The 71,668-nt window shown below is 42.0% G+C and overlaps 3 protein-coding genes across 5 annotated transcripts; 1 reads left to right on the forward strand and 2 right to left on the reverse strand.

The window, feature by feature from the left end:
- Positions 1-1,432: 1,432 nt before the first annotated feature.
- On the forward strand, positions 1,433-25,132 carry LOC132999538 (RNA-binding motif, single-stranded-interacting protein 2-like). Of its 2 annotated transcripts, none has more exons than XM_061069230.1 (14): positions 1,433-1,550; positions 11,259-11,422; positions 16,914-16,972; positions 17,445-17,536; positions 20,911-21,068; positions 21,220-21,299; positions 21,409-21,518; positions 21,729-21,772; positions 21,972-22,065; positions 22,325-22,375; positions 23,057-23,167; positions 23,300-23,380; positions 24,048-24,135; positions 24,771-25,132. In XM_061069230.1, exons 1-13 carry the CDS (start codon positions 1,479-1,481, stop codon positions 24,126-24,128), a joined length of 1,197 nt encoding a protein of 398 aa, XP_060925213.1. In that variant the 5' UTR covers positions 1,433-1,478; the 3' UTR covers positions 24,129-24,135; positions 24,771-25,132. The 2 variants fall into 2 exon arrangements, with proteins under 2 accessions (XP_060925213.1, XP_060925214.1); XM_061069231.1 differs by having other exon boundaries at positions 24,774-25,132.
- A 6,639-nt stretch (positions 25,133-31,771) lies between these two features.
- Positions 31,772-35,006, reverse strand: faim2b (Fas apoptotic inhibitory molecule 2b). Of its 2 annotated transcripts, none has more exons than XM_061070612.1 (12): positions 34,992-35,006; positions 34,234-34,279; positions 33,837-33,904; positions 33,669-33,733; positions 33,503-33,556; positions 33,344-33,394; positions 33,211-33,250; positions 33,079-33,116; positions 32,861-32,948; positions 32,650-32,745; positions 32,354-32,407; positions 31,772-31,918 (listed from the first exon to the last, which is right to left on the reverse strand). In XM_061070612.1, the coding sequence occupies exons 1-12, from the start codon at positions 35,004-35,006 to the stop codon at positions 31,772-31,774; spliced, it is 762 nt and encodes a 253-aa protein (XP_060926595.1). The 2 variants fall into 2 exon arrangements, with proteins under 2 accessions (XP_060926595.1, XP_060926594.1); XM_061070611.1 differs by having other exon boundaries at positions 34,234-34,282.
- Positions 35,007-39,473: 4,467 nt separating this feature from the next.
- Positions 39,474-49,263, reverse strand: LOC132999964 (nuclear receptor subfamily 1 group D member 1-like). The gene is made up of 8 exons (XM_061069769.1): positions 48,600-49,263; positions 43,344-43,655; positions 43,154-43,242; positions 42,859-43,003; positions 40,859-41,400; positions 40,575-40,760; positions 39,825-40,035; positions 39,474-39,726 (listed from the first exon to the last, which is right to left on the reverse strand). Exons 1-8 carry the CDS (start codon positions 48,616-48,618, stop codon positions 39,530-39,532), a joined length of 1,701 nt encoding a protein of 566 aa, XP_060925752.1. The 5' UTR covers positions 48,619-49,263; the 3' UTR covers positions 39,474-39,529.
- Between the last annotated feature and the right edge of the window lie 22,405 nt (positions 49,264-71,668).

Genomic DNA, 71,668 nt, shown 5'->3' on the forward strand with positions numbered 1-71,668 from the left:
TTTAAAGTTACACGGTGAGGTACTGAGTGCAAAGGAAGTGGCAGAGTTGAAGAAAAACACCTTAGTACTGACAATAAGTCACTAGTGTGAAGACCGTTTTCTGGCCGACTTTATAATTCTATTATTGAGGTTATTTCTAACTTATATTCATCATAATTAAATGATAACACGTAAGTTTCAATTTCTACACATATACATTATTTGTGTCAATTAAAGAAGACGTGTATAAAAAATGACACGATTCAAGCTTTCCTGCGGAATTGATTGTGAATGTTGTGTAGAAAAATGTATATATAGGGACACACAAGATATAAGAAAACTTGTTGAACCTAATTTTCTGGCATAAACCTTTCCGAACCCTGTGTCTGTTTAAAGGTTGTAGTTGTATGTGTTGGTTTAAACCTTGAGCAAGAGGAACATTCCACAGTTTACATTTCTTGTCTCTGAAAGATTTTCCAAGATCGCCTCATCAAGCTCAGCTGTTATTTTAATCCATACAACCATACATAGGCCTAGCATATGTAAAATTGCTCTTATGGATACTGTTAAAGGGTCAGTTCACACAAAAATGCATTTTCTGCTCATCACCGTGACGATGGAGGTGAAGTGTTTGAGTACACAAAAAATGTTTGGTGTTTTATGGGTAAACAGAGTTGCAGCCAAAACCAATGCAATTGAGGTAAATTGTGACCAATTCTTCAAATGTAAAAACACATCAAATGCATCCATACTGCTCCTGTGGTGTCATCCAAGTGTCCAAAAGCCCCAACAATCAAATTCGACTTGAAACAGCTTCAATTACACCCTGTTTTCAGCCTAAATGTTCTCTGTGATCCACGCGTGAACACAATTTCCATTTTTGGGTGAACTATCCCTTTCAGTTTCATGAATTTTCTGGATAGTTGTGGTCAAGGGTAAGATAGGACATCGTTGAACAATAGCCCCAAGAAAATGATATCTATATAATGTAGGATCATTCACACATGTCTGAGGGTTTTGCTGTGGTATTAGACCTCCGATAAAATTGATTATGGGATTTCTGAAGAATGAATATCTTGGAGGACAGACTACGATGAATAGAAACTGGGCCAGAGAGTGAAATAAGGACCCGGGTGCACTATAATCTGATTTTACAGGCGTTTTGTCCCAAGATGCTCGATTTTGGAAAGCTATACTGGACCCATTCTTCCACTTTCTCCCCCAGTGAGCGAGACAAGGGTGGGCGGTGGATGAAGATGAACTAATCCCCTCTTCTCTCTCTGTGTGTGGACCCCACCCGGAGCAGCGGGATGGCCCCCTGAAGGCGCCCGGGGGCCCCCCTCCACCCTGCCTCCCTCCCTGGCTCCCCCAGCAGCAGCAGCAGCAGCAGCACCACCCGCAGGCCTGCAGCGGGACTGCAGCCTCTCACTTCCCCAGCTGCTGACGTCAGCTGGCAGCCTGGGCTGTGCTCGCCGCTCCGCTCACAGCGCCGAGGAAAAATGCTGCTCTCCGTTCCGCCAAGGGCAGGACTCAACCCGTACAGCGGCTACAGCAGCAGGAACAGCAAAAAGGTAAAGAAACAAAAGACGCCTTCGGGCCTGCTGCTTGTGCCGGACATTTCCCCGGGCTGGGTCGCTCCTTTCGCGGGACAACACGCCTGTGTGTCCGCGGAGGGAGAGAGGAGACAACCCGGGGACAGGGGGAGCTGCAGTGTCCTTGAGAATCTAACTTCACACTTCGCGGAGTGACACGGAGGAGAGGCGCCGCGGAGCTTCTTCTCCGGGGGGGGGAAAGTGTCCGCGGCTCGGTCCTGTCATGTTGTACGACCGCTGTTTTATGGGCTAGCGTTTGCGTGTTTGTGTGTGTGTGTGTGTGAGTGAGTGAGTGCGTGCGTGTGCTTGTTACTACGGTGAGGATGTGGGCTCCTGCTCGCACTCACGGCGACAAAAAGACAAGTCAATGCCGGAGAGAGCAACTTTTTTCTCGGGGGAGTGAGGCGGACCGGGTCGGGACGGCAGCGCGTCCGAGCCGGGGAGTGCTGGTGGAAGTGGGGGTAGGGGGGGGGGGGGGGGGGGGGTCTGTGGATAACATGTTACAAATGAACTCCTCTTCCTCCGTCACATCGCATCTCGTGTAAAATGTTCTAGTTCTTTTTCTTCATCGTCTCCCGCTGCCGCGTAAGTTTGCAAAGTTTTTTTTTTTTCTTCTCTTCTCTTCTCCTGGTTTCCCATTTGAAAGCGCAGCTTGCCCCACCCCTCGAACCCCCCCCCCCACACACCATGATGACTACTTTCCCAGAAATATGAATCGAGCCCCTCTCTCTCTCTCTCTCTCTCTCTCTCTCTCTCTCTCTCTCTCTCTCTCTCTCTCTCTCTCTCTCTCTCTCCTCTCCCTGTCTCTCTCTCTCTGTCACTTTTCCATCCAAAAGGTGAAGGAAGGACACTCCTATGTAAATGCATTGGAATAGAGGCGATACAATAGAGCATTGATTTTTTTAAATTGCCACATCTTTTGTGTCTCTGCTGACTTGGCCGAAAATGTAATCAAGACATTTTCATTGAAATCGATATTGATTATTATCATGATAGAAATACATTACTGTTTCTTTTAAGGATAAAGACAGATTAATGGTCCTGAGTCAATCAACCAATCAAATTGTACTTGACACAAGTTGCCTCACAGGGCTCAACAAGGTGCCCGGTCCTCTGCCCTGAACCATCAGCAAGAGGAAGGAAAACCAGCAACAAAGTGAAGGTTGTGGTATAAAACTCTTCCTTATTAGCAGAGCAGTTGATAAATAGCAAAACCTCTCACACGTCTGAAGTAGATCAATCATGTGTTCCACCTCCTCAGTGTGTTTACACATTGTATCATCGTAAAATTAGATTTCAGTCATTATTGATGTTGTTTTCTCGAGCTCTCATGGTTGCAGTCACTGCTGACTCTGTCACTTTTCTAACCAATAGGGGAGGGAAGGACACTCTGCATTTAAACAGGGACCAACAAGAAAACATGGATTAAAAAATAAAAATATTTAGCTGCAAATAAACTTTCTTTATGAGCAGAGATTGACAAACACATAAAAAGTAGACCATTTTATAAATCCTGTTTCTACAATGCATAAGCATCATATTGAACCTTTGTTATATTGCTATTGATCAAAGTTACTTTATGATAATTATTGATACAGTTATATTGAGCTCTTTTGGTGGCTGACATTGTTACCTATTGTAACCAATAGGTGAAGAAAGGACACTAATGCAAATACAGGAAACAACCTTTGATGTCGAGTAGAACGATCACAATTGATAAAAATGACAAATGTTTAGTGGCATTGCTTGGCAGATCTGTTTTTTAAATATGTTTCAAGAAAAGTTTTTTGCTCTGCTTCCCTTTTCCTGAATAGTATGTTTTGATTTGCTCATGCTATATATGATGTGACTTCTCTCTACGGACAATAAAGGCTTATTGGTAATGGTAAAAGCTCCTCCATTATCTGTGAAATTAAATATACACGGTAGCTCCTCGTTCTCTTCTGCTCTGTCTGCTTGACAGAGTGTGTGTGTGTGTGTGTGTGTGTGTGTGTGTGTGTGTGTGTGTGTGTGTGTGTGTTCGCGTGTGTGTGTGTGTGCCTGCTCCTGAAAGGCATTTTGAAAATGTTTATTGACGTATTGTCTGTCTGTGTTCTTGGGCCCCGCCTGGCTGCTCATCCTCCCAGATCTGATGTCAACACTTGAAAGGCTTGTCTGAAGAAAACAGCATTGTCTATGAATTGTTTGTCTTGCATACACAGACACACAGACACACACACACACACATATGCATACACCTCACGTTAGATGTTTACTGTGTACACATTTCAATGCTGTTATTTACTTGAGCTAGAAGTAGCTTGGACCAAATTTAATTTCTGTGCTGTTCATAAGGAAGTTGACACTATATGGAAATTGGATGTGCCAGCACTTGTGGTTAAAAAAAAAAATTTGGTAATTTTCTGACAATATCTTCAATATTTGTATGATACTATATAGATAAAGTGGCCAGTTCAAAGCAACACTTACAATTGACTCTTGCAGTCAGGGCTTAAAAGATTAGTCGATATAATTTATTAGATAGACAGAAAAATAATCAGCAACTGTTTATAGATTAATGGCGTCAACATTATCTGTTTCCAGCTTCTTACATGTGAGGATTTGCCTCCTTTCTTTGTCATTTATCATCATCAGTGGAATATCTTTGAGTTTTGGAGTTAAAGACAAACGAAACAAGACATTTCTAAGATGTGGCTGTAGGCTCTGAAAAGCCGTGATTAGACTATTTGTTAGATGTCATAGTTTTACCAATAAATCAATAAGATAAACTGATAACAATCTTCTCGTAGGCTCCTCTATTCTGGCAGCTAAAGTTCGTACAGAGGTCAAGTTCCTGTGTTGTGATTCCTTACATTCCCTCCCCTTCTCCACCTCATTCTCATTCGTTCTATCTCTTGCTCATATTCTGCTATACCTGAGCGGTAAAAGTGCACAAAATACAAGCGTGATTGCAAATACAAACACGTCGGGAGGTGAGAAAAGCGCTCTTTGTGCGTTGCAGAGGGTGACAGCTAAAAAAACGTTGGGTCTCTGTTGTGCTTAAAGCAGCTGCTCCTCCCCTGACTCAGCACCTCATTTCCTCCCTCAAGTAAATAGAATTAATGTTCTCAAATCAAATTTGGCCGGTTTCTGTGTAAAGCTTCCTGGATGGAAAAATAACAGGAGGTGGCTTGTCACTGCTCAAGGTATCATGCGTCTCGTTCAGGGCCTCATCAAAAGGCTGGTTTTTGTACTTGTCAATCGGATTTTTGTTCTCTTATAGGTCAGAGTTCTTTTCAATGAATGTCAACTTACTGCCGTGATTTCAAAGCTCCGGATCCTTCAAAACGTCTGTCTGATCAAAACACAACTTAAATGAAATATGAAAGGAAATGAAAGAAAAACATTAACTGAGGCCTCAAAATTGTAGCACATCTGCAAAGGGTTTGACTTGAAATGACAATTCATATAGATGAGGGGAATTTTACAATGCTTGTTTATATCAGTGTTTTCACCCTTTCACTTGTAAGGACATGCCTTGGTTTCCTAATTCTTAGCCTTTTTTAAATTATGCTGATTTGAAGCGTATATTTAACATCTATGGCATTTCGCTTTGACAATGCTCAGAACTGGACTGCCATATGTGACAGATCAGAATTTTCTGAATAAATGATAATGCTTCTGAATAAAAGACATTTGTTAAAAACCTCAAACCGGGACACACAAACAAGTAAAACATATAAGAACGATTAAATTTACTTTATAACAAAGAAATATTTGTTTGAAAGATCAATAACTAACTAAAATGTTGTGTAAAAGCAACCCTAATATGATTTTATGTTGACAGACATTTGTTACAATGTCAGATGGCCAGCAGTGTGTTTGACTTGAGTGCACTATTGTGTTTGCTCACTAAAATGAACACAGTGGTGAACTTTGAATATAGTAATTGGTGACCAGTTTACAGTCTTACTAACACATGACACCATAGTAGATATTTGACACTAACAACACTGAGACTTGACAGATGGCATCCTGCTTCAGCATGTTTTCTGAAGCAGGATGGTGGTTGTGCCAGAAGATTGGTTGCTCACAGTATATTTTTTAATCACACTGAAATGAACTGAAACAAACCTATGATTGGTATTAATTAGGTGAACACATGAAAACCCACTTGTATTATATACAGTTCTCATTGACCTTTTTTCCGCAACCACAGGAAGCTGTTTTCAGCAAGCGAGTGCTGACAAAGCCACAGTTCATGACCTGCACAGCAGGAAACAGAAGTTAAAGTTAAAGAAAATATCTACAAGTTGACTAAATCAGCCACAGTGCACTGACTGCACTCTCAGTGGTAGCCTTGTTAATCTTTAATAATTGTCAATGAACATAAAAAGGTAATATTTGCATCATTCTAAAAATGATGTACCTAATTAATGGACATAATGAAAGAAGGCCATTCTGACATGCACTGTAGTCCAGTCATGTTCCAGAAGGAGCTGTATGTGGGAACTCGTATGTCAGAGTAAATTGCTCTGCACATTTTTAAGAACTTTTCCTGTCAGCCCCTGAGTAAAGTGCCTGAGTGAGCCCAGGTTAAAATACAGCTGGAAAAAGTATGAAAAACACCCAGTGATTTGAATGGGCATGTTGGTGACGTTTCTAGCATGTGAAGAACGCAAATTGGAAGAATACAAATATCTCAGGATGAAAAGAGGAGCTATACACGTAGATGATGCAGACGAAGTTGTCACCAAGATTCCAGAGCTCCCCAGATGTAACATTTTCTGGATTTCATGTCTGAAAATAGCTCCAGATATTGGTGAAAATGTTTAAAATTTAAAATGTCACGCTTGGTGTGTATGTTCGTCACAAATACAAGACAATCATTTAAGCTTCAGTGATTTCATCCTCGCTGAACTCTCCTGTAAAGTCACCTTTGTCCTTTTGGCCTGGTACCAGGTGTATGTTTATCTAAGTCTTGTTTAATGTGTCAGATGTTTTGGACTGGTCCCCTGCTTCTGTGCCAACTGCACAAACCAGCCAAGGTGAACAGGTACGCAGGGAGATGGAGCTCATGGAGAAAGCACAGCTGTCAGAAATCCGATGCCAAGTGCTTCAGTGATGCCAGACACTCTGTGTGCCTCCGATTTTGTTTGATCTCGAGCTGAGCTGAGGGCCAACGTCTGGAGGCATCTGTTTCCAAGTTTCTCCAGCTCTTGTCACCTGACCTGTCTTGAAAGCCATGCATGCTTGCCTGTGCATTTGCTCTGTGCGTGTGCATCAAGGTGTGATTAGCAAGATTGGGAAGATTTATAGGTGCTCATGGAAAGACAAAGGGAAGGGGTGGGTTCCAGACGGAAAGGAAGGAGGATTCAGGAGCGAGTCTGGACGTGATTTTGGTGTCCCTGTCACCTGGTTGGAATGCAGAGCTTTTCATTCAAATGGCTGTGTGATAAGATCAGTAACAGAGACAGAGGATTTCCTGCCTTCTGCCGTACGCTAGAACACACAGTCCTCACCTAACCCTGGGCTAATATTTGAATAGATCCCTAGCTCGTTGTAATATTGCTATCACCTTGGCGTTTTCTTTCATGCACTTCTGTTTATGACACAGTTTGAAGAATTTCATAAGATGTAGTATCACAAATAATCAATAAGTATATGTCTGTATCAGAATGATAATGACAGGAAATTATATGATCAAAGACCCAAATAGAGGTTCTGAAATTCTTGTTGTTGCAACATCATTCCCATGAATCATTTACCCTGTCGGTCTTAAAGCAAAGCGGCAGCTCTGCACTGTAATTCTGTACAAGCTGGAGGCTTCGTCCACATTCAGCCAGGCTATAAATCCGTGCATTAGCATGTAAGTTGGTCAGATGGTCAGACACTCATAGCTCTTTTCCGCCTGAGGAGAAAACAGCCACTCCAGAGGGGAGCAGACAAGACATGGGAGGGCGCACAGACCCCCCAAGAGCCAGGAAATCCATGGAATTCCATGGGTCAACCTGGGGTCAGCTGGCGAAGCCCCACAGGGAGAGTCGGAGTTAAAACAGAGATGGAGTGAGTCTAAAAGGAGAGCTGGTCGTAGTCATGTCTGTAAAGACATACAGTATAGCCAGCGTTTAAAGTGATATTTTGAATGATTATAATTTTATGTAAATACTTAAAACAATGATTCTCTGTGCTTATTTAGAGATTAAAGTCAGTCAGTACCAACAACATGATGTATTTGAGACAGACGCTTGCAGTCTTGATCTAAAGTTACTTCAAGATGAGAAGAAATTGTTTTATTTATAGAAATGTTCTTGGTTCTTATCCTTACTTTGGTCCTAAAAATATCCAGTGATATTTTTGAGTTTTTGTGTACAAGGCTTCTTATGACGCCAACTTACGAAAGTGACCTTTTGTTACACAACTTTACCACTGATGTTTTTAATTTTTAACTTATTCAATCTTTTTTGGAAGTAAGGGGATTTTAATTTTAAGAGTAGTACAGTTCTTAGGGTAGGGATTAGTTATTTCCTTATCTTGTGTGTTTCCCCTTCTTCTCACTAAAAGCCATATGTTTCCCTTGAGGTCACATCATTAGGGGGAGAATAACGTTGAACTCACATGTATGTGCTGCGTTTACGCTTCACTACGCTGCTGATTAAGAGATAATCAGCAAACAGTGAAATTGATATTTATTTGCCCCAGACTGAACAAGCTGAGCATCTTCAAATGGAAATGAAAACATAAAACATGTAAATCTAATACGCAGTGATGTAAAGTAAAAGTGTGAAAGTTAATCACTGACCATGCATATTATTTCATGGTTATATATTGATGAGTTGTGTTTTTCGGGAAGTTGCTGCAGCTCAAACCAAATATCATACTGGTACCCTCTACTTCAGTTGGAATGTCTCCAATTATTATTTACCTTCTACTTCTACTTTAAGGATAGTGAACCGAGTCAGCACTTATTGAAACATGTCCACTGAATTCAATGTTTAAACTACCCAGGCAGCCTAATGAAGGCAATTTTACTCTAAGAGCATTTCCTCTGCACCCATTTGTGCTTCACTTAAAGTGAGCTTTGATGTTTGTGTAATTACTGACTGATTACTTTAGAATGACATCAGTGTAATCTGTTATTAGAACAGATTACCTACTCAGATCAAAGCCAAACGAACAATTTCAAAAGAACAGAATAATAAAGGTCACTAATATTAGAGATGTAATGCAGTTAAATAGATTCACAATCAACCATGATGTAGCTGTAAACAGTGTGTGTGTGTGTGTGTGTGTGAGAAACAATGTGCTCCTGCTACAGTCTGGAGTTTGAATTGGCACTCTGTTAGAAAGAGGGTGTGAATGAGATTAAAGGTCTCTGCTCTTCTGTTCTTTCATTCACAAAATTAGCAGCCTCCAAAACGTATTAATCATGAATTACAATGTGACAAGTCAGGCTTGTGCTCTATTTGCTCCACAGAATGTCCACTGGCTGAAAGTTTGAAGACTCACATAAATGAATGACCTTTTAGAAAACAATAAGAAATGAATGATGTATTTATATATTATTCAAATTTACAGTGGGTGGACAGTTTCTAGATTAGACATAAGTGTCTCTTTTATGTCCAAGCTTGTTAAACTGTTGCTGGGAATTAAGCGCAAAATCTCCATCTGGAGTTTTCTCATTTCAAGCAGGAATGAAAACACCATTTCGCCATTAAATAGTAAAGATACACACATATAGTTACTTTATCCCTGTTTAGATTTTAGGAAGTAGAGAAAGGTGTTATTTATATACGTTGAATATTGCACCATTACAGTAAAATATGCCATGAATTTGAAGTCCTGTCTGGTATGCACGGCCCACTCTGTTGTTTCCTGCCTTGTTACTCATAGAGAGGATGGTGCAAATATTCCTGGAATGAAAGAGATGAAAGAAAAGAAAACAAAGCCTCCTCTCTTTCAGTTTTACTTTAAGCAGGTTGTGTCTCCATTTTACCTTAGTGAGCAAACACATGCAAACGTTTCAGGGTATTCTCAGCGATGGAGAAAGAGAGGATTATCCTCAGAGGAATGAATCCGTTGTTGTTGAGGCGGCTGCTGCCAAGCTGTGGGCGAAATAGAGGTCACAGAGGCTGTCCTGAAGGGGCTCCCTGGCTTATGGATGATGACTAATTAGCCGGATGGGTTGATGTTGCTGGTGGTCCTGGTGTGACCGTGACTTCCTGCTGGGCTTTCCCCCCCAAACACCAGTGGATCAGTGACCCCGTCCTCTGTCCTGAAATTAACCCATTGTCCTCTGTTGCACTCAGGGGACCCTGCTCAGCTCCTTCCGAAAGCATGTTTCTTCTCATTCGTTCATACACAACATGTGGCTGTAAAATCAATGTGATTAAAGTCGCCCTAAATAAACACAGCATTTTACTGGGTCTGGGCTTCGTCTATTCTGAGGTGTTGATATTTATTGCCTCAATCTTATTTGGATAACAGCCAGTATATTTGTTCCTGGTGTACCTGATGGTGAAGGTGATTATGAAACCAAATGTAACCCAATGAAATATGTTAAAATTTTTATTATATATAGACTTCGGTTAGACACACACATGAAAACACATCACATAGTTAAGTTGCCCAAATATATTTTGCTCAGCAATAAATCATCAGTTGTGGAATTAATGATAAAAATGATCCACATGCACAACATTAGGAGGTTTTCTGCAAAGACGTGTTCACAACAGCAACAAATCCTTCACATTCGGGCGAGAAGTGGAGCAGCCGGTGCAGCAGACAGAGGCAGGAAGTGACGTTTAAACTCCGCTGCGGATTTTGCGTGATTTTGTTTGCAACAAACAGACACAGACATCGGCTCTTATCACGACAAACTCTCTTGACATCACCGTCACTGTCTTCTACGTGTATGACACCACTTTTTCAGTGGGAGGTATTTCTTTTCTTTTAGTTTTTTTAATTTTGCCTCCGAGCCTCTCACTCTGACATTTGCGTTCACATGTGCATCAGTGCATGTCTGAAAGCAGTGTGGAGACATTTTTGAGTGCAAACTGAAGACAGACTGTGCGTGTGTGTGTGTGTATGAGAGAGAGGGACAGACTAATTTTGAAATGATTTAATTGTGTGAATTAGTACTGTTTTGAACACTTTCACCTTATTTTATTTATACAGCTATAATACAGGTAACCACGCTAATTTTGGTCTCTTCAGTTATGACCTCATATTCTCGCTCCGTTTCATCTGTAGACGTCGTAATAAATTCCTGCTGCGCTGTGTTCATTCATCTATTTGAATTCTCCTTTGTTTTCATAAACAGACTAAACCACCAGATTAACTGAGCGGTTCTCAAAGTAACAAAGAAGTTACCCAACATGGAGAAAGCATAGAGGCCCCTTTTCCCTATATGGACTAGGCAGCCAAGAGGCCCCATATTCCCCTCAGAATGCAGTATTGGTGAGTGCTGACATGAGGGCTGTATGATATCATTTTCCGCAGCACCCACATAATCGTCTGTCTTTCGCAGAATTGCTTTCTATCTCTAAACATTTTGCAGTATTCCCTTGAGGTTTGCATGCTTTGAGTGGTAAAAATAACTTAACATAAAGGAATAGTCAAGTATTAACTGATATTTGAGTGTTTTAAAAAGTGATTTCTTTGTGTTCAGAGAAAATGTATTCTGATGTCTCTTTCTCATGCTATTAGGCCTATGTGTCCTCCGGCCACCAGATGGCGCCCCCCAGTCCAAACCACAACAGTAGCAGCAACAGCAGCAGCGGGGGAGGGGAACAGCTGAGTAAAACAAACCTGTATATCCGCGGCCTCCACCCGGGGACCATGGACCAAGACCTGGTCAAACTCTGCCAGCCGTGAGTGATTCCTTCAACTTAAACTTTTTTTTCCCACAAAATATTGTCGGAATATAGACATCTTTATAGCATCTTTTTCACGTTCTCGCACAGTTCGATGAGATGACTGTCACCACTTTACCACTTCATGTCTGTAAAATAATATGACGCTACCAACATTAGCCGGCTAATTTGGTTTGGCATAAATAGCGGAAGCAAAGTGATACAGCTAGCCGACCTTTGTCAAAATTCTAAAATACATCGACCAACAACTCTCAACAATTGTCGGTTAACAGGTTCGTTTGAACTATGATTGTTTTAATCTGTAGACATTTTTGGCAGATGGATAAACAGTTATTTTGTCAACAAACTGTTCTTCCTTGAGGTTCTGTTTGTGTGTGGATAAATGCACAACATGTTAGTTAGTGAACTGTTGGAAGGTGAGTAGTGTTTTGAGCAGTACCAGGTTAGTTGTTTCCCCCTGCCTCCAGTCTTAAAGCTAAGCTAATGTAGGCTAATGCTGGATTAGAAAGGCATCGAGCTAGGTGTCTGTTTCTAACTCTAAATCATACCACAATAATTCAATAATGTATAAGCCTTGCAGATATGTTGGCTAAATATGGTTGGTCGAAACCCCTTTTTTGACACTTTTTTCCTGCCGTATATGGTGTTGCTAGCTGATCAAAAAGAACATGGCAGGGCTCTGAGTGAACCATTAATGGTTGCCATTCTGTTTCCCGCCTCAAGGGTCCCAATTATGACATCTTGATAAATTCCAAACTTGAACAGGCCCATGGTCTTCTTGGGTTGCCTATTTGTACCATTGTAAACTGGCATATCTTATCGTGCAAATTAAGTGTGCATCGGTGACTAAATCCCATGTTGTCCTCAGCTTTGAACGCGGCATATCCTAAACTAGATGGATTTGAACGCCTCAGTCACGTCTTTTCAATCCTTTCTGCTTTTATTGGTTTTGAGTTGCTCCGTTTTTGGGGATCTTGTGACATGCAGATAACTGTGGCTGTACAGACATGAGTGAAACATGTTCCCTTGGATGCTTCCTTTTAAGGTGGTCGAATAGACTTATCATATTACCTCCAGATGGGCCTACCCCAACAAAGTTCATAGATAACATTGCTTATCTGAGCGTGCATAGCCGAACCATTTCCACCCTTTTCTGTCTTTTCTTTGGCAACAGCTACTCATCACCCATACTGCTGGTGCACGTATGTCTATATTAGATAATCACTCTGCTAGTGTGTGAAGCTACTGTGGATCCATCTCTACTATGCACCTTAAAAGTAGATCATAGATTCATAATATGAAATCATTGAATCATCCACCATTACTCCAGATGATAAATGTAATGTTGTATTATGTTTGGCAGGGGTTTAGGGTAAAGCTCATGTGCGTTGCTTTATCGTGTGTTGATTGGGAAAATTGCAGCAAGAGTCATGTTAAAACTAACCTCTTGTGAGCATGTAACATCTGTCCTGTCTGCAGCGTTGCTCCGTTGGATCTGTTGGACGCATTAAATTAAAATGTTTAAAGCCATAATTTGATGTTTGGAAAAAAAACACCTGGTTAGGCAGGAAGGGGAAGGAAGGCAGTTTGTGAATAGGACTGCTGATTTACTTAAACTATTGTCAGTTTCATTAAGTCTTGACATTATTGGAACAACACATTGTCGGCAAAAGGCTGAAGCCTTCGAGGGAAACAGAGGAATGTGAGTGTGCAGAGAGTCAGGATAAAGATGAGGAGAAGGGGCCAGAGAAGGGTACAGCATGTTGCCTTCTCATGTCCTGATATAACCTTCCCCTTTTTTAGTGAGGCTGAATTGGCTCAAAGGCAGTGAACTAGTCTTAATCACCCCCAGATAAATAGCCCAGCCTCTATAGTATGTACACAAACACACACACGCACACACTGAGAGAGAGATAAAACCTAGTAATAAAGCAGCTAAACTGGTTCTGGCTGCTGCAGGTCAGGGCCACGCTGTATGCCACAGAAGTGATTTGTGAACTTCGGCCGTGCATCTCTAATTCCCACGGATCACGTCTCCCTGAACACGCTTTGAGCACAACTAATAAAACCTGACTTGTTAATACTCTGACCAATACTGCAGCTGCTTTCCCTCTAACATTTGTGTTTGGTTCTCCATTTGAACCATTCTGACCCGGCATGAGGAAGCCTAACATAAAGCAGCATAAAGTCTCCCAAGGGTAAATGTGCACAGTTTGCATCTGGTAATCATGTTCATGTTGGAGAGCAGGTCTAAGTTGCACACGCATTTTCAAAGCTCGAACAATCAAGTGAAAACCTGAAATCTGTGGTTGGTCTTTGATACACAGTGGAAGACTAACAGAGAAGTCATTGTGAAGCGTTGTGGAGAAGTGGAGAGGTGGGAGGCTTCAGGGGTGGCTGGGAGGTCTCCCCTTGAAGGGGAAACTTAAATGAGTGGGAAAAGAGTAGCATGGCCTGCTGGGAAAGAATGTCAGACGTCTGTATATGGGTCAGAGCGGGCTTTTAAGTCCCTGTTGCCTGCACAGTGTGGTGGGCTGCTCGTTCTGCTGCAGAGGGGCTGAGGTAACCCGAGGGTCACACAGTCACTGCCTTCAGACCTTTGAACTGTCACTGTGTCTCTGTTACAGACAACATGAAAACATGAAACACTGCTTTGGTGTTTCTTGGTCATGCTCCTGATGAAAAGTCAAGCTTATCAATAGGACTTTTTGATTCTGCATGAGCTTGAAAACAGGTAATTCAGAGGCAGAGTTAATGAGAGAGACTGATGTCGTTATAATCAAAATAATAATATAAACGAAGGCCCTTTTGTTTTTAGTTTACAGCCCCTTCATTAAGTTTATGGTGATATAAACAAGGTTTTATTATTATGTCGTGCATATTACTTTGCCCAGACTGCATGGGCTTAAAAGACACCACAAGTTTGATTAAAGCCACATGCAGAACACTGACAAAACATTTCTATTTAAAAATCAGAATTTATAGTTATTAGATAAGACCTCTGTGCTTCTTTTCCAGGTATTAAACAATGAAAGTCTGTAAATATAAATATTTCGGCATTTTTCGCACTGTACAAATAAGAAAAAAACAGCGTTTGCTCTCCATTCTACAAAGTCACATAGTTTGCACAATCTGTTTTCCTCCCTGGTATTTATTTTGAATCTGCCAACCTCAATGGCCAGAGGAAGAATACAGTTTTCATCTGTGCAATAAAACCATCGCTGGTTTCAAGATAAGCAAGATGTAACACATGGTTTTTGTTTTGTCCCCCATTTTGCTTTGGGGATGTCTTTTTTAAACCATTTGTACTGTTATTTTGCACTGCACATTGAACTGTTAAAAAAAGAAACACACCAAATAATAATTAAATCAATTCCACACAAAGCATTTGCCGATTTAGGCGCACAGCCTATATTTATTTACATTAGGCACAACTTCCCTGACATATTGGTTTTGAATTGTGAACTTTAGCTGAGCTGTGTGTGTGTGTGTGTGTGTGTGTTGGCACCATTTTATCTCTTTTTTTGATTATTAGATATTTTCTTACGAGACAGAATTTAGACTGGGGTCATGGAGGATCACTCAAAAATGGAGGAAAACATCTCAAATCCCTTATCAGCAGGCGGCATGTATGTGTCTACAAGTTCTTCTAAAATCAAGTTGTCTGAGGCTTAATACCAGTGAAAAGAAATTGCTCCTGAAAATGCACTGCTATAAAATGAAACCACCGGAGTTGTGCAAGTCAGTTCCAGTTTTATTCCTAGTATTAGGGAAGAGGAACTTGTGTTGGTTCATCAATTAAGGCCTCACATCTGCGAGAACAAAACTGCTTTGTTTTAAATTCTGTAACTATGGACATTTTCTATCGTCTCCTTTGCAGTTATACATACTTAATATCTAAAATGGACCTAAAATACCTACAAAAAGTAGACTGTAAACAGTGTATAGAGAAAAGAATGCAGAGTCTTGGCCTGGATATCTGCTTCCTACACCAGAAGCCCCAAAGTATTGGCCATTGCCCCCAGAGGCTAATGTATTGTCCGACCTATATATAGTCTATGGGACAGACAATAGGCCATGGTATATCCAAGATTGTGAGAAGCTTGTGATTGAGTCTGAAAATCCGTGTCCATATTCATGCCTCTGTCAGTGCAGTCTTTAAATGACAGTAGGAAACTATAAACATATGCAATGGAAAGGTCATGAGGCTATTTAGAAATGGATAATGAATGATTTATGTCCTCGGTGATTAGATTTCCTTTACCATATATCTATTTTTATGTCAAAGTTCACAATAATTACACTCAGTGACTCCTGCACTTGTTTTATCAGCATGCAATTGAGATTATGCAGTCTGAGCCTATTGTTGTAGCTGGGGTGGGGAAATAAACCTAGATTTGTGTTTCATAGAACGATCCATGGTCCAGATAGATCATTACAGAAACCTAAGAGAGGACAAGGCCTCAGCATTTTTGCAAAAACACAGTCCTTGATTTCAACTCTGTGTTTTTACTCTGGAGTCAGTTGTGATTCAGGTCTCCACTGTGACCGTCCAGTCAGAACTGAGTCATTCGTGCAAACGTCCACTGAGACAAGGCCGGAGCGTAGGACCCAGCGGTGCACTGCGACGCCAGAGTGGAAAAACAGAGAGAGGGAGAGGGACGTGGTGGGAAGCGAGGCAAACCGTAGGGGTGAAGCATCAGGTTACAGTGTACATTCCGCCCAGACGCCATGTCGCCCAAACAGAGGAACACCAGCCTCCCTCGCTGGCTTAATGCACCAGACAAGGGCAGGTCTTATACTGTAGCGCTGATGCACCATCTTATAACACTGCATTCCATTAGTCTCCACGTCTTACATAACACGTCTCATTTACGGCTTTTAAGGTGATTTTCATGCGCTGAATATTTTATGATACAGCATTACTGCATTAATTGATTCTCCTTGTCTCTGTCATGTTTTCCTCTCCACATCTGTAGACTGAAAATCCAGGTTAGGTCTCTGGCTTGTGTTTCACTCACCATATTACTTCTACTCTGTGTAGATAAATGGATCAAACGTGCAGTTGACACTCCTGCTAACGATACTTTAAGACTTTTAAAAATAAACCGTAAGCAGGGTTGCATGTAGGGGTGAGGTGTGCGTTCGGTGAGAATTTGTGTTTGTCTACTAAAGACAGGCCTTGAACAAATAGTTTCTGGCCCTGAGGTGCTGTCTCCTGTCTGTCAAAAACAACACCGGGGTAACAACATCCACTGGCAGACAGGCGGAAGGGTGGAGGCACGACAAAGTTTTCAGTGACACTTTAGATCACATAAAAAAAGACAGCTGATTGAGTAAGTGTTCATGTTTACACCTGTAGCCAGACAGTCTGCGGAAGTGAGGGAAGGACTGGTATGCATGTAGTAGGAGCAGATTCCTCTCTTTGCCCCACATTCACCTCATGTGCCATTGATCCTCTTCTCTGTGTTCTTGTGTCTCCATGAAGGTATGGAAAGATTGTGTCAACCAAGGCCATCTTGGATAAAACCACCAACAAATGTAAAGGTGAGTAAGTGTTGCTTTCACTTGTGCTGTGGAGTTTTGCCTGCTTATTTAAAGAATACTTCTACATGTTGGGAAATGTTGGGAAGGGTTAATTATCTCTCATGCTCTCTTATTTGTGTATGTTGAATATGAAGCTTTAGCCAGAAGACAGGTCAACTCAGCCAAAAAACTGCTCTGTTGATGTTTTGCTTGAAATCAATCCGCATGTGTTGCTGGGTAATAAGTAGAGATGCATAGAGTGACCTGTACAATGGTACAATGGCGTGGCTCAAGCCTTTGGAAAAGCAAAGTGGTTCTTAAAAGGTTTGAAAGGTGAACCAACTCCAAACCAGCCCACAGACATAATAGCACACAACAGCATAGGCCCACCCATTGGATTTAGTGTAAGATCTTAAATGATCCTATGCAGAAGTATAAACCACAACAAAACATAACAACAGCATAAACAGAAATATGTCTTTTCTTTTTACAGGTTATGGCTTTGTAGACTTTGACAGTCCAGCAGCAGCACAGAAAGCTGTTACAGCCCTGAAGTCCAGCGGGGTCCAGGCTCAGATGGCCAAAGTAAGAACCAGCTATCTCTTCATACGACCAGCTCTACTTTCATCTGCAAACCTTACCCGCCACATTCAGGTCAACAATCCGATCTTATCTGACCTTTCTCTAAAACGTATTGATCTGTGACGAGCCTTCAGCTAAACTTTGACCCTCAAATCAAGGCTCTCTGCCCTGGCACACGTTTGTACTCTCTGTCATGTAAGAGGTAAACTGGTACATGCTGTGCCCTGATTCCCAGTTAGTGTCCTGTTGGAAAGGGGACAAGATAAACTCTGTTTTTGAAGGGAGGCGTGTGTTCCATCATACTTCATTGGATGAACCTGTGCCAATGCAGCTGAACCTACCAGTCCTCTTTGACTTTCTCTCCGTTCCCATTTTGACTTCATGCCTCTCCTCTCCCCTCACACTCTGGTCTCTGTGCCTGTGTATGTTGCTAACCTGCTCCTGTTGTAGCGCTTGTTCAGAGCTCTTTGTGCGAGCGTCTGCAGTCAAAGCAACTCTTGTCGGCCCATTAAGCTGATCCCTCTGGCTCTCAGGCTCCCCATTGAGGGAACCTAGGGGAGGGTGCCACTACACCCACCGTCAATGGGACAGGCACAATAGGCTGGCATTGTCCGTCGTCTGGGCCCGGGCCTGGGGCTGACACCAGCACTTAATACGCTCCACCCTACTGTGCCCGCCCACTCCCTCTGTCCCGCATCCAAACGACCCACTGCAATGTAACACCAGGGTCTCCCTCAGCCCAGCCCTGGAAGACTGTAACAGATCCACGCAGCCAGTTGATCTGAACCGGTCCAAGTGCAACTAAATCCTGAGTCTAAGTTCACTGTACCTCCTCTGTAAGAGTGCCACACAGTCCTGTGTATTTCAATACCTGGCAAGTGCAACCGGACACCAAACCTCGACTCACCCAGACAGCATGTGCTCATTCAGAGGTGTTGATAACCACTATAAAAACTTAAATATACACAGCTGCCTCCAAGTCAGGGGGTTACCTCCTGTCACAGAAAACTGTCTAAAAATACTGTACAAAATCAGTTTATTATCAAACTCTAGAGTGCAGCATCACCTGTTTGCACCCTCACCATGGCTGCTGGTGTGTTGTTCACAAACACAACGAGCCACACCTCAAGAGTGCGCTCCGTGCCTGAGCTGGGCCACCCCAGCCTCCAGGCTGCGGACCCAGAGGAGCCGTGTGCGCAGCGGCAGGGGAACAATGGCAGAGATAAAAATAGAACCCCTCCGACGTCCCAGCACCTCTCTGTTGAAACTCGGCTTGCACGAGCCACTCAACACACAAGCAGGCAACTCCTCCAAACACACAGAGACACACCTTGACACACAAGGGTTCACCTGGGGCCTGGCACAAAAAAATGCATTGAACACACAGCAGGATTTTCAGTGTGAATGTGAACAGGGATATTGTGTTTACTAGCCGAGGCAAAGAGTAAACAAAAAGAAGAAAAGGGAGGGAGATCTTTTTCCACTTATTCCTTTGTCATTAATTCTCGAACATTAGTCTTGTGTGGTTAATGACCTCTTGCTGTGTGCCACTGCGTTACATAATGGTTGTACTGCCGCACCCAGAATGACGCCAATCACAGATCTCCTTGCCAGGTGGCAACACATAAAGCATATACATATAACTGGGTTCAAGACAGCTGTTTAAATACCATAATTGCCTTTATGAATCCTTCATAGTCAGATCAACAAGCCTGTTAAATTTGGCTGAACTCTTGTGCCACCCTGTATCAGCACCTGGACACTGGCTGTCTAACATGTTAAATGCTTGGATCAGTCTTTCTCAAATTATTATATCTCGAATTGTTCCACTTACATCACGCAGTTTTTTGTGCATGTAAAAAACATAATTATTGTGGTTTGCAGAGCGATCACAGTGTCAGGAAGAAGGAAGAAAAAGGAAAATGATAGAGATAAAAGATTCTCTGATTAAAGAGAAGTGCCTCTAAATCAGCGCACCCTGAACTATCCTCTTTCTTTTTTACTCTTTTCATCCTCCTCTTTCATTACCCAAATTAGTCGAGACCCTTCCACTGCCTATCCGGTCAGTTCCCACCCCCTGTACAAAACGCCAGCTCTTTAAGCCGCTCACTTCTCCCACCTTTCCTCTGCTCTGTCCTCTTCCTTCACTCTCTGTTTTCCCCTCTCCTGTTTTAAGCCCGGCCTCTTTCCTCCTGGTTGCCAGGCTCCTGTTGCTCTGTGAACTCTTTAACTTCATGCCTGGCTTCCTGTCTGCTGCTGCACAGTCGCACACAAACTTTCACTGTCGATGTAGTGCCATAAAGTCAGTCTGAATCCTTTCTTTGATTCACTTTTTATTTACTTGAAATTATCCAGATCTCTTAGTTCCACCAAGATGTGTGACTTAATCCAGCTGGCAGACAAATTAACATTCACAATGTGTCAGTATATTAAAGTGGGCGTGTGGATTTGTAGAGAAGCAGTGACACGGCATGGATAAAAAATTATTCAAGGTTTCAGTTTATTTTAAAAGCACTAACTGCATAAAAAACATTTTATCTGTACTGTATAATGATGCTTGACATGAATATTATGAAGGATTAATGTACATTAAAGACTGATAGTAAGCTTCCTACACAAATCTCAGCTGGATGAATTTTTTTTAAGATACAAGAAACACTCCATCAGTAAATATAGTGAAAGAGCAGAGTTGTGTTTAAAGTAAGTAGATGCACTTTTGGTTCATACCCTCCACTGACATACAGCACCTGAGAGGAGTGAAATAGCTGCTTGTAGATACTTGTATTGCAATGAAACAAAAAGTAACCCACTAAAAGGTGAGCTAGCAATTTCATCCCCTGCGGAGGCTTGAGTCTTTGGGTTTTTTTGTTTGTGAAAGCAGGACTTATTGATGAATGAATTCACCTTTTGTAATCCCTCACTCAAATCCCTGCGCACACACTCAAATATACCCCACTTGGGCTTTCTTACACGTGCTGTAACGTGCAAGTGTCTACCCTCAGATTCCTCCTCCACTCTTTTCTACGCTTTTTAGTTCAACTAGTCCGTGAAAATTCCGAAACCAATAAAATTCCCGGTGTAGTGATGATGAGTGAAATTGCCCCGCCCCGCAAAAGAGACTCAAAGACCACTCTTTTGAATAAAAAGAAGAAAAACCCTTCATACGACTCCTGAAGTGACCGCAGGTTCCCTTCCAGATCTTTGCTGCATGCCTTCCCATACTCTCTCCCCAATTCACACTTGAGCTGTCAATAAATGCTCAGAAATATCTTAATACATTTTAAAAAAGCACTGGTATTATGACGTCTCTTCATTTATATATACAAAAAAAGAGAGATGTGTTTATGGACCAACTTCTATGTCCACTTCCCGCACAGCAACAGGAACAGGATCCCACCAACCTTTACATATCCAACCTGCCCGTGTCTATGGATGAGCAGGAGCTGGAGAGCATGCTCAAGTCCTTTGGCCAGGTCATCTCCACACGTATCCTGAGAGACGCCATCGGGACCAGTCGCGGCGTTGGATTTGCCAGGTTGAGTCTATAGCATCCTGACATAATATACTACACCATAATGGCCCATAATGATCTGAGCACGAAGCTTGAGTGCAATTCTGGCTCGTCCAAACCCAATGTAAACAGCATTCCACAAGAAGGATTAAATTTGACTGGGGTTTTGTTTCAGGATGGAGTCTACGGAGAAGTGTGAGGCCATAATTCAGCATTTCAATGGGAAGTTCATCAAGACTCCTCCAGGAGTGCCTGGTGCGTGGAATGTATTGTAGGAATCTGATATTGTTGCTGCTGGTGCCAGAGCGCCATTTTTTTTGTTCAGTGTATTTACTCGCTGTTGTTTGATCTGTTGCTTTCACAGTGCCCTCAGAGCCCATATTATGTAAGTTCGCCGACGGAGGTCAGAAGAAGAGGCAGAACCAGGGGAAGTACCTGCAGAACGGACGGCCCTGGGCTAGAGACGGAGACACGGTACCATGAATGATCTTTTAGCTTCCTGTCTTTATATGTTAAGATTTCCTGTTAGAAATTAAAGCAGGAACGCGTTTAAAAGTTTCCAGGTTGATCTCTGTGTGTGTGTGAGTGTGTGTCTGTGTGTGCTCGCTGACTGTGTGAGTACAGAGACTGTGCTGGTGTGTGCATGATCTCACTGGTTCTGAATCCTGTGTATTGTTTTCCCAGGGAGGAATGGCGCTTGCGTATGACCCTACAGCCTTACAAAATGGGTGAGTGGTATGCGCGGACTGACTGAAAACAGTCCCAGCCCTACAGGAATATAAGTGCTGAACTCAAACTCTGATACAGTCCTGCCCCCTGCTGGACATCAGGGGAACATATCATTTTTAGAAATGTATTTTGAGGCATAAGTCAGATTGTTGACATGCTGTGGATATCTTATGCTTTCTGTGCTTGTCTGTTGGGTAGATTCTACTCCTCACCCTACAGTCTGGCTCCAAACCGAATGATCGCCCAGACTTCCCTCTCACCCTACATGCATTCTCCTGTTTCATCCTACCAGGTTGGACATCTCCCTGTACTCATAATTCACATAATTTTTTTTCTTGCCTGACTGAAATTCATTTTCTGTTGCTTTTAATGTGCGGAGCCCTTAAAGTCCACATTATATAACTTAACAAAGCACTCATAGTTTGTACCTAGGTTCCTTCTTCTTATTTTTAATAAACATAGTCTGGAAACTTACACAGGAGGTGTGATTGAAATGTTGAACCAGCAGATCAAATATAAGAGGATTTCATGTTGTGTTCTCTGCTCCATAGGTGCACAGCCCATCCTGGATGCACCATCAGTCATACCTCATGCAGCCAGCTGTGAGTATCACTCCCTAATCCCTTGGATCCTGTCTTCATACTTCATCTCTGTTCACCATTAACAGTCACTAAGTTCAACTGTAATTTAGTTTATACACTCCTGTCGCCACTTAAGATGTTCTCTTACAGATACTAGCAACAGAAATGCCTCCGATACTGTCGAAAATGCCAGGTTTGGTATCTGCGAATATGCAAATCTATATACGGAATAAAGTAAATAAGTGTAACCCAGATCAAATTCAATAACCTCAGTTGTGCTTTACTGGCCCGACGGCAAGTACTGTTTTAAGAGCGACGAAGAAGAAGTGATTTCTGGAGGTTAAACAGCGACATTCACTGTTTGCAAGAGGAGTGGCAGTGCTGCCAGTTACACCACAAGCATTAGGCCATACAACAGTGACAGCAAATATAACTCCTGTACAGGGTTAATATCTTACAGCTGTTAAAATTCGTTATACACTATAAATTACTTTTTTACATGCACTGGTATTATTTGATCGGTACTCTGTATCAACTTTTTACTTTTTAAAATCGGAGGAGTTTTCATTTTCCATTGTGATTAAGACGGATCAATGTGTGTTTGGCTCACTTGCGACTGATTTTAAGAACATTTGGTATTCGATGAATAATATAATTCAGACTGTGACATTCATATTTGATGTTGTTTCTGTGTATTCACAGGGTACAGTTCTTACCCCAACAATGGATCACGCTATGTCCATTCAACCCACGTCCATGATGGGACCTCTCGCCCAGCAGCTAAGCCACATGTCCATGGGCAGCACAGGCACAGTCAGTACCAATCGTACACAGCTATACCCTCTAACACACAATTATGAATGTCATGTCTAACTGTCCTCAAGTTTAGTTCTTAATGTTGATTATCACACAGCATTTGTTTTTTCCTCTCTGCCTTCTCTACAGTATATTCCGACCAACACAACTATGCAGGGGACCTACATCCCGCAGTATACCCCAGTGCCTCCCTCCAGTGTCCAAGTAGAGGTATGACGCCAGCCTCAACCTCAGCTGCTTATAACTTTGAAAGTGGATTCCCAGTTATTATATTTCCTAGAGGGATTTATTTACTACAAAAGAAACTGCTGCTTTAAGTGTGCTAGCTCTCATTCATATTTATTTTAGGGAGTGGCAGCCTTAGAGTACGTTCATGTGAGGACTAGAGGTATTTAATAACAGGTAGAAGCAGGTGTTGTGGCTTTGGCAATCCCTTCAATGCAGTGTATAACTCTATGAGAGTTTTTAAAATCTTTTTCACATACCAGATGGGGATTCATTGTTAAATAACAGTTTTCATTCGTCCCCTGGTTTCATGTTTTTCCTTGTTTTTCCTGTGTTGGTTTTGTTGATTTGTTTCATTTTAATTTTATCAGCTATTTTTTAGTCTTAAGTCTTTATACTTGAAATGGGGAACTGAACCTGCAGCTGCTGCCGGAGGACTCACCCCTCGTATGTGAAGCAACAAGCACAAACAAGCACAATAAACTGACTTATCATGTCTGGGAAGATCTTTAAAAAAATATAGATACACTGACAGTGCAGCTAAGTGAGCTTTATAGATGTGAACTAGCAGCCATCATCATTGCATCCTTGATCAGATCCAATGTACTGGCACATGGTCATGAATCCTCAACATTTTTAACCTGTGTTTCAGGAGAATGGCGTTCAACAGCAACAGGTTGCCATGGAGAATCCCGTGGAACACACAAACTACTCATACCAACACAACAAGTGAAGCTAAGGTAGGACAGGGACATTGACCTGTAGGTGTTAGTCATATTACTGCTGGAGCAGACTGTAATGTCGGAGGATGTCTGTTGTTTCAGAAACAAATCAGTACCCTTTGTATTCTGATTGGGAGAAACCTAGAGGAATGTTGCCTCTCATCAGCTGATTGAAAGAAATGTAGTATGATGTGAGGGGAGGACTATTTTTTTTAAAATGTGCTGTCCAACCACCACAAAGCTGTTTTGATGCATAATCAAATAAGTAAAGCAATTATATTTAATTGCAAGGTCCTATTTGTATAATTGCTGTGAGGAACACAAATCATTCTGCAAGTTAGTCATTTGACAATTGAGAACGATTATTTATTACCTTCCTCCTCAGCATAACCAGGAGCAGGGCATTGTTTTCACCCCCGGCTGTGTGTGTGTGTACAAAATAACTCAATTATGGACGGAAACTTGGAGGGAATATTACTTGGGATTGTATCTCCAGGTGATTAACTTTTGTTGTGTGTTTGTGGGAGACAGCGACAGTTGGGCAAAGACTGTGCAAATAGCGAATGATTGATTCGAACCCTGATTCTGATGAATTGTTTTCTAAAAGCTCTGTGTCTTGGCAGCACATCCATCCTGTGTTGTGTGTTTTCCAGCAGGGTGGGGCCGAGGGCACAACATGAATCCAACCAAACAGGATTCAGCTGGAAGAGATCTGTGCTCCAAACCATCACCAAGAACCTGGACTTGAACATGGATGACAAAAGGAACATGTTTGTGCGTGTTTGCTATGAGTGTGTGTGTTTGTGTGGTGTGTGTGTGTGCTATGAGTGTGTGTGGTGTGTGTGTGTGTGTCTGTATTTTTTTTTTTTTTAAACACAACACTTACTTCATTGGAGTTTTCTGCTCACGTCCTCAAGAGTTGATCAACCAAAGGTGGGAATCTTCTTCAGATAAGCTTAGATCTATTTTGATAACTGACAAAGGAACATAACAAGAAGTTTAAAGAAAAAAAACATAAGAGAGGAGGAAAAGACACAGAGCATTATTTTTGTGCACGTAATATAACAAAATTCTTATTTTTAGAAAAGCATTCTGTATGTTTCAGAGTGATTCAAGGAAGAGTTGAAACACAATGTGTCTTTTATTTTTTTGTAAAATATGCAAACTTTTTATTTCCTGATGTCTGTTGTTGGACATTCTACTTGCAGCAGCGGGGGTGGGGGTGGGGGGACAGGGCAACTATTTGTACAGATTGAAACTCTTACAAACACTTGTGCTGGTCTGGTGTGTCAAGTCATCGTCAAACTGCGGGAGGCAAACCGTTTAAAGCTACTTCTTCCTGTAACTGCTGCAGAGATTTCTATTCACTCACAGATGATTAAAAAACACTGTTTATAGTTTAGTCAAATGTATTACTAAACAAAAATTTAAACCATTCTTTCAGAAATGAACAAAAGACAATCAATCAATTCTATATATATTTGAAATATATTTCTATTTTTTAGGGGTTTTAGATGAAAACACATTTATAGAAATAAAGTTATTTAATACTGTAGTCGCTTTAGACGAGACGACACAGACTTTACTGGTGAGCGCTAATATTTGGCTCATAAACATAACACTAATGTGTGATGGTTGGATGCATTTTATTTCAATTTAAAGTCATCGCACCATCAACAGTCTCCATCAAAAGACACCTGTTCATTCAGTAGTCGTCCTGCTTTATTGTGATGTAGCTCCATATTACATCCGAGCCCATGGGAAGTGGTTTTAAGCGGTTTTGTTGTGGCAAACCTTCAGGTGTCATCCCATTCATCCTGTGTGGACGGGATGAAGTGAACATGCTTAGACCCGAGTAGTTAAAGGGGATTTATGGTATTTTTCAACTGGGTTCTATGTTTATAAACATAGGTGTGTGAATTTATGATAATTATATAAACTTCTGGAATCGCTCCAGTAGACTACTCATGCCGGCCGAGGCTACAATCTGATCTTATGGGGCAACTGTGACAGTCCATGAAATATCCACTATAAGTGTTTTATTTCACTTTTAAAAGACTTTGTTGAGTCCTGCAACATTACACATCTCCCTTGAGATTCCATCGTAGCCACTGTCCCTGTGTCACAGGAGGTTATGGCATTTACCATTCATTTACACACCAACTTTTAGAAACTTAAGGCCCAGGTTGAAAAAAACTGGATTCCCCTTCAAGATTACTGAAACATTTTGTGTAAAAAAGAACAATGCAGTTACTAAATTATAGATGGAATCAAATAGCAGACTAACAAGATCCCTGAGAATAATTTGTCTGAAAGATAAGGGAGTTGTAAGTCTTTTTGTTTTGTTTTCAATGCTGCTGTTGTCACCTGAGTTTGATTCTCTGTCAGAGATTTATTTTTAGTTTGTAGAAAGTTCAATGTTTTCTGTTTTTATTTTCTCGTCTGTCACTTGAAAACCTTTTGTGCTAATTTGCCTTAATTTTTTGATGACTTTATCTTTGAAGTATATACCATTTTAGCCGTAGATTTTAGCTACTCCTAGAGAGTAGATGTTAGCTTTTCTCAGCGTAGGGAACGATGCTGTTTTCTTGTGCACATCAGGTTTTTGTTTTACGCTTGAGTTTTCCGTCCCCATCCTCGTGTCGTCTGTCCTGATGCAGTCAGGCCTGTTTGTAGAGAGCTGAACCAAATCCTCAAGACTCATACCAATGCTCCATCAGCGTCTGTGGCTCTGAAAGGTTTCGTGCAAAAGAAGCCCGGGTATGTTTCCATCGGCATTTTGAGTGAAGCTCATGTCACCACATTCAGTACATCCAAATATGTTGAACTTTAATTTATACAGACATCAAAACTGTAGATATGTAGATAATAGAAATAATGGTTTTACCAAGGACTGCTCACTAGACCATGGAAGTGCCATTAAAGATGATTCTTACAGCCTTTAGTGAGACGGCGAGTATAAATGAATTCGTGAGTGATCCAAAATTCTGCAAAAACTGTTTTTAGCTCAGCCTTAATGTTGTTTCTCTGGATCAACTGCCTGATCTTTCATAGGATTGACACTAAGTTGTATATACTAAATGGCGACAGGCCTGTTTGAATGCCACCGAGTCATGTCAGTCGAGTTAGCTGTAGGATTTCAAGCTTTTTAATTCCCGCTCTTCAACCGTTCATGTGTGAATCCACTGAGGAGACACAGTGTGATGGCGCTTTTGACGCAGTTTGATGATTCTGTTTCTGTCGTTGTATTGTGTTTTTTTCACGCGTCATGTTTTTGCAGTGTGTTTCTCTGTTGTTCACCTCTGCAACCAAAGATGTTGCAGCCACACTTCCTTTAGCTCTCTTCTTTTAGCCACAGATGAACCGCTCTCATCCGCAGGCAACCAGCCCGTCGTCTGCCGCTGGATCAAATGCATTCTTTCACTTCTGATGGATTCAGAAAGAGAGAGACTGCAGAAAGAGTGTTTACATGCACTCAATACGACATGTGGTGTTTTATTATTGTATTGTTTTCACCATGTGAGTCTGCGTGGGTTTGTCATCGTGGTGGTCCTGGACACATCCACTGTAGGGGCCAGCTGTGGCTCAGGAGAGAGGGCGGGTTGTCCACTAATCTCCATTCATTTGACAACACATGTGCAGCAAAACAAAATCCACAAGCTGAAAGCACTGGACAACAATGGAAGTTAGGAATCTGGCTGGGACATTTTTTGTTGTTCAAGTACTTCCTCGTCAGTGGTGTTGGAAAACTTATTATAATTGTAGGTTACTGTTATTAGCAAAAGACTGCTTTAAAAGCGTATATCTGCAGTGGTATCTGAAGCTATTCTCTCTATGGACAGATTTTGATTTCGATCTCAATTACAAACCTGTGAGGTTGTGACAAAGTTTGTCCACAGACAGAAGAACAGACTTACTTACACCACGCAAAACAACATCTGTGGTAGTTCCAGCTACAGCAGGTGTTGACACACAAGTGCACACACGGTGAAAATAATACCAGCCATCCTGTGGCGGCTGGGGATCATTTAGTAAAAAGTGTCTGAGGACTCATTACGTGGAAGATCCTTCAGCAGCTGTGATGACAGCTGCAGCTTTTATCTGAACCTTTTTGGCTCCAACATATCAAAATCTTTCTTTCTTTCTTTCTTTTTTTAAATGAACGACTCAATAAATGATCTGGTTCTGTTTACATGTATTAATAGAATCATGAGTTTCCCTCACTACATGTCAAAGTTGCAGTGCATGTAAACAGACTCACTATGAACTTCTACAGAGCGCAGCTTTTATCAGAGATTTCTGAAACCAGAGCTCATTTGTAAATAGTCTTTTTTTTTCTCTTGACACCATTCTGTTTGATTCTTCTTGTGTGTTCTCTTGATTTTTTTTTTTTTATCTTTTAAAAACCTGTCCAGATAACACAGTGACGAGCAAGTTTTCAGATTCAGTGCACCATGAAGGAAAATGTCATGGATATTGTTTATATGTTCAGAGAAATTATATTCCATGTATTAGCCATCACTTTTAATACAAAAACTGGATTTTGGAACTATGAAATGACCACTTGTTACAATACAGTGTTTATTTATTTTATTTTATTTTTTTACAAACAAAAGGAAATTGCGATGCTCCAAAAAGAGTTAGCATCATGAAAATGAACCTTAAGTTACATTTAGATTGTAGTTTTACTATGATCCTTGGTGTACTGTATAGACAGTACAAGATATTTGAAAAGGAAGATTTCCTTGCACTTATTATTCTTGGTCCACACCAGTTTTTTTTTTTTTTTTTGTAGATTTGATGGCTTATTTCATAGCTTCAAAATGTTTTGCTGCTAAAACAGGATTTCCAAGCAAGTGGTTTGATGTTGCCATGTCTGGATTTTCAAAATGTCTGCTTTCATTTCGATAGAGTTGATACTAGTGGCCCCTTTTTCTATTTTACATCTTCATTATACTGATATCTAGAAATAGTTCACTGTTATCCTGCTATTGTGCAGTTGAAAAACGTGTCTCTTGTTGCTCAACACTGTATGAACCAGTTTTGTGTGAATAACCGACATTTTGAAAATTCGACAGGCTCATCCCACTCCCTGCTTGTGAACAGTTTTCTTATTTATACAAGAACTCATTTTGTACAGTTTTGTTAGAGGAAAGAGGTTTTGATATTTGGTTGTTTGGCAAAGCCACTTGGCTTCTTTTGTCTTCCTGTGCCAGAGTTGCTAAAATTGTCTGTAACTTGTGTTTTTTTATTGATTGAGATAAGATTTTCCTTCTTTGTTGGTTTTCTCTTTGAATTTGAATATGTCTGTTTCATTTCTTTCTTTTTTTTAATAAAAGTCTTGTTTCAACGCTCGGGTGAAGTCTGTTTTTCATCACTCTTACACTGCATTATCGGCAGCAGCAGCTGGCTTGTTACTTTTTGTTGTGGTTGTGGATTAAGATGCTCCTTGTGGAGTATTAATAAATTCATACCTAGAGTGGCCCTCAGTAGAGCTCATACCTCGGCCAAGACCAAACAGTCGCCTTACATCCAATCAAACTGCAACAAAATTCACACAGTTATAGATATCAGTTCTAAATATCCCTGATTTTTAATATTTGCATTATTTCCTAGAGACTTACAATCAAAGGAGTGGAGAGGAGTGAAATAACCTAAAAAAATATGGATCTTTGGGTTACTGGTGGGTATCTTCATTACTTGACCTCTGATCCAAAGTCAATCACAGCTGAGGAACAGGACGAGAGCTTCAGTCCAGTAGGAGAACTCTGTACAGTCTTTATTGCTCTGTAGGTAAATCCATTTCCTGAATCCTCTCATTCTGTTGGAGGTGGATGTGAACTCCACTGGAGATGGAGAAGGACTTACTCCACTTTTCAAAATCTGTAAGAAAGACTATAAACTCCTCCTGTTGCATTCTTGTTAGTGCAATATCTCAGACCTGCCTCAGGGGAATATATTGAAATTTGGCATAAATATTCACGAGGATTCATGGATTCGTTTCTTGGTTAAATGTAAAAGTTAATGGTCACTGTGACTGGACAAATTATATTTTTGGCCTCTTGAACGCAATATTTCAAGACGGGAATGAGGCAATTTCATCATATATGGAACAAAAGTTTGCTTAGATTCAAATCTGATGAGAATTTCCTGGTCAGGGTCCCTGCGACCTAAAGAAAAATGTTTTGGCCTTTGTTGGGAACACGAAAACTAGACTGTGGGAAGAATAATACAAACTCCACTGAGAGAGGCCTGTAGAGACGAGTGGAGTCAAAGCCAGGACCTTCATGTTGTGATGCAATAAACATAAATCTGCCTGTGCCTTCCCATCTGTACCCTAACTCTAAAAGTTATTCATTGTATGTCACACTACAGAAATACAGTAATCATCATTTATCATCCTTCACATGCAGGCCAGAAACATCACTGTTTAATAATCTCTTTTATTTTTATAATCACAGTATTAAGTGTTCACAGCTCATTGTCCTTATAAAAATATTATCATTTGTCCAGGTATATTCACTATACAGGTAAAACATTTTCTAAAATTTAAATTCTGATCCTCAGCTCGTTAACGTGAAATTGTGACATCCCAAAGGCCACAGTAACATGACGGAGGAATTGCAACTGATCATTAAAGGTGAGGTTGGTAATTTGTTTTCTGAAACACTTTTATATCTGTTGAAATCCTCTTCACATCCCGATCATGGTCATCAACAAATACACTTTATGTGTTACAGAGTAAGTAATAAACATGACCAATCATTTAATGTGGACTGAATGAAATGATTGGCTGGTGTGCCTGTCCGTCTAGAGACATATGCAGCTGAAGCAGAGATTATAGACGAGAGGGCGGATTGGAGCGGCTGGGATATTTCAGTTTCATATTTTCAAAAGGTAGCCTGATCTTGCTAACTTTTCCTAGATTACCAACCTTAGCTTTAATGACCTAAGACTACTATATGCTAAGACAAACACATTTTCCCTTTGTGGTGGATTTTGTAAGCTTTAAGTCTGGAAGATAGAATGTAAATCTCTCTCTCTCTCTCTCTCTCTCTCTCTCTCTCTCTCTCTCTCTCTCTCTCTCACACACACACAAACACACACACCTTTTAAATCACACAAATTCTGTGATACTGTGCATAAAAAACAAGTATAAAACAAACCTCATCTACGCAGCTTGTGAAACTTTGTTTTATCGAAGAGACTCAACCCTGCTGATCTTCAAATTGCAGATTTCCTGAATCTTCATTTCTGGCTTAGTAACGGCGATAAACAGAGCGATGCAGCCAAGGAAACAGATCTTACTCAACTCTGCTTCTAAACCAAAGCAAAAACAGATTAACGGGAATGGTCAGCAGGAGCACAGTGAACCACTAGTGAGGTGCGATGGGGATAATGTCGGGACAGACCCAGCAGCAGGACAGTACAGACAAGATTATGTACCCAAAAGCAAAGAACCAACAGATTGCTCTCACTCCTTTCAGCTTTAACGCATGCATAAAAAATGGAAATGATGACTCATCAGTAATACACCTGACATCATGTTAAGCATGAGAGTAACAGGTCCTTGCTCGCCTGACAGTTTTGTGACAGTTTGAAATAGTTCAGCCGACCAGTAGCTGTGTAGCAGGACAGCGGATGAGGTTCCTCACTAGCGGCCGTTTCCGAAGATCTGCAGCAGGAAGCTGAAGAGGTAGATGATGTCCAGGTAGAGGCTGAGGGTGGCGAAGACATATTCCTCTGGACTGATGGAATAACGCTTGTTCCCCAACAGCATCTGAGTGTCAAACGCCAGGAACTGTCCCAGAAAGAGAAGGAGACAGAAATGAATACTGTGACTTTTGGCTTACGCCAAGGAGGTTATGTTTTCACCCCTGTCCTTAATGGTTTCCTTGTTTGATTATGAACAGGTTTACCCAAAAACAACAGGACGGATAACCACAGAACTTTGTGGAAGGATTCAGCGTGAGACAGGGGAAAGTCCATTCAATGTTGGTGTAAATTCAAAGAATCTTTACTTTCTTCACTTTTTTAAACATTGTGATTTAGGGAGTTATTTCTCATTTTCCTTGATTTCTCAGAGAATAATTCATGGATGTTGATAAATAAAAAACAGGCATGTTAAGGTGACTGATATATATGAGTCTATGCAATTTAGTGCTGATCCAGATCCAGTACCGTTGGCAGATGTATGCACTCTAGTTTTTATATTGATGAAGTGTGTGACTCTCACCAGAGTGAAGAGGATGGCTCCTATCACAGCATAAAGAGCGTGTAGCCAGGGAACCTGTCCAACGAGAACAAAAAGTATTTCAAAAAGCATTTCAAAAAGTGTGTCAAGAAGGATAGCAGAGAGCTTATTTAAGAAACAGCAACATGCTTTTCAAGATGATCTTCAGGGCTAATCTGTTTACGCCCCCACAGCCAAATACAGCCCGCCGCTGAGGCATTAACCTGCGACTGTTGTTCAACACAACTTGTTAATCACTGCTATTTTAGACTTCTTCCAGATCCTGCTGCTGGACTTACATATCCGAAGGGGACCATAATGGAGATGGCGATGGCGCAGAGAAGCATGACCATGCACAAAGAAAACAGGACGCCCTGACACGAGGTGACGTCAATCTGTAACAAAAGCAAAAGCGTGTGATGGATTTGTTTCCCGTTGACAACGTCTCTCTGTTGTGTTGAAGTTGTAGTAGTTGTAGTTAATTAATGATTAATGAAGGGATCTTCTCACCTTGGTCTGGAAGCTAAAGATGGTGACAGAGAGACACACCAGGGCCGTGATTCCCAGACACAGCATCACTGATTTGGTGTTGTAAAAGCTAAAGGGAGAACATATATCATTCTAGTTAATTTTATCTCTCATTCACCTTTGATGATTGAAAATCATTGTGTCATACAGACACATGGGGATAAAATCATATATCCATAATCTAGTATATATATTTTTACCTTGACACAAAACCCATCATGAAAGAAATGCTCAAAGTCTGTGAGGAAGAGAAGGAAGAAAGCCATCATTAGCTGTATGCAGAGTAAAGACCAGACTGTAATGTTCCATATTTCATACTGTGAGATACTCACGAAGATAACTAGCAGGATGATGTTCCAGGGAAACTGCCGCCTGTTTAGGTAGGAGACAAAATCTGAATTATATCCGAGCAGCTTCCTGTGTTTCATTTGTTGTCTGGTTATTTATAATGCACATAAGAGTTACCTCAGATTTCCACAGCAGGAGAGTGCAATGTAGGTGAACAAGAACATCATACTGAAGGGTCGAGAGAAGTAAAAATAAAAATATGTGAATAAATGGTTGAGAACATGTAATGTGTCATGTACTGTGAGTTAAGATAAGATGATTTGTGTTTGCACTTACTAAGATGCCATGTACAAGCCAGGATGAGTCTGAATGTAATACCTCACAGGGCCGCTGCAGACATAAGAAATCAAACAAATTAAATAAGTACTAGTTGCTCTGGTCAGAGTGATACATTTAAAAAGACTTGGAAATAATATTTCAGATAATCATAGAAAAGTGTTACCAAAATGTGAAGAGACTAACGATAGCCACAGACACAAAAAGCTGAACCATGAGAATGGCGTAAACCTGCAGGAGGAGATAAAGGATGTCAGAGTAATGGATCTGTCACTGGGACATGTACTTTTCTGTGTTTGTGTCTTTTCTGTTATTAAATCATTGTTTCCAGTACCTTCCTGATGAAGGTCCGCCTGATGGTCTTGTCATCAAAGGTGAACTGAGCCTGCATCTCCTCATATCCTGAAGGAAGACGCAGGAAGGACATGTGTCAATTCCTTAATGTTTGCATAAACTGAGAATATGTTTTATGGAAAGCATCATGTGAATGACAGGTTTGACTGGTACCAACATGATATTCTGTTTGTAAATTTGCAAATTTGCAAAACACAGCTTGTAAACTTTAATATAGTGCTCTATAACGGCAAGTAATAATGATTAGGACTTATTTTGTTTCACCCTCTAAACAAAATAAGTCTGTTTATGAGGTTAAACTAGAAAAAAGATGGTCAGTGTTGGTACATTCATAACTAATAGAACGTGTACTAGTACTACAAGGACATTGTTTTTACCTGCTGTGGCCTCCTGGTAAGTGGGGGGTTCATTTTCTTCACTGACCTGCTGGGATATAGTTAGGGTTAACTAGGTCATTACAGTTTTTATAAAAGAGCTCTCTTTACTTTCTCTCCACAATGTAATGTAAACACATGTTTACTCTTGTGCACTGGAAGCAGCCCAGTAACAGATTTGTTTAAAAAAAACGCCTCCATGTTGGATGAGTTCACAGGATTAGGATCCATGTGATGAGACTCCATGTTGGAGTAACCAGCTCCGATTATAGACTTTATTTCAGTTCAACTACACAGAAAACCAAGTTCACTCAAGGAAAAATTTCACTGTGATTATTGATTGATTGTTAACTATTGGGTTTTGAACTTGTGATATGAGGATGTCACTAAAAGAGTTTCCTCTCAGAAACAGAAGGAAAGTAAAAAACAATAGTCAAATTTCTAGCATCACTTTAAAATGTGAAATTTGTAACCCCGGGGAAATTTCAAATGATTGTTATCGATCATAAATCAAATGACAAATCAAGGAAATTTAGATATAGAATGGAAAAGAATAGATTAGAATACAACAGAAATGGTTTATTGTTATTGAACAAGAGAAAGCAGAATAACAATATTCGATGTGCTACTCCTGAAAACAGTGCAAATTTATATTAAAAACAATATCTAGGATATAAAATAATCAGTTACCACAGTTGTATTGTTTACAGTGGCTGTACAGTATAAAGTGTAACTACAAGGAAGAAAAGTTAAAAACATACCTTTTCCTTTTTCATGATTGTTACCTCTTTCATCCTTTATGTTTCTGATGTTGATAAAGACCGATCTGCACTCACTACTAAATCTGAAATGTCTGCTCTTGTTTGATCCTCAACACTGCGAGTTACGGGTAAAACGTTTGTGGAGCAGTTGCTGCTTTGAATCTGTCTGCAGCGTGCGGATTACACTCAAGCTTTATAGGCCTCTGTGTGGTTAATCTCCCTCTAACCCTGATCCCTCGCCACCCCCGTCCTCGGCCCAATGAGGTCGTTCGAGAAGTGTCCAGGTATATTTCCACCACTCTGACATAAAGTCAGACTGTACCACTGGTGCTGCTGAACAGGGGTGTCCTTAATGTGTGTGTTTGCTTGCACCGACCCTCTCGACAGTGTTCCAGGCAGATAATCATCCTAGAGCTTACCAAAAAGACTCATGGGACTGACATGTCTAGATAACATACGCATTGCATAAGTATTCTGCTCCAGTTTGAAGGAAAGAGACACAGTTATGTGGATATTCGAAAATTACTACACTTTATGTATGTTTACAGTTTGTGTTAGACTAGATTATTGAAGCAATAACGACAACTTCCAAAATTTAATTTGTTCTTAGTAAATGTCTTTTATAACAAAACGTTGTATCTATGCTACTTGATGTATAAACAAGAGCTACTACAGATTGTTGAGTATTTTTTATTTGTTTCTCTAGTTTGTAGAAGTATTTTCATTAACTAAATGGTTCTAATGAGCTTCTGACATCATCCATTTGTGTAACAGACTGGTTTAGTAAGAGTTACTCCAGACTAATGAGATGGGGCACAACACATTACGGTTACAATCAGTAGTAATGAGATTGAGTGGAAAGATTTCCCACGTTTGATCTACATGTTCTTCCTGGCACTAATCTTCATTTTACTGTTCTCTGCTTTCACAAAACACAATTAGAAACAACATGGTTTTAGAGAAATGTGATATTTTCATAATAGATTTTGTCTCCATCAAGAAGTAGGGACGCACCCAAAAAACCTTATAATTTATAATCCATGATTTCATTGCAGTGATTGTCAGTCTGAATAACGTCAACTATAGGCTATATAATGCTATAGTTGTGCAATTAGCTGTCCAGTTTACAACTAATGATTTACACTATTATAATGTTTGTCATAAACAATGAGCTGAAACTGGCTACACAGATCCATTAAAGGTTCAGTGTGTAGAAACTAGTGACACCTAGTGGTGAAGTTGCATGTTGCAGCTGAATACCCCTAACCTCACCCTCCTCTTCCAAATATGAAGGAGAACCTGTGGTAGCCTTCAGTTGTCATAAAAACTCAAAAGGTGTTCAGTTTGTCCAGTCTGGGCTACTGTAAAAAAACATGGCGGCCTCCGTAGAGAAGCTATGATGCTCCTGATGTAAATATAGAGCATTTAAATATAAACGGCCCATTCTAAGGTAAAGAAAACTATTTGTACAATTTAGATGAAACACACAAGTGCAAATATTATTTTATATTCAGTTTCTGCCCATAGATTCCTCTCACCTAAAACTGACACACTGAAGCTTTAAGTTAGTGTGAGCAGCAGATTCAGGTTATAATTCTCAGTAGGTCCATTACTATTAGTGGCCCCGTTCAAATGTCACATTATTTTCATGTGGTCATTGATACATTGTCATCATTAAAACATATATTTTTTTATAATGTCTTCAAACCCAAGACTCTTCTTAAAGGTTATGTAGCGTCCAGAATAAACTTTATTTAATTTTCCCTCTATGAAACTGTTGTCCTTCCGTCTTGTGGCCACTAGATGTCACCAGAAGACAATGAAATAATCATTAAGTGGTGACAGTGTGTCAGACACACAGTAATGTGTTTTATAATTAACTGCCGTCGTTGTTTGCCTCTTTGCTCAGTGAAGTGACACGAATCAAAAGATTGAAAACTCATGATGCGTTTTTTCCTTTTAATTTTAATCATGTGTGTGAGATTATATTTTATGACAACACATAATCCAGAGTCATTGCTCAGTCCCAACCTTCTTGACCAATACATTTTTATAAGATAAACACAATGAATGGGAGCGTTTTAAATGTTTGTTAGGCACTAAATCGAAAACTCTGATGGACAACCAGTCCCAACCTCTGCAGGACACCATCGAAGCACTGGGCAGGTCGTCCCTTCCTGTGTTGATACGACTGTACAACCAGCTCTGCTCCCAGTAGGCCACACACACACACCTTAAATGGACTTCTGCACTTTAGACCAGGTTCACCTTTTAAATTGTGCAATAATCATTTCTGTCTCTGAAATTCAATGGCTAATGTGCAATCCATTTCACTGCACATATTCTGATGGGGAAATGTATGTTTTTAACTGTACAGGAACCCTTTCAAATATAATAGACTAATAAATGACGGGTGGGGTTTAAAGCTAAAGAAACAATGTAAAAGAAATAGTATGAGGAACATAATTAAAGTTTACAACTATTACTCAATCGAACTCCAACTACTAGTCCCACTGTGTAAACATGGTCATTGCCAAAATGTTGTCCCTGGTTTTACAGTCCTGTCCACTAGGTGGCGTATGAAGCCCTCAACATAATGAATAGAAATGGCAAAGACACTGAAGAGGGACTTTCTGCATTATTTTCTGGTGCAGCATTGAGAATAAAAGTTTTGCTGTGTTTTCATTAAAGGAGGACAGAGGGCAGCTTTTAGTTCATCAGGATGTCAACCATTATTACCTATAAAGAACAACAAATCTGTGCTATTTTGTTGTATAGAAAAGTACATGTTAGTCTGATATCAGCAGTATTTAAATGACCTACATGCAAAGGGTGTATCTGTCCATTTTATTTGCACGCCCAGCTTCTGACGGTTACAGCTACTGTTTAAGGAAAATGTTCCCAAACATTGATCCTAATTTGATTTTCCCAGGCCTTCTCTGGTGATAGCAGTGGTGAGAACTCCTCGTTCTGTCTAGGACCCTGAGTGTTCTCCTCCGGTGACGTTTCATGCGCAGCTCCCGAATACACCCACTGAACAGCTTGTCTTTTCAGTGTCATATTTACATATTTCTCTGAACAGAAACCAGTTCATAACCTCCCTCCCTGCGGGCGCTCGCCGCCTCTGCTCCTCAAAAGCTCCCTGTGATCGTCAGCTCATTTGTATTGAAGCATGCCAGTCTTGGAAATCACATTTACTTAATACCACACGCTCAAATATCAAGTGACGTTTCTTGTTAGTAATAAAGCCCCTAATGGCTCTCAAAACCTGACGTATGATTGGCTGATTGCCTCTGTTGCTAGGCTACGGCACCACAGTATGCCTCGGCGATGCTGATGGTTGACTCTACTGCTTTAAGGAGGAAAATGAAGAAAGATGAGCACAAGGAAGGATGCTATAGAACGTTATTTTAATAATTGTACTCTATGTTTAACCATAAAACATTTACAAAATATTCACAAGGTGATGCAGTCAGTTGACAATACATATATATTTCATTTATATATCTCCAAATAAAAAGCTTATACTCAGAACACATGGTTCAAATGCTGCCGTCTCTGCAATCTGTAGAGCAACTCTATTATGTGTGACATCATACAATAGTTTCAATACTAACTTTAATTTACATATCAGAGAATCTGCAAACTAGTGAGGGTATGCACCAAGAATAAAGGTTATATACAAAATATACAACAGAACACCTCAACCTTTTACCCATCAGACACTTTGGTCGGAAATGACCAAAAACTTCTCCCTGATTACCGCATACAAATATACAACGCAAATCATTTTTCTTAAAAATGTCGTATTATTTCTCAGTCACAGATGAGTTATTTTTTATATATAAAGATTTCCCACATGGTGACACATTGTGAAAATAGCTTAGATCATTTGAACAGGGCAAACACAAACCATCCTCCTAACTGTGATAGACATTTCTATTGCTATGATATATAGTAATGCAAGAGGTTTCTCAACGTATGGAAAGTGCTTTATGACACTTGTAGCATGAATGTACAGTACGAAATCATCGTTGGTGAATGTTTGCATGTGGGTTTTTTTCTGGGAAAGAGTTTGAGCTTCCCTCCCTCGAGCCTCATGAGCGTGGACGGGGGGGGGGACACAGTCTGGTGAGGAACAGAAAGCCCTCTTTTCTTTTTGGTCTTTAGAGGTAAAATTGTCTTGGACGAAACTCCAGGGGGGAGAGGTAATGACTTGGTGGTTGGATGTTGACTCGAAGAACATGAGGAAGAACACAGACTTTGTTTTAACAGTTTTTTTTTAAGCAACCCTGGAAGCAACTGGAGAAGAGATCAGTTTGAGCTCAGGAGCTTCCACCTCCTCCTGTGCACCTGTCCTTGGCCGAGTCCACTCTGTCACAGCAGCTCCATTCACAGCTCCCACAACAACTACCATCAAGCAGGGGCCAGTGTACTGGATGTGGCAGGCCTGGCTTGCATGGGGAGCCTGGTGGCTGTCCCCCCCCCCCCCCCCCCCCCAAAGCAGATACCTCGGTAGGCTGCGGGGCCGTGTGAGCTCAGGGGTCGATGCGGAAGGCCAGGAGCTTGTCAGAGTGCTGGTTGTTGAGCGTGCGCAGGTCTGGCAGACGGAGCAGCAGCTTGGGGAAGAGGGTGCTGTCGTCCGGGCGGCGACTGGTGATGAGAGAGCGCAGCGCTTTGATTAGATTCTCCTGCAGGAGCTCCACTGCTCCCATGTCCACGATACCAGCACGGTCTGCAGAAAAGGAGAAGGAGAAAACTGGAGGTTAGACAAGAGGAAACGTGACATTCATGTAGCTCGTGCATGTGTGCATATCGGCACAAGGGTCTTACCGGCTGACACGAGCACGACGGCCATGAACAGAGCCATCTCATCCGGCTCCAGACCCAGATATCCCAGCTTCTCGCTGAAATCGAACATGGCGTCCAGTAGGGTGCCCATGCCGAGGGCCCTCAGGGACGCCAGGGAGTAGGTCTGTCCGTTGAGGAAGGTGACTGTCCTCTCCTTGGGGTCAAACAGGGAGCAGAACCTCACCATCAGAACCTGTGGACAGAAGCAGAGAAGTTAGAAATAGATCGTGGAAAAAACAAGAGAAGCAAAGAAAAAAACGTCAAATTCCAACAACAAATTGAGTTTATCCCCTTGTTGACGAAAGTCGCGAATTCGCCTCAAACCCCATTCCGGTCCTTTTATCCCAATAATGCCTGATGGTGCAAATACTACACATACCATGAAGGTATTGGAAGTACATCTAGTGGTAGGAGTGGAAAATACATACTAGCCCCTTGGTACTGTGCAGCAAAGTTATTTTGAGATATTAAGCTGTATTTTAAATACTGTGTTGATGGAACAGAAATTATTGTCCACAACATATGTTGTTATTCAATTTCAAGCAAAAGCAGCATCAATATAATAATCTACATACCAGAGACTGGAAAATTTGTTAAATTACGGTTATGCCCTATTATGCCTAATGTCGCTAATTTGCCTCATACCTAAATTTTATATCGATGGAATAATAATAATATTTTTTTTATATAATTGGAAATTAATTCAGGCAATAAGGGGTTAACTGAACGTACCTGGAAGGTGCCAGATTTGAGCAGCATGACCTGATCGTGCTGGCTGAGGGTCTGGAAGCCCGGGATGCTCTTTGCAAACTCCACAACCTCTTTGACAGCGGGGGTGAAGCACTGGGAGAAGGACTCCCACACCTCCTGACTGGAGCGACTGGCTGGAGCCACAGGACACGAGTTGAGTGGACACGCCTGGAGGGGACGAGAGGAAGAGGAGAAGCGTTAGGGACTTTTTTATCGACATTCATTTTATAGATATTAAATGTGTATCAAAGGAAAAAATAGCTCACCAGCACTTTGGCGCCTCCGCTCAGCTTCCAGGGGCAGGCGTTCTGGTTCTGGGAATCATTGGCTGGAAAACTGTTCTGATTGGCTGAGTAGGACTGATGTGATAGGTGGCCACTGACGGGGCACTGATTCTGATTGGAGGAGTACGTGTACTTGGCATTGTCCATGTTAGTGTGGGTGGAGTTCTCATTGGTGGTGGAGGCACTGGGGCAGTTGGTGGGCACGCGGTAGCTCGACGTCCCGTGAGCCGTGTGCTGGGAGGACTGGTGCGACTGGGCGGGCTCCTGCAGCGAGCCGCTCTGATAGGAGGACGGGCAGACGTTGCTGTTGTGGGACGCCATCTTGAGAGGTTTCTCGTCCACGCTCGTCAGGCCCACCTGGTAAGACTGTGACACGGGGCCTTCGTTGGCCGTGGCGAGGGCGTCGCCGGGAGGGGACACCTCCATCTCCATGGAAGCCGACTCGTTGAGGCTGTTCATGTAGCTCTGCATCTCGTCCAACAGTCGCTGCTTCTCCCGCTTGGGAATACGCCCGAAACGCACAGCTGAGGAAAACAGAAGCAGGAGAGAGGATCCTCCGGTTAGAGATCACCGACGTGGAGCATCCGCATCACTGCCAGCTTCTTCCTGGCAGCACTTACACTCATCCAGAACAGATACAATCACTTTCACTTCACTCGCTCTCGCTCTGATAGGAATTCAACATCTGAAACTCGACTGTAATCTCAACACAACTAATCTCAAAGACCACCGTCTCCATCCCAGATGTTTCACCACAACACCGACTCCAAAGCCTTCATCTAGTGCACCCGCCTCATCTTCCTCTCCATCCCTTCACAATCCTCCCTTCCCCCTTTTTTTCAATAGCACACCTCCACTGACAGCCCTATTTATAGAGCTCTGTAGGATACACTACCTCCCCCTCATCTCTCTCCCTTTCTGCTTTTCAGTTGAGCACTCTGTTCTCTCTGGTCTCTCTGTTCCTGTGGAACTAGGTCACTGGGTCAACGGCGCTGAACATGATGTCATTAGTAAAGTGACAGGGTGAGTGAGTAGTTGAAAGGTCAATAAAGACGAGAGAGGCAGGTAGGAGAGGTCGAGAGACGGAGGCTTGAAGGTGAGGAGGAAAAAAAAGGGATGATGAAAAACGTATATGAGGGTAGGTATTATAGAAATAGAAATGGCTATAGGAGTTTAAACTTATATATATGACTGTGGGATTGGGTAGAACCAATAACCAACATTCAATTATTCTGTTTCGATTAATTAATTTAAGAAAATAAAAGCATGTAACATAGGGTCACTCATAAAGTGTCCCTGTTGTAATATGATGAAATAGCAGGTGATTTTTTTTTTAACTCCCTAGTTCTGGCTTTTTTTTGGGTCAACTAAAAATGTTTGCTCCAGAAAAACCATGATTTATCATCACCTAGTTAAGCCCGGTCCCTGGAGAGCAGACCCCTGCGGCGAAATAAGGCAGTGGAGCAATTTAGCTGCAGTAACATCATTTTAATCATGAATGCTGGTTTCATGAATAACATTACTGTTTGTAAATGTCAGTGTTGCAGGGGAAGAAAGAAAAAAGCTGCAGCAGGTAAGCCGGTGTGTCTCGGTGAACACGGGGGGGTAATCAAGTACTTTGTGCCCCAATTTCCCAAAATAAACTACATCTGTCACAGTTTCTCTATGACTGATGACGACTGGGACTCTGCTGCTCCTCTCGCCATAAATCAGACAGCGGAGGGGCAAGGAGAGAGGGAGGCAGGAGGGAACAAGAGACAAAAGGAGGAGAGAGGAGAAGGAGGAAATGATGATGAGGAAAGAAACCTGCTTCAGACCCTTTTTACCTCCACTGGACTTTTTCACATCATATTAAATGAAACTTTAACATCAGCTCCCGTGCTACATATCAATTAAGTCCTCTGCTCTTCACCGAGAAAAGTTCAAAATGCATTTGGTTTTATTTCGGTCTAACGATCTGTGTAAAGCACATTAGCACTCACCATCTCTGGACATGCCCACGGACAGACACTTCTTAAAGCGGCAGTGTTGGCACCGGTTTCGGTTCATGCGCATGATGAGGCAGTTTTCATTCTTCACACACATCTTGTAGTGGATGTTCTGCTGGATGCTGCGTCTGAAGAAACCCTGGAGAACACACAGGAGGAAGAAAGACTTTAAAGCATGTCGGCTATGACAGAGTTGTGTGTGTGTGTGTGTGTGTGTGTGTGTGTGTGTGTGTGTTGTGTGTGTTTGCACCTGCTGATAAATAAAATGTCTAACAAGATGCTGTCTCACCTTGCAGCCCTCGCAGGCGTGCACACCGTAGTGGAACCCGGATGCGATGTCTCCACACACCTTACACAGAAGCACCATTCCTCCAGTTTCTATGAAAGAAACATCCATTATCAGAGAGGAAAATACAAAGACCAAGACGAAAACAGGGAGGAGGAGAGCAGGAAGGATGGATGTGAGTGGACATACTCACTGGTGAACGTGCCGGTGAAACCACAAGGTCTTTTGGCCACCGTGGGTTGGCCGTAAGTCGCCGATGAGACCGTCGTAACTTGGGCAACTGGAGCAGTGTTTACTTCGGGAAACTGGAAGACCATTTTCGGGGAAGGGGTTCCTCCCCCTTGTTCGCCTCTCTGCCTCGGGGCCCCAATCTCCTGAAAGAAGATACTCTCCGGGGACGAGGGCTGCGAGTGGGAGGAGGGCGACTGGGTCTGGTATCCGCTTGATGGGCTGCCAGGACTCGGGCTGGCACTGCCAGATGAGCCGGCGTATAAGATGACACCACCTGGAGGAACAGACGCAGAAAGTCAGAACACCGAACCTCATCTGGTTTTCTGTTCCCATGCACAATAGATATGCAAGTGCTGAGTAACACTCTCCTTTTGATTCTGTGTGCGTAGTTGGCAGACGTCCACAAACACGCCCACGCGAAAACCCCGAATCATTCTGAACAACAGAAATGTGAACTGGGAGTGTTCACTGGTTGAGATTGTTACGAAATAAAGGTCATTTAGATATAAAGCTAGAGTAACAACAACTCTGACCTGGTTACGTGAGCAAACTTTCTAATCTGGCACACGATCAAATAAAAAAAGTCACTGGGTCGTGCCAACTATGAAACAGGAACAGTGAAAACAAGCTGCATGTTGCTTTTAGAGATTAGTGACAGTGATAGAAATGTTGTAAGTAAACGTTAAATAAGCAATAACCAGGAATGATACCAACACATTTCTGTCGGTTTAACCAACACCCACGCACGGCAAACAGTCGCAGCACGTGACTCGGTTGAGAAGCATTATGGATTAGTTGATCTGATAAGGCTGACACGTGTCTGACTTACAATCACGGAAGTATCATCTAATACTGTAAAACCTAATCAGACAATGTACGGGGAATAGGAAACAGCATAAGACCTGCATCAGTAGGTATCAGAGCCACAAGCAGGTCTTTGTCTCGGGACGACACATCCAATCGGAAATGCCCTATTACCCCTCACCACACCGCCCATCCACCCCCCTCCCTTGTTTTTGCAGACAATGTTCTTCCCTGCGAGATGAGAGACAGCCCCTCACGTGCAGCCGGCTCCCTCCCTCCCTCCCTCCCTCCCTGCGTTCAGCACTGAGTCTTTTCTCCTCTCTCTCCTCCCACTCCTCCCTCCCTCCTTCCCTGTCCTCTCCTCCTCCTCCCCTCCCACTCCTCCCTCTCTCCCTCCCCTATTTGGCTCCGAGCCTGCAGACCCATCTATCCGCCAGCCACCTGACCGAGAGCTCACATGGACTCTTGACACAGTTCCCGCCCGGCTCACAAGGCTCTTTGCGCAGTCCCGTGTAGACGGCAGCAGCAGCAGCACAATAACAGGCGCTCGGGCGGATCACGTTTGCAACAGAGAGGGAGAGGGAGAGAGAGAGAGAGAGGGAGAGGGAGAGAGAGAGAGAGAGAGAGAGGGCTTTAATGCTGTGAAGGGGGGGAGAGAGAGCAGGGCACATATGCCTTCGGTCGATGCATTTCTCAGAGTCACTAGAAAGTGTGCAGAGGGCAGCAGTCACATTGTCACTGTTTTGACACATTGGAATGATTTGCTTGGGATGGGGGGGGGTTCAATCTGTTGAGAAGGTCAAGGTGCATTTGGATCAAAGTTGATAAAAAGCGTAGGAGTGAGACAAACCCACCAAGATTCATTCACCAGTTTTTAGACTGGCATCATTCTTCTATTTCTTTCTTTTCTTTCACAATTTTTATATGACTTTGTATATTTGTGCTAATATCTCTACACCGTGTGACGATGATGACGATGATGAAGCCGGTTTCCTGTTCACAGTTTGCCCTCCTTTAGTATTTGCAATTAGATCACTGTGTCAGGTGTCTTATTTCTTTAGAATAAAAACCTGGCAGCCGGAGCGTTTCCCACGAGCAGCAGTGGGATGATTCAGATGCTCCTCTCAGGTTCTGTATCAATCACACCTTCATCATCACCACGATGATGAGCACACTGCAGGTCACTAGCAGACAGGGATTCCTGGTGAAAACCCTCTTTCGTATCAGATGTTTACTCTCCTCTGTCCCTGCTCTCTCGTCAGAGGCGGGCTTGTTGAACTGTCGTGACCTATGTGCATATTTCCTCTCAAGGACCTTTAGTCATCTAAGAAACAAACAGCCCTGCCCTTCCCATGCACTTTCTCTCCTTGAGAAAACACGTGCTGCAGCTCTAAGTGCCTCCTTAATTCCACGGCTCACACGTGTCAACACGGAGGGGCTGCGGCCTTGAGAGCATGTGTGCGGCGGCGGCCGCTCCAGTGTCAGCCGGCCTTTGACTTCACCTCGCACACACAAACGCTACATTGTGCGTGTGGCGGCCTCCCAGTGTGTCTGTTGTGTAACAAGGGTAGAAACTTTATGGCCTTGTGTCACCTGCGGAGGGGAAGCGGTGACACCCGAAATGTGACACCACGAGCTCTTTGCATTCGCAGGCAAACAATCCCCACCCTTCCTGCTGCTGTCAAAGCATAACCATGTTCTGGCTCGTCGTAACCATTTCCAGGAAAAAAACACAACCGCTGCCAGGCACAGGTTACAACATGTGACCTGTGGGCCCACGAGTGGCCATAACAACCACAGCACAAACACAACGCTCCACACTGCCCCTCCTCTTTCCAGTTCCCTGTGACTTCCACTCTCATGTGATCCCCTGTACATGCATGCACATATCACAGGGGGGGGGGAGTGGAACACATGTTGCCTCTCGGCCCGTCCTCTTTCAGGAGAACATTTACAAATGCACATGGCCTCAGTCCACGAGAAACAGCTGGCCTCATAACAGATGCCTGTGGAGCACTGGGGGATTCGCTGATGATTCACGCATTTATGAAACACTTAGTAATGTATTTGTCCTCCAGTCGACTGCTATAAAAATAAAAGGCATGTACACAATGTATATGACGGGATAGAGAAAGACAGGACACGCCCCTTTGCCCTCTTTTTTGATTATCAATGACCTATTAGGGGCCATTAATAGTATGTCTGTTTACATATTCTTACACTCATAGTATATTATAATATCTATTGTATAGTCAAATACTTATATTTATACCTCTACTATATATCATATCATATTATATCATACTCTTTGTATATTCTTTGTATATATAAGTCTATATTCACATATTTATACATGTGTTTCTGGCTGCTATGACGACTTAATTTCCCTTCGGGGTTGAATAAAGTAATCTATCTATCTATCTATCTATCTATGGTAGGAGTCTACAACTTCCATATCATCAAAATGAACATGATAAAAATATTTTCCTCTGCAGATGAAACATGTCCCGTTATGAGTGTATACTGCACACAACAGTATGAAACACAATCTGTGTCATGACTCTAATCGCAGCAGGACACGCTAATTGTGATGATTGCTCCTTGTGGCTAAGTGCTCCTGCTGCAGCTGCCACTTAGAGGAAGGGTGGTCTGCCAAACCCCGGGTAACACGCCGCCTGGTGGTGGCTCGTATGTCGGCTACCACCAGGCGAGACCAGTGCGTCTTCTTCTAACCATTGCCCAACCAGTTACAGTAACCAGGGGGGGGGCTGGTGATCCTCTGTGACCCAGTGACCAATCTGCAGCAGCAGGAGGAGGAATCCCCGCTGCAGAGAGAGAGAGAGGGGCTCAGAGAGAGAGAGAGAGAGAGAGAGAGAGAGAGAGAGAGAGAGAGAGGGAGAGAGGGAAAGAGGGAAAGAGGGAGAGAGAGAGAGGGAGAGGGAGGGGTGCGGGGAATCACGCGCGGCACGTTGATACAGAGGCTGTGTACACGTGCTGGCAGCTCGAGGCGGGGTGGCTGCGTGATTCAGAAAAAAGAAAAAAAAAAGAGAGAGAGAGAGAGATGGAGAGAGAGAGAGAGAGAGAGAGAAAAAAAGAAAAAGAGAAAGCAGAGGAGCGAGGCGCGTGACTCACAGCCCCACCAGGCCCGTGTGGGGGGGGGAGAACACACGACACGCGGCGGACATGTTCTCTCTGCGAGCAGGTCATCCGTGCTGACGTCACTGCCGTTATGACTCATCGGCCCCGGGCTCTGAAGCGTCCACCGGGTTTAGCCCACATGTTGGCCTATATCTCTAGAGTCACATCCTCCACTTCCTCACTAAAAGATTTAAATTCTGAAGACTCAAGGGTTTCAGATGGGTATTATTGATCAACCGCCATCATCATTTAATTTCATAACTCCTCCCCCAGGCAGAAGGAGTCATGGCCGGTTCCTGGAAACGCAGCTGGCAGCAGTCACTGGGTCCTGCCCACACAGCCCACATTGACGTGTGTCATAGAGAGGGAATGAAGAATCTATAACGACTTACATACCAGGTGGCCTATTAACACAGATCGCTCTCTACACAGGCAGCAGCTCCCACTCTCCACAGCTGCCCCTGAACGCACCACTGGTTACAGTAGTTGCTGCTTTTTTTAGGAAACAGAAAGAAGCAGCTGTGTGACAGGAAGAGTGATGGTAGATGAGAGGGTAAAATCCGTGGGAGAGACAGAGAGAAAGAGAGAGAGAGAGACAGAGAGAAAGAGAGAAATAGAGACAGAGAGAAAGAGAGAAAGAGAGAAAGAGAGAAAGAGATGCTGCTGCGGAACCAACGTGCCTGGTGGTCGGGGGGGCGTCTTGGGTCACGCTTCACGTGTGTGTGTGCGTGTGCGTGTGTGTGTGCGTGTGTGTGTGGGAGTGTGTGTGTGTGTGTCTTAACAGGAGAATCGGAAGTCCGCGACAGAGCCCCTCCCTCCTCCCTCCACTGTCCGCAGGAAGCCACATGTTACACATGCACGTGCTTCTAACTATCCCCGTGCACGTGTCCGCGACAGTTTAAGATGTGAGACGCAGGTGGGCGGAAGTGCTTATATGAGTGTCGTGTCAGTGTAGTGTCAGTGCTGCAGGTCAGAGCCCAGGTGCATGCTGGGATCCGCAGATAAGATCCAACTAAAGTCAGGTGTATTGAAATGAATGATCCTTTTACGCACACACTCATCCGACTATATAAGCAGATATTGTCACTTAGATTTATAGCCAAGTAGACAACCAGTCTATAGAGATATCACTTGCAAACCCCTATAATAATAATATTAAAGTGCTGTGGCATCTTCCCCATTCAAAACCGTTATTAATCCCGTCACGAATCCCTGGAACAAAAGTCTCCACTGGTTTTACGCATGAGAACCACAGTGCAGCGGGAGGGCGACTCACCACCGGGGCTGTTCTCCATGTTCTCCGCTGGGTCGAGGCTGCTCTCCGGGTCCGTGGTGTTGGATCGTGAGCTGCTTCTAATGCTGGACCGATCCCTGCTGCTGCTGCTGCTGCTGCTGCGTGTCACCACCGAGGAGTCACGTTGACACAGGTGAAAGGGTCATGAACCGCCCAGGCACAGAGCGCGTATCCAAAATCTCCGAGAACCAGGAGCGCGCATAGGACAGTGGGGGGTGTAAGCACCCAGCCAAAGACTCCAAAAATAGCAAAGTAGAAGAAATGTGTGTGTGTGCAAAAAAAAAAGAAATGTTGAAAAGGATCTGTTATTGAGAGGGATCCCTGCGGAACGCGTCTGACTCACAGAGGGTCCCGGAGCTCTCAGCTGCTTCACACGTAGTCACAATCACAACATGACCGGAGTGGAAGTGGTATAAGCTTCTCTCTCTCTCTCTCTCTCTCTCTCTCTCTCTCTCTCTCTCTCTCTCTCTCTCTCTCTCTCTCTCTCTCACACTCTCTCTCTCTCTCTCTCTACACACACACACTCATCAATGAGCAACACGCGTCCTAAAATAACCAGCACGTTTTCAGGTGTCTGAGAAATGTGACCAATTTTTTTTTCTCCTCCGTCCCTCCCTCTCTCCCTCTCTCTCTCTCTCACAATCTCTCTCTCTCTCTTCTCTTTTTGTGCGCCCGTTTGTTGACGCGTAGCTATCAGGGATGTCTCTCCCCCCCTCCCTCCCTCTCTCTGTCACGCTCTCTGAAAACATCTCACCCTCCTCCCCTATCACGCCCCCGCTTATTATTTTTTTTCTCTTTCTGGCCTTTTCATTGGCTGAGAGCCCCCCTCATGGACACGGCACACTGGGTTCGTTGGACGCAGGAATGCTGGTTAAAGCTCTCCAGCATGTGCGCATGGCATGTGAGCTGGCGCTGCCCTACTGACACACATTTTATGCTAATGAGCTGCCGAGGCTCGGCCATAACAGGGGGAGAGAGCAGTCAGAGATGGGCGGAGGAAGAGCGATGTCTCACTCCTCCACCACGTTTCCAAGACTTCTCTCTCACAGGTTTGCTTTTACAGTGAAATAATAAAATCGAACTCGCATTCCACTGCTTATCTAAATAAATGTGGTGTGTGTAAAAGGTAATGAGGATGAAACAGCACAGAGGAAAACAAGACAAACTAATATGTACAAAACAAACAACATTCCTTAAAAGTAGGCCAGAATCGGGCATTAAAAGGCTTTTCCTATATTTACAAAAAACAAGTTTTAAGCAATGATTTCCAAACAGTGCAAGTCTTATCTTCTGAGGTAAGGAATCCCAGAGCCTTATAAACCCATTTTCCTGTTTAACACCCAAATTGTACGGAAGCTTATTGCACTCACTTAAAAAATAGGCTTGGGTAAACATTTTTTTTTTTTCGAAAAACAGGATTATTCCTTCTTTTCAAACTTTTTTTTTTTCCTGTTTTTCCAACTTTTATTTTCTGATTTTACGCAATAAAAATCCTGTTTTTCTAAACTTTTTTTTTGTTTTTCTTTCTGTTTTTACGAGTTAAGTTTTCTCCGGAAAAGGCGTTCCCTTAATCCTGCCTGAAGCTCTCACACGCATGGAGTGTGGTTGCTGCTGCATCAGCCTGACCCTGCAACAGACTAATGTAGCCGAGCGGTTTGTTCTATTATACTGTCAGGAGGCCTCAGCCAAAAGAGGACACGAGAGATGGTTATTGAATCGAGACATCACACTCGTTTATTTTCCTTCACACTTTTCTCTATCGATAGAACCCCTTTCCATAAGAACCCCTTTCAAAACAAGAGTCCCAACCACCAACCTGCTTATAACAGGAACTACACATCCATCTTCTATAATAAAACCACGGGACAAAAATATAACCTATCCTCTACCTATCTGTAGTATTTCCCCCGAAAGATGGTCGAGACTTTCAACTGATGTTTTCAGGTTTATTTGACGCTACGGCTATGGACACTATACGTCACTTTCAAAATTTAAAACAGGGAAAAAAGAAAGTGCAAAAAACAGGATTTTTATCTCGGAAAAACAGAAAAAAAAAGTGCGATAAACAGGATTTTTAACTCGGAAAAACAGGGGGGGGGGGAAAAGTTCTCTATTTTTTTTTTTTACCCACAACTTTTTTTTATTTTTTCAAGTGAATGCAATACGCTTCCTTACAAATTAGCAGTTTTATGAAATTGAATTAAGCAAGGTGCAAACCAGAAAAAAAGTTGCTTGACTCATTCCCCATTGGCAGAAAGGGAGTTGGTCTTTCTGTTATTATACTGGTTAGGTTTGTGAATGCTGATTGTATCCACTCCCATTGTAGAAAACCAAAAGTAAGTGGATGTTAATGGTTTATTTGACCAGTGGAAAAGAGGCTATGGTTACCAGCCTTTACTTAGGTATTATACCAGCGAATGTTAGTTGGAGGACCTTATAGATTACGACTTGGAGAATAATGAGTTACAGTTGATCCATAATCAAATATAACTGGGCCAGACCATGCTGAGCTTTTAAAGTAATTAGAGCAATCTTATTTCAATCCTGAATTTAACAAGCAGCCAATGAAAGGAGGCAAGAATATTTGAGATATGGGCACCGTTGTTGGGTAAAGGACAGTACGGCTGATTGCCAACCGGAGAAAGACGGCAACTTTACAGGGGCCAGAAAAGATCCAGGTCTATAATATCAAGAACTGTGAAGGGACCTCCAACTTACATTATGTGTTCTTGAATACTAATTTTAAGACCCTCACAAGAGCCTCTTCGTCATAAATTAGTTTTTCATCCATCCATCTGTCCATCTATCCCTTATTTGAATCTCTTATCATTTGAGGGTTCTGAGGGGACTGGAGCCACTCCTAGGTGACATTGGGTGAGAGTTCATGTATTGGGTAAAACAGGCCCTTTCTTAAAACTTTAAAGTTGCAAATTAGGTAATATAATTTGAATTTTTTTTAGGGGACTGTAGAAACATGGATCTGTAGAAGAGGGCAGACAAAAGAAGCTCAGAGAGGGAAGTTGGCTGAAAGGTAAACAGAAAACAAAAATGTCTACAAGAAGCAATTAAATCAAAGTTAGAATGATGTGTAGAATCCTGCACCCCTGCACGTACCTTGGAAATTCAAAAAATGCCTTTACAATGCGGTGTTTGGAGGCGGAGCTAGGACACGCCTGGCCCCCTCCTTTGTGCGTGTCGGTGTGTTATGTGACTGTGTGACTGTGTGGACTGCTCGTCATGGGGCTCTGGACTGGGAAACTCAGTGAGCAGGAGAGAAACAGTATTCTTTGTAAAATCCTCTCCACCGCTCTGAGAAATGAGAACCTGAGGACACACTAAACCACAGAGGAAGCTTTTATTTTCTTTATATATTATTATATTGTTCATAAATATATTATTATATATTTGTATAGATTGGTCCCTTTGCAGTCAACACTCATTACTATACTCAATCCATGCAATCAGCTCAGTCCTCTGATACTCCAGATTAAACAGAATATTTGTGAAATTGTATTAACTATACATATAATAATAATATAAGGTATAAATATCAATCAATATCACAATCCCTAACCCTGGAGTGAGGTAAAACTCTTAGATTATATTGAATTGTATTTATGTGTTTATTATTGATATTGACAATTTAGCAATTGCAGTTTATGCTAAATATTTCTATATTTTTACTTTTTTGTATTGTCATTATACAATTAAATACATTAATACGATATCTATCTATCTATCTATCTATCTATCTATCTATCTATCTATCTATCTATCTATCTATCTATCTATCTATCTATCTATCTATCTATCTATCTATCTATCTATCTATCTATCTATCTATCTATCTATCTATCTATCTATCTATCTATCTATCTATCTATCTATCTATCTATCTATCTATCTATCTATCATTACAAATATATGATATGATTATGAAACCTTATAAGTCAGAAAAAGAAAACCTCAGGTGAATGTTCTTATTAGAGCCTGTCCACGTGCCTGACTAGATGAATAAACATGTATCTGGAGTGCGCATGCGTGTCGGCCAACGCCACATTCTCAGTATGACTCGTGAGGGTGTGTGTGAGTGTGTATGTGCGCTCGTGATTGTGATCATCTGTTCAAACATAGACGATCTTCGGTTGAGGGAGAGGGCACGTGCGGAAGGGGCGGTGCTCACCGTGACTCCTACCGCCCCCCCTGTCCTCCCCTCCTCTGCCGTCACGTTTTTACCTCTCTGCCTCTCTCTCCCTCTCTCGCTCTTTCTCGCTCTCTCGCTCCACAGATTGTGTTTTTGCCCAAATCTCGGCGGATATTGGCCGCGACGCAGTGGATGTAGGTCAGAATGTGCTTGTGCAAAACACGATCATCATAAAATAGCCCAAATGTGCCTGTTCTCGCAGGAAGCGGAGTACCAGAGGCCTGTGGCAAGCAGACATGTAACAGGGGAGTCAATGTAGGTCACGTTGCTCACCCTCCCAGAGGCTGCTGCTGGTGGTGCTGGTGCTGCTGGTGCTGCTGGTACTGCTGCTAGTGCTGGTGGAAGGTTTTCTACTTCACAACTTATTCCTTGTTGGTGCTGAATGATAAAAAAAACTAACCATCCTCACTGCAGCTTTCCAACTTGTGCGGAACTAGGCTAATAGGTCACATGTAAACTCTCTAGAATTCAACATCAGCTGCTTGTATCAGGTTCACATACAGGGATCAAATGATGCAGAGGATTTTTAGGAGTTGGATCTCCAACGATTTGTTTGTTTTCATATTTTCTTCCCTCGAAAACAATCATCGAAATTTCGTGATCAGACATGTTTCATAACCGGTAATCAGGAATGATGTTGTGATCCAGGACATAAAACATGTTCATAACACAGTGAGTCAACATGCCTGTGGTGAAAGTGGGGCAGTGAGTTAATAACATGGGACATTCAGAGGTGGAAAGTTAATGTAGTCTGTCTACTCCTCTACATTCATTCACTTAAGTGTAGTTACAGTTTCATTTGAAATGAATGATTTACCTTAAGAACATGTGACTTGCTTCTAAAAGATGAATCATCATAACCCACTGAACTAAACGGTATGTACAAGCGCCACGTCAGCCAGCCACAGCGTATTGATTACAATGATCTAATAATATAATTTGACACTGACCACTGACTACTTTTATTTTGTAAATGCAGGACCTGCTTGTACATGTGTATTGTCTCTTTTAACCTTTACTTACATCATTATCTCTTTTTCTTGGCATCAAATGTCTAATACAGAGGCATGGCCGGTCTGGCAGGTTCCTTAGCAACACTGAAGTCATAACTTGTTTATACAAAATATTGTTTTCTACCATTTGTATCTGTCACCATAGCAATAAAGCCTAAAACTATTTGTGAACAACTTTTTGTAACTATTTTAAACTACTAAATGCCCTTAATACAAGTTAAAGTTAATCCTCGACATCACATTCAGCTGAGATTTAATTGATAATTCAATTTTCCTCAGCACGAGACCCTGGAAACAGCTGATAGAAGAGGAGACTCTCCTCTTTCCTCTCTACGAGAATCTTAAAAAAGGACCATTCTATAAACTGTCTAATTTGGTAACGTTATATGGGGGTATTTAAAAAATAACTTAAAAAATACATTATTGATCATCAGCTTTTAATAACATTTATTTTGAATAATTAAACAATACCAATATTATATTATTATTTAGGCAAACACAAGCATATAAAAATAGTTGTGTCAGACTATTAACTATCCAAATGGAAATTATATGTTCAAGCATGTGGAGAAATCACATTCAGTTTTTATAAGTTGTGGGAAGTTTTCAGATTACACTTGAGATTAGTTTAATTATTTCTTTCCTTCCACTCACCCGTTACATATAAATGTGTTTTGTTTAGACACACTAGGAACAGTAGTTTTTTTTTTTTTTTTTTAATATTAACTTGGATTTGTTTTCAGGTAACACGTTTAAAACTCCATTTCTTATAGTTTTTCTTATATTCATTTCTTAGTTTTAAACAGCGTCCACCTCTCCTTGTTCCCTCTAGTTCTAGTTGCTTCTCTCAGGAGCTGCCTCTTACCACCGGTCCTGAATCCCACGCTACGCATCACAGATGTAATAAGTAAATGAGCACTGCCTCCCTGTGGTTAAACATAAGCTGTGCAGCTCAGTCCCGGTGGTGAAGACAGATGTGTCTATTGTTGGTGACACTGCACCCAACAAAGAATCAGGTCTGGACATGAAGACATATTTTGGATGTGTAGTTTGTGCTGTTGACTGTTTTTGACGTATTCCTTCATATGTAAAACTTGTGTCCAGGAAAATTAAGCAGTTTATTTATGGGAAAAAAAGTAGATTTCCTTTTTTAAAGAAAATGTTTGATTGGAGTGTTCATCCATTGGGGTCATCTTAATGTCACTGACTATTAAAGCAACATTAAAAGTTAACCAGGACCATTTAATTACAGATTTAAGATGCTGGTCTATTTGTTTGCCTCAAGGTGGCAGTATAGCATTAGTAAATGTATGTGAAGGCTCACTTGCAAGTAGCTACACTGGTTTTAAAGGTTGCAAGGTTGAAATCCAGTGTCGTGTTAGGCTTTAAAGTCTCTGTCGTCACTGCTGTTCAGTATGTACGTGTTGGATGTATACATTTATTTCAGACATGCAGGGAGGACGAAATTAGATATACTGCACATTAGCACTGCCACTCTAATTTGAGTTATATTGAGGGCCATAAAAACATGAAGCCTCAATAACTCCTCAGCTAACTCTGCAGCTGTGCCTGCATTGTGCTGACTCCATGTATTTAAGTGGTTGTCAAAACATAACCTGACTTGTGAAAATGACATTTTTACAACTCATATTGTCTTACTGCTGCTGCCTTGTTACCGCTCCAAGTGGCTCTTGGGAGAATAAATCCATCTGTGCCCGGGGCAATCACCCATCACCTGCCCTCTCTCTCCTCCATGACAAACTCACTACCGACCGCTACGTTAACAGTATGTTGACAGGGTCCTTTTCTTGTAATATTCTGTAGGGAAGTTAAAGCCAGCAGAAAACCCTTTTCTCTCGCTGGTGTCACCTTATTAATGTGGGAAGTTTTCAAGAATAAGTGACTTCATCATTTTTTACCCTGTACAGAAACTGTTGTCGGCTGATGTTTCTTTGTGTTTTGTAAAGAATGTGTGAATACACGTGTCTTCAGAGTCGAGGAGTAAATCCTGCTCTCTCCACTTGCACTGTTTGTCTCAGTTATATGCAACATGCAGGTATAAATCCAAAACCTGTATTTGTAAATACAGCGGGGCGTAAGTTCATGCCACCCTGTGGATGCTGCTGCAAATAAAATCCAGAATAGTCACGCAGGTTCGAATGGGACAAGATGAGTATTAGACAATTCGATCAGATTAGGCCCAACAGTCCCTTTAATGTCACTCAAGCTGCACCTCAAATATGCCAGATTTATTTTCGTTATATCCATAAGTTATTCCCTGTTGAAAATGATGAAAATGTCAAAAAAATTCCCATCTTGCAATCTGAAAATGATTCCTGGATCCACCCCCTGATCTGGATCTCCACCAAAATGTAATGGATTCTTCCCTGACCCGCACCACATCCTCTCCCTGACTATTTTGGACGTCCTTTCAGTAGTTTTTATGTAATGTTGCTTTCAAACAATCAAAAAGACAAGGGTGAAATCATAACTTCCATAGGATACAGGTAATGTCAACAGAACAATGCTCAAAATGAAGTGTTGTACATAACATTTAATGATAAATGCTATTTTAAGGTCTATATAATTTGATCCAAAACAACACAAAATGCTCAGTTAGTAGATTTGTGTTGTTATCCAGTCATGTAGCAACACTAACAAACCAGTAAACTGAGTAAAAATGAATCAAATGAAATAGTGCTTTTATTTTGACAGAGTTGAGCAACCCACTGAAAATCCCCTCTCTGATGTAATGCTCATAAACAGTCATCAGTTTTTTGTCCCGCTACACCGGAGTGAGTTTTTTCTTTACTTTTCTTTGTATGAGTGTGTGAAAACATCTCATATGTGGGGAATAGCTCAAAATAAAACAGAAAGAACAAACATGTGTGCAGAGCTGTGATACCTGGGGACGTTACTATGCAGCCATCAAGGTTTATAGGTCATTAGGACACGCTGAGCAGCATTCAGAGACTATATTGGTCTCCTGCAGCAAAACAAAACGATGTGTATATGACTAATACTCGCCGCTGTACACCCTCCGGAGGGCATTTACATTTTCTGACAGGCAGACAGCCAGGATGTGCTGAGATCTGCTGACAGGAGGCCTCCTGTGAAGAGGTGCCAGATTCTCCTGAGGCTGGCAGCTCCCTCCTACCTGTATCCAAACAGTTTAATGTATTGACTCTTGTTTTACAGTGGAAAGTGGAGGCAGGCTGAGGGGAAAACACTGGTGACAATCAGGGCGAATAACACATGAAATCATATGAATAAGCCATGTTTGTTACTCAGTCTAAAAAGGAATAGCTACTTATCCCAATATGTGTGAATTGTTAACCCCTGTCTGTGTTTTTTATAATGTCTAAAGATCTCTCCCCTTGGTTTGGTGAATCCATGCCATCTTTACTTTGTCGTCTTGTTGCCGTGGGCGACACATTTTTCTGCATCTAAATTTGATTTCTATAACCTCCTGGGTTGAGTCAATAACACAACTTTGGTTTAGGCTTGTAAAACATTGTGGTTATGATCACTGACGTCAAGACTGACAGTTGTTTTCTGGGACAAAAAAAAATCTGCAGTCTCCTCAGTGCTAAATAATGTTTTGGTTTGGTGAGAGCAGTTTCAAGAGCAGAGTAGACAAATGTTTTCTCTTCTGTCCATGTTTGTTGGTGTGTAAGCAGGGTTACACAAAAACAACTTGTTCCCTGAAACTCGGTGGAAAGATGTGGTATGAGTCCAGGAAGAAGAAATCCACTTTTGGTGCAGATCTGGATAATTCACAATTAGGGTTTTTTAAAAAGGGGATTTTCTTTTTCTCTTTCGCCATTTTCTCAGGGAATAACTCATGGAACGTGATGAGAAAAATTCAGTCATGTTAAGGGAAGATATAAATAATAACAGCTTGTCATCAATCCCAGTGTATGCATGGATGATGTGTTGATCACAGTGGGTTAGAGAAAGATTGTATAAGAATGCAAGGTGATAATTCAGTGACGTCTCACCCATTGGCCTTGTTCTGTTGTTTCATGATCGTCATGTGGTGAAATGCCACAGCTGGTAGAGTAAACCAGAAGAACATGGCCATGCCTCGGTTTAGAGGAGTAACTCAGTGTTTTGGGGAAATTTGCTTTGTCACTAAAAGTTAGATCAGAAGATCATTTAAACAAGTGTCTGGAGCCTGTAGCCGCTTCATTTAGCTTAGCATAGAGACTGAATAACCTGGCTCTGTTTGTGCCTCTGAAGCTCATTAATTGACATGTTCAATCTTGTTTGTTTAATCTGTGTGAAATCCGTCTGTTTACAGGAGGTAATGTGCTGATTCCTGGGTGTCTCGGCTGGGACCAGCTCAGACTCCAGGGCGTTACTGGAAATAGTCTGGCCCATACTATACCTCTCGTTGTGAAATTGTGAGTTGCTGTTGTTACATTTCAGTTTTTGAACCATAGACAAACAAGATGTTATACATTAAAGGTAGGGTTTGGAATTTGTTTCAGAAACACCTTTTATCTTATTTATTTAAATCCTCTTCATGTCCTGATAGCTATCACTGTATAATGGTACAAAAGAAAAGTAAAACAAGTTGTTGTCTGTGGCCCTGGCAGGACTGGAATATATACAACCAATTGTTTCATTCTGACCAAATCAAAAACGTTGGATTAGGAATGCTGAGGCGGCTGTAGCACCCCCTTCTTCCAAGAGGTGTAACTGCTAGGAATACAAATGTTTTCTTGGAAAGTTTTATTTTAAAACATTTTTAAGAGCAACAGTTCGAGAACCTTCAGTGTATTTTCTGCGTAGCCTTTCTGATGCACAAGTGTAAAGCCTGATGTAGGCCAGATAAGACAGATAGATATTTCAAACAGCACAGTCAGAATTCTACTATATACATTTATGTTGTTTTTACACTAGCTTTGGCAATGTAAACATGTGTATCCCATGCTAATAAAGCTCCTTAGAATTTAATTGAATTGAGTAGAGTAGATCTATAGATAGATGGATAGATGGATGATAGATAGATAGATAGATAGATAGATAGATAGATAGATAGATAGATAGATAGATAGATAGATAGATAGATAGATAGATAGATAGATAGATAGATAGATAGATAGATAGATAGATAGATAGATAGATAGATAGATAGATAGATAGATAGATAGATAGATAGATAGATAGATAGATAGATAGATAGATAGATAGATAGGTGGGTGGGTGGGTGGGTGGGTGGGTGGGTGGGTGGGTGGGTGGGTGGGTGGGTGGGTGGGTGGGTGGGTGGGTAGGTAGGTAGGTAGGTAGGTAGGTAGGTAGGTAGGTAGGTAGGTAGATAGATAGATAGATAGATAGATAGATAGATAGATAGATAGATAGATAGATAGATAGATAGATAGATAGATAGATAGATAGATAGATAGATAGATAGATAGATAGATAGATAGATAGATAGATAGATAGATAGATAGATAGATAGATAGATAGATAGATAGATAGATAGATAGATAGATAGATAGATAGATAGTTAGTTTTGATGAGAGCGCTGATTATAGGAGGTTGGATGTATCGGTTGCATCTTGTATAATCCCCACCCTTAATGAATGAACTTTAAAGGTGCTGGTAGATGGATTTTGTGATCTTTGGAATGAGTCAGAATAACTTGTCCAGGCTCCAGATACAAAGAAAGCTAAATCGATGAGGTGCAGGCTGAAGCTGGCCTCCTCTGAACGAGCTGATTGGACGGCGGTCCCTAGATGGGGAGTAAAGCCTGCGTCCAAGGAGAAAGCAAAGGGAGATGGTTGTGGAGCCTTCATGACACTTCTCTCTCTACCAGCTACCTGTCTTCATCCCTCCCCTCTCGTATCCTCTCATGTTGGTGTAGCTGTGCGCCGTCCAATCACCATCTGTCCTGCAGGCAGCAACACTTATACATATCTGCCGTAATTAGACAATGGCTTCCACATGTGGATCAAACTCTTTCAACCACTCAACCCCTGCCTCACCCTCCCATCCGCCCACTGTCTCCTTTTTCCTCCCTCTGTTTTTCTTATTCCCCCCCACGCCCCCCCACCCCCCGTCTCACACTCCACTACCCTCCTTGTGCCCCTTTTTTTTCAGTTTCTCCCCTCCTCTTCTCCCCTCCCTTTCTGATTGAATTACCATAAGTGCAGGTCTTGGCCAAAATATGCCAGCTTGTTCTGATTAAAACTGTCCTTGTTATACCAGAGACTTTCCAAATGGCTGTGAGCGCTTAGTGTGTGTTTTCGGGGGGGTTTGGGGTTATGAGGTGTGTGTGAATGTGTGTTTGTGAGTGTGTGTGTTGTGTTGTGTGTCGTATCGAACAAGAAAAATGCAGCCAGACAACACTGTATGGCAAAGAGATGGAGTGGAGGCCCGGGATTACGGAGTGGGGACGTAGTGGATGGAGATGGGGGGGGGCAGCGGGGGGGAAGCGGTGGAGAGAGAGAGAGTGCACAGTGGAACAGTAATGGTAGTTGACAGAGTTGAGTTCACAACAGGTTCACGGTGACATCATGGTTGAATTTTGGGGAACATTTATAAAGGAAAAACTATTCACTGTTCATTGGATGCACATGTACACCCCCCCCCCCAACCACCACCCCCCATCCAACCTCCTCTTTTCTTTTCCATCTTCTTTTCTTTTCTCCTTCTGTCCACACTTGCCCCCAAACACCAACAGCTCGCAAACACCAACAAATCCCAACATGCAAATCTGCTTTGGCTTGTTTTAATAGATGATGCACATTTGGTTGTGGTGCTGCGTACACACACACACACACACACACACACACACGCACACACATGGTCTAACACAACCCTCCCAAGTTTCTCGGCTCATGCGTTAAAGTTTTATAACCCCGAACTGAACTGCTACCTTGAGTGTCACCCCTTTCCCTTTCTCTCCCTCCTCGTCCTCCCCTGTATAGTCCTCATTTTCTCTCCTCCTTTTACTCCTTCTTTTTTTCCGCCTGATAGTCTAGCCAACCCTCACCACTGGTACAGTATGTTCTTTGTGTGTAGGCATGTTTCGCTGTTTGAGAGACAGAGAAGACATAATGGAGCTCTGGGACCTGCAATGTGTTTATGGTGTGTGTGTGGGTGTGATGATATTTGTGTCAGCTCTTTCCCTCGCTTGGAGGAAATTAACAGCAGGGTGTTGTGGTGCGTTGGAGGTTCTTTGTGTCTTTCCTGTGTGTGTGTGCCCGTGGTTATGAGTCAATGGGTATTTGCCAGCCTTATAATAAGTGTGACTCTTTGTCTTCTACCTTTGCGCGTGCACGCTCCTGTGTTTGTGTGTGTGCGAGCTTGTCATGCATGCCTCTCCGTCCACCGCAGAGCTTCACATGACATCAATCTGAGAGCAGTGGGATAGTGATCTCATTACCAACAGCCTGTTGCTGATTAAAACCTGCCGTCTGGGCCGTCCTCCTTCACCCTTTTATTTTCTTGTCCCGCCCCTCTGGTCTCTCTTTCTCTCTCTCTCTCTCTCTCTCTCTCTCTCTCTCTCTCTCTCTCTCTCTCTCTCTCTCTCTCTCTCTCTCTCTCTCTCTCTCTCTCTCTCTCTCTCTCTCTCTCTCTCTCTCTCTCTCTCACTCTCCTGCTTTCCTGTCCTTTGACTTTCCCCCACCACCGCCGCCGCCATTCCCCCCCCCTTCTTCTGCCTCCTCCACCCCTCAATTCCAGAGTCGCACCATTCTGCGGTTTCTCCACTGCTCGCTGCCAAGAAGGGCCCCATTTCCAGCTCTGCAGAAAGTTATGAGCTCCCCTCTTTCTTTTTTTTTCCTCCTCAGTTTTCCTCCATTTCTTTGTTCTTTCTTTCGTCGGTGCCGTCCATCTTTAGCCTCTTTATCACAGACACAGCCTCCGATAGAGCTGAACCTGCCACTCTCCTGTTCCTAATCTGCTCCCGGTGTCCATGTGTTTTGACGTTGGTCGAGGCAAAACGAAAACAAAAGCAAGGGGAGAATGCCTGTCCGTGTGTGTGTGTTTGTGTGTGTGTGTTTGTGTGTGTGTGTGTGTGTGTGTGTGTGTGTGCGCCTGCTTCGACGTGTGGACGCATGTGCAAGAGAAGAGGATGCTTATTATCGTCCGCCAGATATACAGTCAGAAATACACAAATGCCTCTTTCACACTCAGCCAGATGTCACACTCGCTCCCCTCCTCTTTCTGCATTTCCCTGACACAGAAACACAAACAGCGCTGACCTTTGACCCCTCTCGCCGACACTGTTGCTGCAACTGAGGCTCTAACCCAGATGCTCACAGCGTCATGCAGGACATGTGATGTGACGCATCTCACATTTGTATATTGTTGCCAAAGTGATCAACAAGTGTGATCGGAGCCTTGATGACAACAACGGCAGCAATGTGTGTTTTTATTCGCTCAATTGTTTTTTAATTATAGTCATCATTCTGTAATAGTGTATTAGTTAAATATGACAGTCTGTGTATTAAATGGAGATAGTGAGGAAGTAAGAAGAGAAAAATATCCCCCTCATATTTATACATGAAGTCCCATCCTGACCTTTTCCTTTGTTCTTCTATTAAAAACACATGTTACATCACTGAAGAGTTATTTATTTATTCATTTGTTTGTTTGCAAAAGATCAGAAGGCCTGTGTACAGTTTGGTTTTATTTCAATTATTCAAGTGAATATATAAATATGAAAGCTAAGAACACGATGGTTTCACCCCTGTCAGTTTGTTTTGTTTGTGTGTTTGTGAGCAAGATTAAACAAAAACATGCAACAGATCCGTCCCAGCCCCTCCCATCGGCCCCTGGTAACTGCTGGTGGACGACTTTTCCGTGACTCTCTTGCTTACTTCTGTCTGTCGTCTCTGCTTCAGTGGTGTTTGTCTGTCCAGCTGAAGACTTCACTCATGCACAGTGAGAGCACGGGCAGGCAGGTTGGAAAGTGACAGACGGGTAAACCGACCAATCATTTGTTTGGGTTTATTACAGTGCTACGACTACGTGGGCCACAGACAGAGGCTTTCTTTCAGACAACTTTATATACTGACGGCTTCCAGTAGGTGAAAAGGGTTTCAACAAATAAGATAAAAGGTGTTTCAGAATCAAATAACCAACCCTACCGCTGAGATGAATATGATGAATCCAAAACAGGTCATTTAAGTTTGAAAACCTTATTAATCAGTCCAAGTGGAGGTGAAGAGAAAAGGCTTTTGTGTTGGCTCTTGTTTTGGAAGGTGACCTGTACTGACTGTAGCTGTCGTCACTCGACCCGTACGTTCGTCACATTTGCCACCGAGGCCGTCAGTGAGACAGCCACAGACAGTTTTACCTCTGACGTGAAGCGGCAGGTACCTCGGCCCCTCGGGGGGGGCGACTGGCCATGTTTGATCTCATCACGGATCAAATGTATCTCCACTAAATACTTCCTTACTAGAAAACCGCTGGGTTGATTTGCTTAGGAAAATCCTGTAGGAGGAAGAAAAGTCCACTTGAACTGATTTAAAGGTGCTGGGTGAATGGCTCTTTGTATTTCTCAGGCTACAGGCAAGATGGAAAACAGCTCATGGTCATTTACATTTTGGAGATTTAATGTGGTCACCTAACATATATACCAGGCTGGGTGATTTTCCCAGAGTATAACTGTACTGTCGATTTGTATATACTTCATATTTTACACAGTAATTCTTACTCTTATTCTAAATATTATTCTTATTTAATCGTTTATTTTTATAATTTTTTTCTATATCTTATTCTTACTGTAACACTTGATCAAATTCTTATTCTTATTCTATAACTTAATCATACTCTTATTCTTAATTTTTTATTTTAATCTGATTCTTAAATTTGATTGTTTATTCTTATTCTTGATAATAATCTTAATCTTTACTTATTTGTAGCAGTTCATATATTTGATCTGACTCTTTACATTTGCTTCATTGCTTTATTATAGCATAATATTGTTTTCTTTCTTGGGTCATTCATGCAGAGAAGGTTCATTTCTTTCCCATCAGTCAAATGAAGTCACAGTGAAGCATTGAGGGCCCCTGATTGGCCCCAGGCCCCTGGACTCCCACATGGGTTTGGCCCCAGTCCAAATGTCGAGGCATTGTAAACACGGAGCGAAAGCCAAGAGCTGATACTGATATCCCCAAAGGTGTGCGGCCCTCTGCAGCATGTGTGTGTTTGTGTATGCGAGTTAATGGCTGTTTCATTAGTGCAGTTGTGTGTGTGAGTGTGTGTTTTTGCATGCACCATTTACCTGTGTGAGGTTCTGTGTGTGTGTGTGTGTAAGTGTAAGTGTAGGCCCATCTTTGGACGGTGAGTAGAGGAGAAGCATGTTTAGAAAATTCAAAACAAACAGTCGCAGAGTTGAAATCCAACAAAGGAGCGTTGACTGACGGTACAGTGTGGAAGTACGGAGGTGAAGAGAGAGACTGTGAGACAAAGAAAGAGAGAGGGAGAAAGAGAGGGAGAGAGGGAAAGAGAGGGGGTGGGCAGCAAGTTGAAACCTAAGCTTTCTGGACCCTGTTTTCCCTTCCTTCGGGCATTCTGTGGCTGGTAAAAAATGTGCTGTATATTTGAAGTGTTGGACCACGTGACCGAGGCAGGGTTTGTGAATCAAAGTACACATGATTTCAGGAGGAGAGAGAGAGAGAGTCAGAGAGAGAGAGAGGGTGTGTGTTGGTGAGACGGAGAGAGAGAGAGAGAGAGAGAGAGAGAGAGAGAGAGAGAGAGAGAGAGAGAGAGAGAGAGAAAGAGAGAGACTGGAAAAGGAGAGGGAGGCGGAATGCAACAGGCTGAGCTCCCTCGTCACTGGGAGAGAGACGTCTGACTGACAAACACAGCTACTACTCTCAGCTCACTTCTCCTCTCCACCTCCCTCGCTCAGCAGCACCCAGGGCGTCCAACACATCCCAGCTCTGGTAAGTTGTGCTCGTCCAGATAACCTTTTATTTAGTTTTTTAAGATCTTCTTTTTCCTATAACTCCAGAGTGTTGGCAATGCGTGTGTGTGTGTGTGTGTGTGTGTGTGTGTGTGTGTGTGTGTGTGTGTGTGTGTGTGTGTGTGTGTGTGTGTGTGTGAGAAAGAAGAAGACGGACAGAGGACATGTCAGAGCTTGAGTGAGACGTGTGTGTGTGTGTGTGTGTGTGTCTTCTCTCTCTCTCTCCCCCCTTATGTGTGTGTGTGTGTTTTTTCTTTTTTCTGGGAAAGCATGAGTGCAGAGATTGAGTTTCCTGAGGACAGCTTTAATTGAGAACAGAGATTTCGAGCGAGGGAGAAAGAACAACAGAAACAGCAAAGGGAAGGGAATGAAAGCTGATCGGCACATGAATGTACTCTGGGGCTGCTCCATGTGAGGAGATGAAGGCTCCTGCTGGTGTGTGTGTGAGTGTGTGTGTGTGTGTGTATCCTCATTTCTTTCTGCCCATCCATCCATGTGTCTCCATCAGACTCATCTCTGTGTTTATCCCTGACTTCATTAGCTCTGATTTGCTGAACAGCTGAAACCAGTTAAAAATGGATGTTGGAATCCCCCAGATTACAAAGAATGTCATCTATAAGAGGGGACGTTACTATACAACCCGCTGCAAACTACTTTAGATTGTCGCTCACATCTGTGTCTGTCTGCTGCTGCGAGCGTCTCAGGCCGTTTTCCAACAAGAGACAAAGTCCCAGCTGGCTGTCGAACTTGATGGATGGCTCAATCGAAAGGCCGAGTGGGTCTGGTTTACCTGAGTGTGTACACACTCACTCCCTCATCTGCCTCAACCTTATGTAAACAGGTCTCCATCCACACAATGACATTAGTGTGATGGAAACGTTGAAATAGGTTCCTCCGGATATCAGAAGACAATCTGCTGTGTGTCTCATCACTGCTGCCTTGCATTGTGAGTGTGTACAAGTTATTGCACATACTGTGTTCCTTATGGGGACAACAAAGAAGTAGCCATAATGCAAATGGTCGTGTGTGTGTGTGTGTGTGTGTGTGTGTGTGTGTGTGTGCGTGTGTGTGTGTATCTGATCCAGTGGGGTTGAAAGGTTGGAAACAATTTTGATTGGAACTCTCTAATGACTTTCCCTGGATTAATTGAGAGCTACTGTGATACTTTTCTGGAAAGATGTGACGCTGCTGAATAGTTGGAAACTTTTTAAAAAAACACTTTGAGCTCCATTAACAAACTTTTATCCATTCAAGAAATGTATGAAAGAAATCCAAAAAATCGAAAACAGGTCAGATCAGACAAGGTCGAGCCTTTGAGATGAAAAATGAAAAGTTTATTCCTGCCAAGTGTGTGTATGTATGTGTGAGTGTGTGTGTGTGTGTGAGTGTGTGTGTGTTTGAGCGTGTGTGTGTGTGACTAAACTTACTGACCCCAATCATATTGAAACACAAGCTCCTTTTATACACGTGTGAATCACTTCCCTTTGTGCGACATCTTCCATTTAGACACCACCGCGTGATTGATTTTGATTAAGATGCTTTTCATCTGCCGCATCCCGAGCTGACCTGAGCTGAGCTGACCTGCCTCCACCCGCTGACACCCTGTTACCCAGCGCCGCCCTGTGCAGTGTGAGCGTTTCTAACACACTCATGTCAAGTCTATTTCAGATCAATTTTCCTTTATGTCTCGCAGAGTGTTTATGAGCGCGTCCGCAGGAACACATAGCAAAGCAAAGCATAAACAGCTGGGTGTAAACAATGCATACTATGTCAGAGATCACATTCTGGAGGAGAGTGGTCGACTCGCTAAATATAACTTCTTCTCCTCCGATTGGACGGCTATTTATCACTTTGTTTGTCAGTGGACGGTGAGTGAGCTCTTTTTTATTTCAGCTTTTAGAGTCGGAACATTTAGGGTGGATGCATCTGCTCTTAGTTAAATCCTACTTTCCCCCTCTTTGGTTTCGTCATTCAGTGAAGAGACTTCCAGAAACGTTTGCGTGTGCTTGCATGTGCATGTGTTTGGGTGTGTTGAATAAAAACTCCTCTAACCGCTCTGCAGTCTCATCTTTGTTCTCAACACTTTTTAAAGAATGACAGCCCCTCAGGCTGAGGAGGATGTCTGGCTCCACTCTCTCTCCCTCTCTTTCCCCTCTTTCTTGCTGACGTCTTTCTTTCTTTATTTCCTCTGTATGTATATATATAAAAAAAAACCTCCACCTTCTTTTCTGGCTCTCGTCAGCTGAGTGTGATTTTGTACGGGGGTTGTTCTCTTGCTCGCCACATATAAAATGGAAACGGGGAACTTCCAAAACAAAGAAGCAAGCGTTTTCTTACTTTGAGAGCAGAGGACACAAATCTTTTCTTGTTCTGCAGAGTTACATATTGTCCTCTGAGTTATTTAGAGAAAGTTTGGTGAGAGCCGTGCACTGGCTGCGGTTTGGACCCAATGTGCCCAATTGGCTTCAGAGAATTGGATGTGACTTGTAACATTCAATGTTGCTTTCACTGCACTTTTTCAAAAACTCCAGGCTGAATGTGTCTCAGTGTGTCCAAAGAGCTTCTCAGTGTGTTTAATCGAGGCCCGAGGCTTCTCTTCAGCGAAGGCTTAAAGTCCTTTAAACACACTACTAATCCTCTGTGTGGAGCAGATTGAGTGTGTGTGTGTGTGTGTGTGTGTGTGTGTGTGTGTGTGTGTGTGTGTGTGTGTGTGTGTGTGTGTGTGTGTGCGTTTGTATGTGTGTGTGTGTGTGTGTGTGTGTGTGGTTGGGGAGGGGGGTCGTTACACTCTCTTTTTCACTTTAATACTAAATGAAAAGCTGCCTACCAAAATGCCTCAATTAGGCCTGACCCTTGTCCCGGCCACTAAGCCTGCAGCGACAGGGGCTGACCCCTGGCTCCAACCTGTGGACCCTCGGCCGCCCACAGGGTCGGCTCCGCCTAATGACAACCCTGTGTGTATTATGAAACATTACCATCCTGAACATCATCCCCATTAGCACTGCTCACACAAAAATCACTCTGTGTTATTCCAAGTATCGTTGGAAGCTCAAATCTGCGCACACAACTTAATGGAGCTGTGAGTTAGAGGCGAGTGCCCATGACATCTTAGACGGTTAAGTGGTCTATAAGAAAAAAATGTTTATCCTCACCTGATATGTTCAAATTATATGTTAATCTAAAGATACCTAATTATTAAATATAAATTATTCACATGAAATCAAATGAAAACGTTGAATTCTTTGCTTTTTCGCTGAAAGGTTCATAGTGTAAGATTTAGGAAAAGGATCTATTGGTGGAAATTGAATATATAATAACCCTTCTGATGTTTTCACACGTGTTTTTCATCAAAATTATTCTTATTGTTGTTTGCCTTACCCTAGAATGGGCATTTTTTATTTAATTGCTTTATATTTACAACTGGAGCAGGTCCTCTCAACGGAGGCCACCATGTTTTTTACAGTCATCAAAACTGGACAGACTAAACACCTTTTGAGTTTTAATGACAACTGAAGGTTACCACAGGTTCTCTTTTATGTTTGGAAGGGGGGGGTGAGGGGTGTTCAGCTGCAACATGACACTTCACCACTAAATTCTACACACTGCACCTTTAAACAATGAGTCAAAGGATTAAATGGTTGCAAAAACTTATCAGCTAATTGATTATTGGATTAACTGTTTTTACTCTTTATTTTGTCCATATAACTTCACATGACAAAAACCCATAAAACTAGTTCACAGCTATTATGAAACTAGTAGTTTTGGCGGAATCCTGCTAAATAATAAACAAAGAAGGCCCAACATTCCCCTTATGAAACAACATTTCTTTTCAACACACCCACATTTTGGATTTGCAACTAATTCCAACACATGAATATCAGTCCCTTAAACATGCTTGACTTCATTTTTTATCATGAATTATTCTCTTGAAAAATTAATGAAAATTTTGGAAAAAAAACAATCTCACAATAAAGTTAAGTAGAACAGTCAGACCCCCTATTAAACAACATTTAGATTCACTGCATTCACATTTTCATTTGGATATGCACCAAAATAAAATGCAGGATCAAGCCCCTGATCTGGATTCACACCAAAATCGAATGAGTTCTTTTTTCACCTATGTCCCACCCCTCAACAAAATTTTACGGAAAATCAGTTGAGTTGTTTTTGCGTAATTCTGCTGAAAAACAAACAAGTCCAGACAAAAACACAACCTTGGTGGAGGTAACAAGACTACATCACATATCATGGTTTAAAAATGTGTAAAGTTCAAATTGTACAAGATCTTTCTCGTCAGATCCTCATGTCTTTATAAACCGTCTGATTCAGATAAATTTTTTTATTTAAAAAAAGAATGCTGTTATAGTTGAACACATGGTTCCTCTTGTAATTTTCTTTTCTGGGAACAGTGATTGAGTCCATAAACTTTTCTAAGCGAGCGGATGTTCTGTAATTCTATTTTACGAGTTGTACTGTGGCCTGAAGTGAAGAATGAAGACTGAAGTTCAATTTCAAGTTCTACAGTCAAATTAAAGACGTCGTCAGACATATTCAGAGATATACTTATTTGATTGTTAGAGTTAGATGAGGACATCGATAACAAGCTTGCGTCTGTATGGTAAATAATAATTACTTTAGCATAAGGACCTGCACAGACACAAATGTGACGTCAATCATCTCATCCAAGCGAAATAAAGCAAATAAGTGTTATTTGTCTTAAGTTGGAGATTGCTGAGATCGTCAACTTTGTTCTCCAGATGTAAATGATTTTTAATATGATGAATTTCTGGCAATCATTCTGAAAGATTCCTTAAATGTTGCCTTATATTTACATCTGTGTGTACATCCTTGACTAAGCCGGCGACATAATTGCGTGCATAAATTGGACATATGTGTTCACCACAGCCAGAAAGATTTTTTGCAGTCTATGAGATATCTGTCAGACGCTGGTGCTTTATGGGCCCCGCAATATTTGTGCTCCTCAAAAGACGTTTAGTCTGACATGAAATATAGGATGGTCATTTGTTGGAAAATCTAATTATGTTGTTTGTGTGTGACCGAGCCTGTGTTCTCCTCACTAATGGTTTCTGTGTGTCAGAATGTGTATTTTCTGCTCGGTGTGTTCAGCACAGCTCATCCCCTGGCTGCATTCTCTGAATCAGGCCGATTCGATTGTGGGTTTTATGGTTTACAACAACTTCAGCAGGGACAGTCCCGTCAAGGTTTTCCTTGCTTTTGACTGTTTTTAGTTCGTATCCTTCATCTCAACTCAGACCATGGCTTTGTAGTCTACTCTGCGGCTCCATAGGCGTCACGAAATGCAGACGTTGTATTAAAGTTTGTCCTCTTGGCTTCTTTCCCACTATCAGACATTAATGGCTCTGCATGTTCAAGCGGAACAAAACCATAGACCCGTCATCTGCTCTGCAACTAAAGCATGAAAAAACTTGATTTAGTGCTTCATGTTGATTTTAAAATGATGAATAGATTTTCAGAAAAATGAGAAAGAAGAGCAGATTAATTCACGAGATACTGATTTTTATTTTGATCCACATCAAATTGCACACACCTCTTTTATATGAGTTCCCTAATCAGGCCTGATTTTTCATTCAACAAGATCCATGAGTTATTCTCAAAGAAACCGATGAAAATGTTGCATAAGGCTGTTTCTAACAATGTTAAAGAAAGAAAGAAAAAAATCTCGATCTGCCGCCGACCCGGATCTGCGCCAAAATGTAATGAGATCTTTCCCGACTCGAACCACATCCTACGGCAAAAATTCTGATAATGTGTCTGGTAGTTCTTGTGTTATCCTGTTCACAAACACACAAACCAACAAACACACAGACAGGGGGGAACACATAACCACAAAAGAACAACAGCTCTATTAATGGGTGCCTAGTTTCCAGCTGACTCACTCCACTCTGGATGAAACATACTTATGTTTGAAACAGAAACACGACCAAATAGTTGAACGAGAAAATCCCCCAACCTTTTTTTAATTTCTATCAACACAGAGAAACAGTTCAGAAAATTAAAGTGCAGACGTCTTCGGTTCATGTGGCCTGATCTCACTCCAAAGGATCAAAGTGTGTTTATCATCAAATAAACACTTTTTGTCTTTGTCTTAGTCAAGTGTTCACACTCTAACTGGGCTAAGACAAAAAAGACACTTTGTAGGACAGAAAAATATCATCATGTAATCCATCTGAAATGCTAACACTGCTAGCACTGCACCCACTCATCAACCACATGTTCCCACAAAATAAAGGGCGTTATTTTGGGATGTGGAGCCCAGTGTTCATACCCTCTGGTCACAGTTTGTAGTAACAAACTCCAAGCATCCCAGAGCTCTGTGGCACCTCCCTGTGCCGCTGGCTCCACCCTGACCTTCTCTGTGTTACTGGAAAATGTTCATATACCTCTTAAACCCTTCCCCTCTTTTTTTTTCCATAGATCAATTTACGTCTGTATTAAAAATGTTTCCAACAAAATGCTTGAAGTCGAGTATAATAAAAAAAGTTTCCATAGTGCAATGGATCTAATAGTTTTGACCTCTGCAAGCAAGCAATTAATCAAGCAATCATGTGTTAGTTGCCATCATCTGCTGGTGATTATAGATTGGTCTATTGGGTACAAGCATGGGCCGTATATAAAGATGGATGATATGACATAAGTATCTGGATCACACCCTGGCTGCCGGCTGCAGCGCAGGTCGTAAACCCCCCGACCCGTGTTAGTGATTGGGACATGGACCAAACTACAAAGTCAAACTACATGTTACATTTCCTCACAGATGGTTACAGTGACACCATATAGGGTTTATTTTCCCATTTAGTTTTGTTTTCATCAGTTATTTTGATGATACAAAAATGTGGTGAAACTAACTGAGACCAATCTGTGATCG

Source organism: Limanda limanda, chromosome 4 (genome assembly GCF_963576545.1).
Source record: "Limanda limanda chromosome 4, fLimLim1.1, whole genome shotgun sequence".
Taxonomy (NCBI): Eukaryota; Metazoa; Chordata; class Actinopteri; order Pleuronectiformes; family Pleuronectidae; genus Limanda; species Limanda limanda.

Excerpts from the sequence above, each read along its gene's own strand:
- LOC132999538 (XM_061069230.1), top strand. The coding sequence starts at position 1,479 with ATGCTGCTCTCCGTTCCGCCAAGGGCAGGACTCAACCCGTACAGCGGC. Across the intron at positions 11,423-16,913 it reads CTGGTCAAACTCTGCCAGCC|GTATGGAAAGATTGTGTCAA; the intron begins GTGAGTGATTCC and ends GTCTCCATGAAG. Across the intron at positions 21,519-21,728 it reads GGGCTAGAGACGGAGACACG|GGAGGAATGGCGCTTGCGTA; the intron begins GTACCATGAATG and ends TTGTTTTCCCAG.
- faim2b (XM_061070611.1), bottom strand. Across the intron at positions 32,408-32,649 it reads TTATGGTCCCCTTCGGATAT|GTTCCCTGGCTACACGCTCT; the intron begins GTAAGTCCAGCA and ends CTCGTTGGACAG. Across the intron at positions 31,919-32,353 it reads GAGCCATCCTCTTCACTCTG|TTCCTGGCGTTTGACACTCA; the intron begins GTGAGAGTCACA and ends TTTCTGGGACAG.
- LOC132999964 (XM_061069769.1), bottom strand. Across the intron at positions 43,004-43,153 it reads ACGCCTGCGAGGGCTGCAAG|GGTTTCTTCAGACGCAGCAT; the intron begins GTGAGACAGCAT and ends TGTGTTCTCCAG. Across the intron at positions 39,727-39,824 it reads CGTCGTGCTCGTGTCAGCCG|ACCGTGCTGGTATCGTGGAC; the intron begins GTAAGACCCTTG and ends CCTTTTCTGCAG.